General features: G+C 38.1%; 3 protein-coding genes, 2 long non-coding RNA genes and 1 other non-coding gene across 9 annotated transcripts; 3 read left to right on the top strand and 3 right to left on the bottom strand.

The window, feature by feature from the left end:
- The first annotated feature begins 7,037 nt into the window (after nucleotides 1-7,037).
- Nucleotides 7,038-12,744, top strand: LOC121989111 (protein AE7-like). 4 transcript variants are annotated; one of them, XM_042542958.1, is made up of 6 exons: nucleotides 7,038-7,251; nucleotides 10,967-11,132; nucleotides 11,807-11,907; nucleotides 12,003-12,102; nucleotides 12,237-12,282; nucleotides 12,378-12,744. In XM_042542958.1, exons 2-6 carry the CDS (start codon nucleotides 11,046-11,048, stop codon nucleotides 12,479-12,481), a joined length of 438 nt encoding a protein of 145 aa, XP_042398892.1. In that variant the 5' UTR covers nucleotides 7,038-7,251; nucleotides 10,967-11,045; the 3' UTR covers nucleotides 12,482-12,744. The 4 variants fall into 4 exon arrangements, with proteins under 4 accessions (XP_042398892.1, XP_042398891.1, XP_042398890.1 ...); XM_042542957.1 differs by having other exon boundaries at nucleotides 10,957-11,132; XM_042542956.1 differs by having other exon boundaries at nucleotides 7,039-7,251; nucleotides 11,802-11,907.
- A 587-nt stretch (nucleotides 12,745-13,331) lies between these two features.
- LOC121989110 lies at nucleotides 13,332-21,699 on the bottom strand. Its single transcript, XM_042542954.1, has 6 exons — nucleotides 21,470-21,699; nucleotides 20,877-20,977; nucleotides 15,107-15,624; nucleotides 14,851-15,027; nucleotides 13,871-14,006; nucleotides 13,332-13,644 (listed from the first exon to the last, which is right to left on the bottom strand). Exons 1-6 carry the CDS (start codon nucleotides 21,542-21,544, stop codon nucleotides 13,608-13,610), a joined length of 1,044 nt encoding a protein of 347 aa, XP_042398888.1. The 5' UTR covers nucleotides 21,545-21,699; the 3' UTR covers nucleotides 13,332-13,607.
- Nucleotides 21,700-44,418: 22,719 nt separating this feature from the next.
- Nucleotides 44,419-47,032, top strand: LOC121989109 (NADH dehydrogenase [ubiquinone] 1 beta subcomplex subunit 10-B-like). Its single transcript, XM_042542953.1, has 3 exons — nucleotides 44,419-44,746; nucleotides 44,856-44,898; nucleotides 46,810-47,032. Exons 1-2 carry the CDS (start codon nucleotides 44,464-44,466, stop codon nucleotides 44,876-44,878), a joined length of 306 nt encoding a protein of 101 aa, XP_042398887.1. The 5' UTR covers nucleotides 44,419-44,463; the 3' UTR covers nucleotides 44,879-44,898; nucleotides 46,810-47,032.
- A 1,333-nt stretch (nucleotides 47,033-48,365) lies between these two features.
- On the top strand, nucleotides 48,366-48,437 carry TRNAP-AGG. Its single transcript has one exon. It is a non-coding gene; the product is annotated as a tRNA-Pro (tRNA).
- A 419-nt stretch (nucleotides 48,438-48,856) lies between these two features.
- Nucleotides 48,857-50,397, bottom strand: LOC121990567. Its single transcript, XR_006114626.1, has 3 exons — nucleotides 49,799-50,397; nucleotides 49,503-49,727; nucleotides 48,857-49,392 (listed from the first exon to the last, which is right to left on the bottom strand). It is a non-coding gene; the product is annotated as an uncharacterized LOC121990567 (long non-coding RNA).
- A 1,350-nt stretch (nucleotides 50,398-51,747) lies between these two features.
- LOC121990566 lies at nucleotides 51,748-53,180 on the bottom strand. Its single transcript, XR_006114625.1, has 3 exons — nucleotides 52,603-53,180; nucleotides 52,366-52,510; nucleotides 51,748-52,271 (listed from the first exon to the last, which is right to left on the bottom strand). It is a non-coding gene; the product is annotated as an uncharacterized LOC121990566 (long non-coding RNA).
- Nucleotides 53,181-56,225: the final 3,045 nt, after the last annotated feature.

Here is a 56,225-nt window from a genome sequence, read left to right as displayed (position 1 = left end):
GTAGCAACCAACAGCTCCCCCTTCATCAATGCTCTCGATGCTCATTTCAGACGAGCTTGCTTCGTCTTCGTCTTCTTGGTGACTTGCCACTAGCACAAGATCGGCGAGGGATTCTATCTCCGATTCAGACGACGTTTCGTCCCACGTCGCTTTTAGATTATACTTGGTCTGGGTTAGCTTCTTGTTCTTCTCCTTATCCTTGTTCTTGTCCTTGCTCTTAAATTTAGGGCAGTTGTCTTTCACGTGTCCTTCTTTATTGCAGTGGTAGCATTTTATCTTTCCTTTTCTTCTATTACCCTGCACTTGATTAAATTTATTAGTTTAAAATAATTTTTTAAATTTTCTTACCATGTGTCGTTTCATTGTCATCGAGAGAAGATTCAGAATCTCGTTCATCCGTTTTTGCCTTTAAAGCAATGTTGTGCTTTGGCTCCTTCTTTAGATCTGCACATCTTGTTTCATGGACTTCAGATGTTGAAAATAATTTTTCTAAAATACTTAATTCTGGATCCTTAGATATATAAAAATCATCTACTAATGATGCTCATTCAGTAGTCCTAGAAATGTGTTAAGCGCGTACCTTAGCGAATCTCGATTGCTTACCTTTTCTCCGAGATTCGAGAGTCTGGTGATGAGTTCCTTTATTCTTGAGTGAAGGTGTGCGATGGTTTCTCCTTCTAATTTGATGTTGCTGATCTAGTTCCTAAGCAAATCCCTTTTCGTGAGTTTTACCTCAGAGGTTCCTTCGTGTAGGTCCAAGAATTTCTCCCAGAGCTCCTTGCTAGACTCGTAGGCTTCGATCCAGTTAACTTCTTATGGCGGTAAGACGCGCAGTAGATGGAACTCTGCTTTGTCATTTGCCACAAAGTCGGTTTGCTCCTTCATCCATTGGTATTCTTCTTTACCCTCAGGTGTTATACAACCAAATTTCATTATTAAAAGTAAATCGAAATCTATCTTAAAGAATACTTCCATCTTTTTCTTCCAGCTCACAAATTCTCCCTCGAACTTCGGTGGGTTGATGCTCAGTCTGACCATCTCTTGTGCTTCATTCGACGGCTAGTCCTCCTGAAGCTGTTGGCTCTGATACCACTTATTGGTTCCTTGGCGACCGGCTAGAGGGGGGTGAATAACCTGTACAATAAAAATAAACCATTCTCGATGTTATATCTATATTAACATAAACACTTGTACAAATAAAAAACTAATCAAAGAAAGAAGAGGCTCGGAGATGTTACTTAGTTACAACCTGGGAGGTTGTTAATCCAAGGAAGATGAAAAGCTCACTGAACGATTTCCTTCAAGCGGGGAAACCTCTTACAGCAGTTGAAACACTCAATTATATAACAAGACTGAAAAGGAATCAATTATAAGTGTTATTATGACCTTCTGGGACTAAGGCTATATTTATAGCCCTAGTCGGGGGCACCTGGAAGGGTTCCATGCGCTTGGAGGGGAACAAACTTTTATCCCCTTCATAACGGCTCACGACACCTGGTGTTTGGATAAAATTCCTGGTTCGAGTGTCCGGAAGGGTTCCGGGCAGCGCTTGGACCATGCAGATAAGGCTCCCCCTAAGCGAGGCGCGCAGGGGGCGCCCGGAACCAAAAGTCAACCCTAGTTGACTTTTTTGTCTAGATCTTCTACTCTGGTTTTGCTTGCATTGGTCAGGATCTTCCGCTCCGGTTTCACTCGCTTGGGTGATTTCGGCCATCCAGAATAGGGCTCATCCGAACCTAACTTTTGGTCTTCTCAAACAAACTTTCGCTCCAACTTCTCGTCCCTCGGAGAACGCCACGTGTCTTCTTCTCGTCCGCCCGCATACTCTTTCGTAGCACCTCGTACCTCGGACATACCAAGTCTGTCGACTCTCTCCCGTATCGTCCTTCTCGCTAGCTGCATTTTTCGCTCGATTTTTTTGTACTCCTAAGTTCCTATATACTTAGACACAAAGGTTAAATACAAATAAAACCTAACCTCATTTGGTTAATCACATCAAAACTACCTTGGGGTACTAACACTAATGGCTAGTAGTCACCCGTAATTTACCTCCTCCGTGTTGGCCTAGGAACAGGTTGATGGTGGTGATGGGGATGATCGAATCATTTTTTGCTATATGCTTTAGACTTCCTATTTCTATTTGCCAAGGTATCGAATAGGATTGTGCAAAAGTTTGGTGGAAGGATAAAGTTGCCAAAAGGGGAGTAACGTGGTCATCGTGTGATGTATTGTGCAAATCAAAGGTACACAGAGGGATAGACTTTCATGATCTTATGTCATTTAACAAATCTTTTTTGGGAAAACATGTAGGATCATTCAAGCTCCACGATCATTGGTGGCTCGAGTATTGCATGGGAGGTACTTTAAGCATTCATATATTATGAGAGCCCTTGGGTCAAACTCTTCTTATGTCTGGAGGTTGTTGTTGTAGGGTAGAGATCTAATTCAAAAAGGCTTGTGTTGGCGGGTGGGGAATGGTCAGAACATCTTCGCCAAGGCAAATCTATGGATTTCATGCATTCCTTCCTTTAAAAGCATGTGTTGACGGATAGCTCATATCTGAGTAAACGGTAGAAAAATCTTATTAAGGTTTTTCGTAACAGAATTTTGTTAAAATTTTTTATAACAAAATTTTATTGTAATTTTTCATAATAGAATTCTATTATAATTTTTTGGATATATTTTGGCATGCTGAGGTTTAGACATTATTTATAGGTATTCTTGTAGACATATTAGTAGGATCATCACAATGATGAGAACTTTTTTGTATTGAGAGAATTCTAATAAAGTTTTGGCTATTTTGTGAAGTAGACACACTTCCGAACTATGGTAACTCTTCTCCCTTTTCTCCCCCTTCTTCTTCTTCTTCTTCCTCCTCCTCCTCATGTTTGCTATTTTTTATGTGTCTTTGTCTCATTGCTCCTCGCAATCTTTTTCTCACTCCTCTTCTTCCGCGTTAGAGGTTAAGAGATGTTGCCCCCCTCTTAGCACAACAACATGTTTAATGCGCTGACAGACCTAGTGACTAGAGTATCAAGCTTCATCTCAGACAGAGGTTTGTGAAATGAACATGTTGTTTGTACGAATTTTACAGTCCAAGAGGGCAACCCAATCCTTAATATACTGTTGAACATCAAAGGATATGAGGATATCAATTTTTGCAGGGAAGTCCCAAAGATCTATTTACAGTTCAAGTTGGGTATCTAATGGAGAGGAATTCATTGAGGCCACATCCTTTCCAATCATTTCATGCGAGAGAATCATGGTGAAAATTTATATAACGGCTCTAAATTCCACTAAAGTTTAGATCTTCTTATGGTGGCAACTAAAGATATTCTTCCTACAACAGACAATCTAAGTGTTGGATGTTCCGATAGAGGAATATTGCCCCTTCTGCAAGTTTTATAGTAGAACTACAAGTCACTGCATATTGTTCTTTCTGGTGTTTTGACATGTATGGAAACACACTTAGTTTTGGGGCTTTCTGAGTAAGGTCGTATGACCTCCTTTATGGATCACAGATTCTATTTAGTGATGATGGTGTCAAAGGAGGAGTTTGAAATGTTTGCTATGATTAGTTGGGTGGTGTGGGACGAGATATGCAAGCAAACTCATGGACCAAATGGTAAAGCATTGGAGATCAGGATTGATTGGGCAATTCCGATGCTAGAATTATATAGAAGGCAAAATCGATGGAAGAAGTCTTATTCCTCGCATTGAAAGTTATGCTAAACAGGTTTTGAAACCACGAAATAATGACCAGGTCCGGTTGAATGTGGATGCTGGCTATGACGAAACCAGACACAAATTTAGTGTTGGAGCAATTGTCTTAGATTTGCACGGACAAGTTTTGGGCACGAAGACGGAAGTCATTTAGAGTCCGGGGTCAATGAAGGGCACGAAGTTGATGGCAATTCGCTATAGAATATATCTATATTTGTTATTGTGTCCATAATGTTTGCATATACTCGGATTCCCTTCAAACGGTTTAAATACTAACTCAGCTTGCAAGAGAGTGGAGATTGTGTGTGTGTGTGGGTGTGTGTGTGTGTGTGTGTGGGGGGGGGGGGGGGGGTGACAATGAAAATTTATGCTTTCTTCATGAGTCTGAAGCTTACTTCCTTGGAACATATGAGAAGAACAGCTAATAGTGTTGCACATTCATTGATTTGAAAAATTCTTGATGCTTCCTGGGATGAGTCTTACCTAGCTATCTTTTACAAGTTGTAGTCAATGATATGTTATTTCTTAATAACATCTACGGTGGTTGGAGCTCTTTAAGAGCTCCTTCGTCGTCACATCCACACCACATTAAAAATAAAAAATCTCATACATTTCTCCACTCTCAAAAAATCTCTCAACAACTCCTTTATAGATCATACACTTTTCATTCTATATATTTCATTATCTCTCCTTCATATTTACATTTTTGTATAATTAAATTTTTATAAAATTTAAATTCATAAATTATTAACATGAAATAACATTGATAATTAAAAAAATATATAAATATTATAATACATATATAACAATTAATAAATTATTTTTTCACTGATTATAATTGTAGCGTGCCTAGATATACTCAACCAAGTCGGCTCGAAGTTGATGATGCAATTAATTATCACGTAGTTCGTAATTTCTCCGGATGTATTCTTGGAATTCTTGGGTGGAGCATTGAAATATTTGTGATGGAAGATTTCCTTCATCGTCCAACTAATTGACTATTGCATTTCCCTCAATCTCAACAATCATGTTATACCAAATAATACAAGTATACACGACGTCCTTCAAATTATCCTTGTACCAAAATCGTCCTAGACCTCTTATCATTACCCATCGTGATTGGAGCACCACAAATGCCCTCTCGACATCTTTTCTCGCGGCCTCCTGCAGTTTCTTAAATATTGTTCTCTTGAGATCTTGGGGACACGGAAAACTCTTGATGAAAGTAGCTCATTCTAGATAGATCCCATCGGTCAGATAGTATTCTTTTGTATATTATGTATTGTTAATCGTAAAATTAATCTTGGGTACATTTCCTTGTAAGATGTTGTTGAATAAAGGTGATTTGGTAAACAGATTAATATCATTATGTGACCCTGCAATCCCAAAAAAAGGTACAAGTTCGAACATGCGACGACTTCAAGCACAATTATTAGGATGTCATGATCTCCCCGAGTAAATTGGTCTTTCCAAGTGATAGGGCAATTTTCCCGTTGTCAATGTATACAATTAAGACTACCCAACATGCGAGGGAAGTCATGTCTCTACTCATGCATTTCAAGCAAGTGTTGGATATCAGCAGAATTAAGTCTTCTCAAATATTGGACCTTGAACACTTCAATTATACATTGACCGAAGTTGAATAAACATTGGATGATAATTGTTTTAGCAATCCGGTTGTAGGTACTCATCATAATGATTAGTAGGGACTTCGTACGCCAATTGACGGATAACTGCTATGCATTTCTGAAGTAGCGACAAATCTTTTTTTCCATTGCATCGACTTTCCATTGAAAATATTCTGAATGATTTTTCATGGCATCGACTATACAAAGGAATAACTCTTCTTGAATTCGGAATTGACGTCGAAATATATCATTAAGATATACCAGATCATCAGAGAAGTAAACATTGAAAATACGAGCATGTCCAACTTCATGATCCCGATTCAAATACCTTCTCCTTTGTGTTCTACTGAAAGAACTTTGAGCTCTTTGACATACCGTTTGTCACTGCTTATATAGCCGGAGCATTCTTTGTTCATCTATATCCTCCGCATCTTAGATCAATCTGGATTTTGAGTCATTTGAAGTAAATCAAGATATTTTATGGTTGAAAGAAATATACAGTTGAGAATAAGTAGAAAGCGAAGACAACGATAAAATGAATGAAAAAAAATAAAATCGATCATATATTTATCATTTTTATAAATTATAAATAAATAAATTTAACCATTTAACAACGGCTTTTTAGCCGTTATGTTGTTCAACAACATACAACGGTTTGACAAATATTAAAATAATATTTTAATATGAAAAAGTTAAAAAAACAGCTCTGTAATCATGAGCCGCTTCTTCAATTAAACTGAAAAACCTCTCTCGACTATAAGAGGAAGGTTTTTCGGCCCTAGGGCATAGTACAGACGGTGGGCGGGTTTACCTCACCATGCGCCTAACGCCTGTATACTTGTATGGACCTCCCTCTATATCCGTAAGATCGACACTAGAGAGATCGTTAATGTAGCGGATCTATATTTTTTTTTTGCTAAAAATAATGCAAACATTTAAAGTTAAATATTTTAGAGCATTCACATCAGAATCCTCATCCAAAATTTAAAATTTAGAATAAAAAAATTACTTTATTAAATTTAGATATCTATTTTTCACGATACAATACATTAGTTTCCTTATAATTTATCATATATTTATTTTTTATTATTTTTTCTCTTTCTTTTGTACTTTTTTATTATTAGATGAAGGAGAGAAAGATATTTTATTATTATAATGAAGAGAGAGAAATATTATTTTAATATTTAAGAAAAATTGATGAAAAAATAATAAATAAAATTTATTAAAAAAAATAAAATTAAAGAAGTAAATAAAATTTTTTAAAAATAAAACTAAAGAGGTAAATAAAATTGAAAAAATAAAATAACTTGTTTATTTTTAAAAAAGGTGCGTAAAAAAGTCATTTAACAGGAGATAGTAAGGGTGTGCGGCGCTATTAGAGGGGTGGGAAAAGTAATTATCGGTAATTAATGTAGATATTTTTTTTATATAAAATCTAAAATTTACAGTAAAAATTTAGTTTAGGATAATTGTTATGGATGTTTTTATGAATTTAGATTTCTAGTTATCTTAACCATTATTTTTTTTTTTTCAAAATCTGTGTTTGTATTATTTTTTATATTTTATACTATGAAAATTATAAATTAATCTCTAGACATCAATGATCCACAACCCGTCAACCCGATCCGAAACCCGTTTAATTTGGATTCGTTTCGCCGTCAGGACCGTGCCAAAACAAATCCCAACCCTCCAAACATTCTTTCTTCTTTCATCCCTGCGTCGGCGAGGCGCCCACCGATCTCTCCATCGTCTTCGTCTTCGTCTTCGTCTTCGTTTCTGAAAGGCTGTGCGGCTTCGGCAACAATCGCTCCCTTTCCACCTTGATTCGGCGTTGTTGGTGCTCCCACCTCCTCCGGCACGAATCCTGCCTGCGGGAACTTATCACTGCGAATTGAACACGGTTGAAAGAGATTTGTGTTTTCTCCATTCGATTTCTGATTTTACATGCTTATTCACGGTCTGTAGGTATGAGTTCATGGTGTAATTTCGGCTGAATTATTAGTATTACCCATTTTTAGCATCGTTTGCTGCAAGTTTCGTGCCATAGCCGCTTTTGGAGTTTTCTCGATTCACGATTAGCGGAGAAGGAAATTCTTGAGGAAGTCTGTTTCTTTTGTTTCCTTTCTTTCCCCTATTTCTTTTCCTTCGTAGTGAACGATTTTAATGTAGAAAAGGGCATTCCTTTATGTAATTTAATTTTATTTAACTAAGAAGTATTTCTCGTCAATTTCACTGCTTATAATTAGGCTCGTTTGCAAGCAATAATAGTATGTCCAATTCTGTTTTTTTTTTTTTTTTTTTTTTTTTCCATTGGCAAGGGGAATGGAAAATCTGATTGTCAATAAATTTGGAATTTTTCAGATAGCACTAAAAGTGGATACAGGATAGATCTCAATCCCACCCACTCCCTTTTCTAGATTATTTACTTGTTCATATTTAATTGCTTACACATGATAAGTATTGCAAGGATAGATTAGACAAATCCCTTGAGGAATGAAATTCCATTTCCAATGTATCAAAACACAATATTTGACATTTTAATCCACAATAATTCCTAGCTTCACGTCATTGAAATTACTTTTCTCTAGGAATGGTTCCAAATTGCTGGATATTGCTGAATATACTGTATCTTATAAAATGTTTCCAGGGAATGGATATTCTAAATACTTTTAGCCAAATAAGAATGGAGATTCAAAATAGCAGCATAGCTTGGCAAGGGCCAAAACATGATACATTTATTTGGCTATAAATTACTTTCTGAAGCTTATGCTTTTTTTTTTTTTTTTTTTTAAAAAGCTCAAAAACTGAGTTAGAAAAGGTTACCCTTTTTTTTTTGAATAATCAATTCTAGTTAGCATTGTTATCTATTTGAATGTTTTGTTTGATTGCTGTGGTAAATTATTAGGAGTTTTCCATATGAGAAGAACAAGTAATACCTATATTTTTTCATTGATTGAGAGGATTTTAGGTTTGAAGATAAGTTAACAAAAGTTGCATTGGCTGACAATTAATTGCATCCAAGTGTTGTTGATGATTGGATTTGTTTAGTTTGTTTGGTGCTGCATCAGTTTGATTGAATCTATCGTAGTCATGCAAATTTTATTATTTTGCCATTTGGTGTGGAGTGATTGAATTTTGAGGGGGACTGATGTGGACGCCTTTGTTGAACATCGCTATAGTTGGAAGCAAATTAATTACTACCTAATTAACTATTAGAAATAAATTAACTATTACCTAATTAGTAAAAAATAAATAATGACCTAATTTAACTACTGCTATAGTAGAAAACAAATAATGGCCTAATTAGCTTTTCTATTTTTGATTCCTTGTTTTCCTTTATGGTTGGCCTTTCCTAATCTTGTCACGTTTGACTCCTTATATAAGGAGTGTCATTATTAATAAAGGGAGAGGAAAAATTGAGCAATTAGGACTCTGTCTAGGATGAGTCTTCCCCCTTGAGTGATTTGGACTGTGTCTAGGACGAGTCTTTTTCCTCCTCCCTTCCCCCCTTACGTGTTGCATGACCTAGTACGGATCCGGATCTCGACCTGTGACTCGATCCTATACTCAGGACCATATCAACTTGCTCAGGACTATATCAACTTGGTATCAGAGTCGATCATGGGTGACACGAATCCTATCACATCCAAACTCGAGGCCTTCATGGAAAGATTGATGTCACAACAACAAGTTTTCATGGAGCAGATTACTTCCCGCCAACAGGGACTAGAGGAGCAGATTGCCGAGATTTCCCGTACTGTTCAAGATGTTAGACGATGACCTTTGCACACAACCCTACCAGCGCAGAGTATGGCCCTTCTAGAGGCTCAAAGGTCAGACCAGAACTACCAACTAGTGACACCATGGCTCTGCGATACTCAAAGATGGAGTTCCCTACTTATTCTGGAGAAGACGATCCGCTGAGCTGGGTTAAAGGTGCGAAAAATTCTTTACCAACCACAGGACCACAGAGGCTGACAAGGTTGGCCTTGCTACCTTCCACTTGGTAGGGGAAGTCCAACTTTGGTTTGATCAGGTAGAGCAAGAAGAGCCAGAGATGACTTGGAAGCAGTTCAGAGACCACTGTCATATCCGCTTTGGCCCGTCCCTAAGCAACAACCCTTTGGGAGAGCTAGCAAATCTGAAGCAGACAGGCTAGAAGACTACCAGCGCCAATTTCAATCTCACCTCGCTCGGAGCTCGGACCTCCGACCACAACAACAAGTTGACTTATTCACTGCAGGGCTAGTCGAAGATCTCCGTATCGACATCGAACTACAGAAGCCTGAAAACCTAGGCATTGCAATGAATATGACCAGGGCACTAGAACGGAAGCAGTGCTTCAATCAAGGTGGAGGGCTGCTGCGCACGAATTGGGGCAAGACCACAACCAAGCTCAACACCAGCAGTGGAGGCCCTCCTTTGGCGAAGACCAGGACCCCGGACACCAACAAGGAGACTCCACCTGTTTCATTTTTCAAGCGTCTGACTCGCGCTGAGATGGCAGAACGGAGAGCCAAGGATCTTTGTTTTAACTGTGATGAATCCTACTCCACGGGTCACAAGTGTAAACGCCTGTTTTGGATTGAAGTGCCTGATGATGACAGGGAAGGTGAGGAAGAGGGGGAAGTGAATTCAGAAATTTCCCTTCATGCTATTAGTGGAGTTATACCCCGCTTTCGAGCTTGGGGACAAGCTCAGTATCGAGGAGGAGTGATGATGTGGGCGCCGAGGTGGACGCCTTTGTTGTACATCGCTATAGTTGGAAGCAAATTAATTACTACCTAATTAGTTATTAGAAATAAATTAGCTATTGCCTAATTAGTAGAAAATAAATAATGATATAATTTAACTACTGCTATAGTAGAAAACAAATAATGGTCTAATTAGGTTTTCTATTTTTGATTCCTTGTTTTCCTTTATGGTTGGTCTTTCCTAATCTTGTCATGTTTGACTCCTTATATAAGGAGTGTCATTATTAATAAAGGGAGAGGAAAAATTGAGCAATTGTGACTCTGTCTAGGACGAGTCTTCCCCCTTGAGTGATTTGGACTCTGTCTAAGGCGAGTCTTTTTCCTCCTCCCTTCCCCCCTTACGTGTTGCATGACAAGTACGGATCCGGATCTCGACCTGTGACTCGATCCTATACTCGGGACCATATCAGGGACATAAGGAGTAACATAACTCAAACAATATAAGTCAGGATCAAACAGCCTTTCTTCTGAGGATAAGGGATGCCCTGCTCAAGAGCATATTGAAGTAGAAGAGAAAGGTTACATCAGTTTTCATATGCACATTACAAGAGATGACAGTATTTATGACAAGAGATTCTAGGAGAGGATGGTATCCGTGGGTTTTCATTCCGTAGAGTAGACATCATTGCAATGCATTCAAAATGATCTTCCGGTAGATATATAAGTAATTGAAATTACTGGAAATTTATTAATAACCAATGATCAATTAATTAAATGAATATCTAACTTTGTGGATGATTGAGGTGGCATAAATATCCACATTGTCCCAAACTTGCAATTGGACAATTTTAAAATTTACTACTTTTCTCGATTTCACTGTTACTGAACTAATTCTTGAAATTTTCTTGAAGGTCTGTACAGAAGTCAGAAATTTCATTTGGTGTTCCTATTGAATAGTGGATTATGGCTTCTGGATTGATAAATGCCAATCCTGTAGTGTATGAAAGAAAAGAGCGTCAAGTTCGAAGCTCACCTACCATCATCAATGAGAATGCAGAAGAGCTTATTGATCAACAGGAAATTTTTGATATCCTTGAATTTTTAAAGTGTTCCTCTTTTTTATTTATTTTGCACTTGAAAGCAACCTTATTCATTTCTTTCATTCAGTTATTTGGTCATTTGCATATATTAGCAATGTGATAGAAATATATTCTAGATGCATCTTATGATAACCTGATTCCGTTAGCATGTCACAATTTGGAAATTGTTTTTATACAATGATTCCTTGAAGAAGATTAGAGGAATTCTTAGATGTTTTTATTACAAGCATAATTTCATAAGTTTTCTTTTTTGCAAGTTTACTCAGTTTCTAGAAAATTGGAATTATAATTGAACCAGAATATTTCTGCAGACTATTTGATTTTCTAGTCTCTTACACTTGAACTGATACATCACTATTTACCAAAGAAAATATGTTCGCTCTTTGTATCAATGATAATTTTAGCAATGGGTTAGTCGTGGAATGAGTCAACAGAAACAATTAATTTTTTTTTTTTTTGCTCTTAGCTGTTCTAGTGACTCAATCAGTTGGATAAGATTGGTGTAGCAAACCCCAGTAGATACGATCTTCTCTTTTTCCCCTTCCTGTATTTTTCTCTCACAGTCATGTTATTACCTATATCATTCCTTGTCATTTATGTGGTCATTCATTCCTTATCGTGTACTTTCTCACATTCATGTTCCTTAATGGACTTAAATTATATTAGAGATATACAGGATCCGGAACACCCATACACACTGGAAGAGTTGAATGTGGTTAATGAAGATTCAATTGAAGTGAATGCTAAGCAAAATACTGTTAGGTAAATCCTAGTATAGTTAAATCTGAGTTTTATTTTGCTAGTCTTAGATTCAATTATCCAACAGGCTAATTCATGGAAAATTGTGGACCCTTCAGGGTTACTTTTACTCCAACTGTTGAGCATTGCAGTTTAGCCACTACCATCGGACTTTGTCTTCGTGTCAAACTGATGCGCAGTCTCCCTTCTCATTACAAGGTTCCTTGTTCTCGTACTAAATATATCTTTGTATAATTTGTTTGCTCCTTCACTGTTTTTTTGGGTAACAATATAGACACTGTGCCGGTTTTGATTAGACATCTGAAATAGCTGCTCCACTTGAAATGATGTAGGTGGACATAAGGGTGGCGCCTGGGACGCACTCTACTGAAGCTTCTGGTACTGAAACTAGTTTACCTTCCATTTAAATAATCTTCAGGAAAGTGTGCTTTTAATTGCTGAAACTTGTACATATTCTGTTTCTTTTTCTTCAGTAAACAAGCAGTTAAATGACAAAGAACGTGTTGCAGCAGCTTTGGAAAATCCTAATTTGATGTATATGATAAATCGATGCTTAGAATCAGCCTACTGCGACTAATGTCGTCGCTTCTCCCAGGATCATTCTGTTCGTTGTCACTTCTCACACACCACACAATTATCTACAGCTCCATTGAATTCTGCTTCAGATTTCACATACCAAAATAAATATGAGCATCCATGAATATGTATCCTATTGCTTTGCTGCTTTTTTGTGTGTAAATTTAAAGAATTTAACTTGTATTGCAAATAAACAAGACACTGTTCAATCATTTGAATAGCATACAATGCAATGTCGGAAGATAGTCTTGTGGGATCTTTGCATATTGCTGTGTTTACTTGTATTGAGCTTTCAGTTGGCCTTGGGACCGTGCGCCTCGGGGAGCAGCGAGATGGTGATGATCTCAGACCAGACGATCATCATCAGCGAGAGGGTGGAAGTAGGTGCTGACCCTGAGTAGGCTAGGCATTGCAAGGCGTGACCACAGAAGCATCTGCTGGAGTGCATGAGGTTGATCTTCACTTGTCGATGCTGTTCCCCGATTTCCACACGGTTGAGCATCCGGCTGCCAGTCATCAGACCCTCCATCACAGAGCCAAAGATCCACCCCTCGCGCCACCCTCATTCCGTCTTTTCCTCGTACCAGCACAAGATGGCGATGACAGCCTCGTTCACTGTTTGGGCATCAAGCATTATCCAATCTTCGTAAGACCCCGCTGGTTTGCAACCATTCTTCACCGTCGGCGAGCAGTCGACCATTGAGCTCCAGAAAGAATTGATTCCCTGAAGGGTTTCGAGTCCCCAAACATTCTCTCAAGGGAAGGTTTAATATTTGAAGGTTGCTAATGAACTACTCTAGTTACAAAGTTTAACGTCACTTCTTGCTCTTGCCACTAAATCTGCCATAAAGTGACCAATTTAGCTTCCTTATTAAACAGTCTAATTAATTACAACACAAACATGAATTCAGCTAATTCTTCTCACTAAAGAACAAGCTAACCATAAACATAGAATGCAAAACAGATAGGACAAGTAGGCAGTAAACGAGAACGTTTCAGTAGATCACTCCAGCAGGATTGAAGCAAAGGCAAACACAGCTTCTTCATAATGCACATTCAGATAGTAGTTAACTGCACTTCGCTTGTTGCTCTCCCAAAAATGTTGTCAGAAAGTATATAAATCTTCTTCATAATTTGTTTCTCCAAGATTGCTCACTGAGATACCTACACAGCAACAACATATGATCATTTTGGGACAGTCGTTACAGATACTAATAACAATAGTGAATAAGACAAACTCAAAACTAATAGGCAAACAACCAAGAAGAAAAACTAAATCGACACTAATCTTGTTTGTAGCATTGTCAAAAGGAAAGATTGGGTGAATAGGTAGGCAAGAGGATATTCGAACATGGAAATAATTCTAGTAACTGGAAAATCAGAGTCTTGCCTGCCAGTGTGGAATCCTGCAGAATACCATGCACTGAAGACAGTCACGAGATCACTGTTCTGCTCGATGTCACTTGATGTTGATGCTTTAAATTCATGTTCACCTGATGTTTTTTCCTTATCCTTCCCGACATTTTCTAGAATCACAAAAACCGAGTCAAAAAACATGACAACCGAGAAAAAGAACCTGAAACGTCAACTAAGACAAGTAAATTTCAATGTACTGACTGCAAAATGATAAATTTTGATTCCTAGAAGCATAATAGAGTTGATCGCAAATATTTTTGTTTGCATGAAGATGAACTTAGGAACTGTTGTTCTGCAAACTAGCAAGAGTAACATACCCCTATGCTACTAGTACTGTTGTTCTGAAGGTCAACAATTATGAATGGAATCATAAAGGACTACAAGTATCCGGTTGCAAAGAATTCAGCATCATGGGAATTGGTTTTCAGTGATATAATTTCAATACATAAAATGGGACAATTTTGTATTGAAAATGAGAATTGCCCATTTTCATATGAATTCTTCAAACTTCAACTAGAGAGACATAAAACAATATTATAAGAAGCATGAGAAGTCAATGTCTCAAGTAATCCAACATGCCAAGAATGTTAATGAGAATTAGATTTCAACTATCTTCCTACCAAATAATTAAGAGAAACCATTGTGTATATGCTTCACCATTTAATGTCAACATTTTAGTTTTAATGACACCTGCAAAATTGTTCCTACAACAAAGGTATGTGACTATCTTAAAAAGCATATTAAGTGCAAAAGAATAGGATGAACAAGAAAGTAGAGTTAAACTTTGTATTAAATAATTTTATCTACATAACAAGTGTAAGTGCTATGAAGCAAAATTGAATAACTACAATTATATATCCTTAATAAAGGAACAGAGTTTAGCAACTCAAGATAGTGTTTGAAACAAGAGAATTTATTTTAGCATAATGCAACCACCAAATTTCTCCTGCTTACCTCCACATAAAACAGAATCAAGTGAAATTTTGGATTTCACAGAACTTAATATTTGTTCGGCAGTCATCATGCCTATTTTGACAGGGGAGTCATCTGTAGGACTGATTTTCTTAAGCACATCTACGGTGCATGATGGACCAATAGAACACAAACCACTTTGAGTATGGCCTTGTCCATCTGAGTCATAGGAAACAGAAACAGAAATCTATTGAAAGAGACAAGAATCTACAAAAAAAACAAACACACAACTTATCACCTGAAAGTTGAGCTGGCGCCAGAGAAGGGCAGCCTTGAGAACAAGAATAAGAGTGTCCTGATGAAGCACAACAGCTGGCACAAGCTGCTGGAATCACCGGAACAGTGACACAATGGCGGGAACACCAGGAACAAGGATGCTGTGGGAAGTTTTCAGAAGCATGATTTGGTGGAACTTTCTCTGCTTGATATTCACCAGATTGAGCTAAATTTTGTGGATACCAATAATATGCATGCTGGAGTTGCTGGAGAACTTGTTGTCTCTTCTCCTCAAGCTCATAATACTGATTAAGGAGATCATTATACTCAATACTTCTCTGATCATTTCCATAACTAGCCTCTCCGCTAGCAACAGTGGTCTCAGAGAAATGTGGTTTCAATTCTGGGGCACATATATTTGCACATAAAGTTTCCTGAGATTGAAGAACTTCATTGGTAGATACATCCTGGTAGTAAGGCATACATGTTTCTGCCACATTGGTGATCAAATTCTCTTGGTCAACATTATGCTCTCCTTTCCTTCAAATGGAGATCAAAATGAGAGCACAGTTAGGAGCTTCAAAGGTCCCTCTATCAGAAGAACTAAAACATATACGTGGGTGTATATGTGCACGCAAAAGGCGATGAGGCTAATGTGTTTTCCGACAAGAAAGTTCTCATTGTACTAAGGTGCAGTCTGAGCAAATAGTAGAAACATAAGCTTAGCAACAGGAATAATTCTTTACTACATTACATTACGCAGCACAGGAAACTGTTAAAAGAATGGATCTACAATATTTTGGTACCAGCTTCCGGGCTCTCACAGAAAGGTGAACATAAAATGTGAAAAATATGGTGAAGAAATACTAAACAATAAGGGCAGTTCTAAAAGGGCCTTCAGTGGGGATAGTCCCAGTTCTTTAGCAGGGCACCTCAAGCCCGACCAGGTGTATTGAAGTCTGGCCAAGTCAATAGCCAACACAAGGCTCAAGATTATAGTTGCAGTCTCATTGTAGCAATTTCAACTCCTTAAATAGGTTCCTGGGCAAACGACCTAAAAGATGCTGGCAAGTAGCAGATCACCCTGAGGCCTTCATTGATCTTGCAGATCAAATGAATGATGTATAAGACATTCACAGACATCCTCCAGAGTAATGCAGGCCTACATTGATATTACCAATGTATCTTGGGTACTCACTAGAAGCTAAGCCTATAATACCCAGACTATCATCCATCTCTTTCGTACCTATGCTGGATATTGGCACCCGGCTATGTAGCACGGACACCCCTAAAAAAAAATTTTTGGGTGTGTCGGACACGGACACGACACGCAAATACGCATGTCGGACACGGCAAAAACCGTGTCGTTGACTTTTTCCAAGTTTGACCAACTAGACACGGCTAGGACACGGATGAGACACGTTTCCGGACACGTTTGGGCACAATTGTAACAAAATTAAAAATTTCGAGGGTAAAAATGAAAAATAATAAAATTACGAGGACTACTTATTAAAATGACAAAAAAACCCTAAATTACTCTCCCCACTCCTGATTCCTTTTCTCCATCGCGACAAATTGTTTCACGCCGCGAGATGCGACCATCTCCCCTGCGCTTTCGCCGCGTCGCCTGTTGCTGCTTGAAGAAGTCCGCGACAGCTCCACTGCTCGCAGAACCCAACAGCAGTTCGCCGCTGCTCGCAGAAGCCCAGCGGCTAGCGTCGCCTCTCTGCTCAACAGAAGCCAGCATCGCCGCCGCTGCTTGCAAAAGCCAGGCGTCGCGCCGTCACCTGCTCAACAGCAGCCCTCGCAGAAGCCAGCAGCAACCCGGCGCTGCTCACCGTCTCCCGCCGCTGCTCGCAACATCCCACTGTCTCCCGTCGCTGCCCTCTTTCTGCCCAGTGCCCTCTTTCTGGTAAAGTGGTAAGTTTAGTTTTTTGTTTTTTGTTTTTTCTTTTGAGATCACAAATTTGTTTTTGCTTTTGGTACGATTTCTGGTAAGTTTAACAATAGGCTCCCAATAATTTTTGGTACGATTTCTGATGAGCACCCAAAAATTTTTTTTTAGGGGTGTCCGTGCTACATAGCTCCCCAGTCCCCTGTGTTGCTTCTTATTTCTTAATTGTTATTTTCAGTTTACTTGCCTGGAAAGTTTTCAAAATGAGAGTGCACATGAGGATGTTGATGATTATTCTCCTTTGTGGAAATTTGTAACCAAGGTGGAAAAGGCAGTTGGAGGAGGAAATGTTACTTGGTCATGCAATATATGTAATAAAGTGTGCAAAGGATCATATTCAAGGGTGAAAGCACACATGTTAAAACAAAAAGGTGCTGGAATTGCAGATTGTACGGCTGTAACAATGGATCAAATGAAGCGTATGCAACAACTTATTGATGATGCAGAATTGAGAAAGAAGAATTCTAAACAAAAAGAAGTTCCGCTGCCTTCGTCATCTGCATCATCAAATATGGCTTCAAAATCCTCATTTTGTACTAGTGGTATTTTGCAAATGATGATCCAACAAAGAAGAGGAAAGGACCACTTGGCCCGCTTGAAAAATCTTTTAACTTGAATGCCAGAGATGAGCTCCACTCTGAAATTGCAAGGTTGTTTTACACTAGGGGATTATCTTTCAATATTGCTAGGAATCCTCATTATGTTCGTGCTTTCAGTTTGACTACTCAACGAACAATTCCAGGTTATCTTCCACCTGGATACAATTTATTGAGAACTTCACTTCTTCAAAAAGAAAAAGCTCATATTGGAAAGCTTTTAGAGCCAACAAAAGCTGCTTGGAAACAAAAGGGAGTTAGTATTTGTAGTGATGGGTGGTCGGATGTGCAAAGAAGACCGCTAATTAATATCATGGTTGTCTGTGAAAGTGGTCCTATGTTTTTGAAGGCGATAAATTGTGAAGGTGAGTACAAGGATAAGGCTTTCATCTCTAAGTTGCTCATTAATACCATAAATGAAGTGGGACATCAGAATGTTGTCCAAGTGGTCACCGATAATGCTCCTGTTTGCAAAGTTGCTGGGCTACTCGTTGAGGCAAAGTACCCACACATATTTTGGACTCCTTGCGTTGTGCACACATTGAATCTTGCTTTGAAGAATATTTGTGCACCGACTGACTCTCTACAAAACAAAGAAGCCTTTGATGAATGCAAGTGGATAGCAGAAGTAGCAAATGATGCTTCAATGATCAAGAATTTTATCATGAATCACAATATGAGATTATCCATGTTCAACGATAACTCAAACTTGAAGATGCTATCACTTGCGGATACTCGATTTGCTTCTACGATCATTATGCTTAAAAGGTTCAGACAAATCAAGAAATGTCTTGAAAACATGGTGATTAGTGAAAGATGGGATTTGTACAAGGAGGATGATGTAGTGAAGGCTAGAGTAGTGAAGTACAAGATATTGGATGATCAATTTTGGGAAAAAAATTGATTATATACTTGCTTTCACAAGTCCAATTTATGAGATGCTAAGGAAAGCAGACACTGATCAGCCTTGTCTTCATTTAGTTTATGAGTGGTGGGATGAAATGATAGAAAAAATGAGAGTTGCTATCTCAAAGGGGCCTCATAATGGAGATTCAAAGTTTTATGATGTTGTTCATAATATTCTAGTGGAGCGATGGAATAAAAGCAATACACCTCTTCATTAATTGGCGCATTCTTTGAATCCAAGGTAAATCTCTAAAAAATTTTAACTTTCTAAGTTTTAGCAAATTAGAAATATTAGTTTATGAATGATGTTAAACTATCAATCTTTTTATGTAGGTATTATAGCCATGAGTGGCTCCAAGAATCTCCCAATCGTCTTCCTCCTCATAGGGACATCGAAGTTTCAAGGAAAAGGAAAAAGTGCATTGAAAGATATTACTCCAATTCATCCGAACGAAGAAGTGTTAATGAGGAGTTTGCCTCTTTTTCAACTGCCATTGATGATTTTTCTGATAATGATTCAATGCGTGATCGAGGTTTGATGTCTCCAACTAAGTGGTGGGTTATCCATGGTGCTTCTACACCAACTCTTCAAAGTTTAGCTTTAAAGCTACTTGGGCACCCATCTTCTTCTTCTTGTTGTGAGAGAAATTGAAGCACCTACAATTTCATACACTCATTGAAGAGGAACAAGATAACACCACAAAGAGCGAAAGATTTGGTATATGTTCACTATAACCTTCGTCTTTTATCTAGGAGGAGTCCACATTATAATGAAGGAGAAAGTAAGATGTGAGATGTTGGAGCAGATGGGTTTGATTCCATGGACATGGAGGGTGCTGCTATCCTTGAAATTGCCAATTTGTCTCTTGATGAACTTGAATTGGAGTCGGTCTTATTTACTGATGAAGGCGGTGTTGGCGATGAGACTGATATGGATGTTTGATTTTTTTTACAGTTTTACTTGTTTATTTAAGATGTATTTGGTGTGTTGCATTTTGTTATGTTTACTTTTTGTTTATAATGGATATTATGGTTGATCTAATATGAACATGGTTTTCTATTATAGGATTTTTAATTTTTAATACGATATATATATATATATAATATTTTTTATTTTTTAATAATCGTCGTATCCTAGCCGTATCGTGTCCTATATTTTTAAAATTTTTCGTATCCCCGTATCCGTGTCGTATCCAATACGATACTCGTATCCGTATCCGTGCAACACTGGCACCCGGACACAGACAGCTAATATCTCTATTGATAGTATGTAAAATTTTCCAAAAATAGCTGTCAAACACTTAGATTTGTACCTATGTTGGATAGACTTACTTAAATCCATGTAACATTAGAAAAGCTTAAGTTGACCCATACCAATTATAACCTCACTCTCACTGCCTCCTCTAAAATAGGTAGAACCCCAAGTTATTTAAAAAGCATGCTTACTAGAGATGAAGCCAACAAACTATCATCTAAAGAAACAAATAGAACCCAATACATACCAGGAAGTCGAGGACTTCTATCACAGTCAACTACAACAGGATATGATATAGGCAACAAGATCATTCAAAGTAAGCATTCATTCTTTGAGTAAATGCAACCCAAGGCGGCTCTTCTTTTGACAAGAGGCAAATCCAAGGAAAGTGTTAGCTACAGCCTTAAACTTGCACGATTGGCTCCATTAATCCCAGGCCAAAACATGAGTTGGATCCGGTAGTGGAGATTACCATTTAGTACCTGCAAAAAAGGACCACAGATCCAAAGGGGAACCCATGAACCTAGTTTATCTCCTTCTCATTCAGAGGGAGAGATGAGGGTCCAATTTGGAGCTCAGGAGGTGATAGGGTAAACCCTAAATTGGAGATGTCCCCAAGGGAGGTAATAGTCACAAACTTAGTAATTAAGTTATTTATTTCTACCATCTATCAAAGCTTGATTTGGTATCAAAATAGGATTCTATTGAGCCCATTACTGACATCCCTAATTCATTTATGCAAGTATAATCGCCAGGCCCAGGGCAGATTCTCCTTGGAAGCTTGATTTAGTCCCTAGATTTGTCCCGCAGATGAGTAACAGTGCAGAAAATATATTCAAAATTACTTAATAAATGTGAAAACATTTGGCATGGAAGATCTCTATTAGCTTCCATGTTCTCAAAAAAAGAAAGAAATTTCAATAACAGAATCCAAGATACATCAATCAATTAACAGGATTTGGCTCTGTTATAAAATAGCAGTGCATCAATAGCAGTAGATACATTGGTTTTTTCATAGTGAAGAAAAGATTTTAACAACTTTCTTAATGATCAAAAGAAAATTAAAATAGATAACTTTTACCTAGTTGAATTCTCAGAGTGTAAAGCCTCATCGTGATTGCTTTCACTTGCATTGCTTTCATCAGCAAAAGAATGGTCAGGATAGCTTTCCTTATGCATTTTCTGACGGAGGGAGTTCAAAAGCAATAAGACATTTGCAATACTAAAAATGAAGAAAAAAAAACAGATTTGATTGATGCGTAGTTCAATACAATGATTTGGGCTCATAAGTCTGATAAAAAAAAAGAAAATAAAGAGAAAATATGAAACAATTAGAAATTCAAAAACACGACCAGATTATGCCACAATGACCTAATCTTGCCATATGCCGGAAGAACAGGATGTTCTGGAGAATAAGAGGAAATCAATTAAACTCGACAAATTTAATAAGCATCAAGCAAAGCGGAATGTGGAAATTGCAAAACAACTAGATGGTGAGATTTATGAAGAGAAGTCACAGCAAATAAGAATGAATTAGACCGGGCATATTGTTTCCCTATTGATCGAAGAACTCTCAATTTCTAGCGAGAACATCTATCGTCCTCCTCACCGTTTCTCCAAAACAAAATTTTGAGGGCCCCAATTCAACGTATAAAAAAAACGACGATAGTGGACCTTGTAAGTGGTCATGGAGCGATCGAAAGCATCGATGAGAGCAGAGTCGTCCCAAAGCTCGTGTCCCTTTCCCATCCTCTATCTTCGCACTTCAACACGTCGTCTACCTTCTGCGCGATGGAAAAGGATTTGCTTGACGGGTGAAAGAGCGGCTGGAAGCGAGGAGGCGAAGCGAGGGTTTTAGGGCTCGATGATGTGGGCGGTTTGGGAGGTCCTTTCGAGTTCACGGTTCGATAGCTTGGGCTGGATTTTTTTTAATTAATTAATTTATTTATTTTTATTATTATTATTATTATTATTTTATATGAATTAATCGATAAATTATTTTTAATAAAAGATTTATCAAAAAATATTGGACCAATGGACTGCACTTTTTAATTTTGTCGGGTGGTATGAAAATCTTTTGTGGGCATAAATTAGATATACAATGTTAACTCTAAATTTTGACAAAACTTATAATAAAAACTAGTAATTGTGTTGTGTGAGTTATGCCTCTGGATAATGTAAGGAAAGATCCGAGAGGAAGAATTGACTTATAGAAAATAAGTTTCCGATCTTTAGTTGTATGTGTAATATAATATATGAATGTATATAATACAACACTAGGGTTACTCTACTTCTTAAAAGCATAATTTAATTATTTATATTAGAATTAGGTAAGGAACCATGAAATAATACAATACTAGAGTGACATTCTAAAATCCTAACAGTAAATTACTATAACGAACCCCCTTATAAAAACTTAATTTAATATCATATTTGATCTTAGTCAAAAAATCAAAAAAATATATACTTTTTAATATCGCCGACCCAAGATATTTATAGAAGTTTCTTTGCTCACAATGTTATCAATTCTAAGATGTGAGATTAAGGAAAACTCTAGATTTTTAATTGATTAATGAGAACAAATCTCAATAATACGCCACAGCTAAGTCTTGAACTCTAGACCCCTGATTGATTAATGAAAAAAAATCTCAATAATACGCGGCAGCTAAGTCTCAAACTCTAGATCATTTTCGGTGTGAAAAGAAAAAAGGATATTAACATAATTTTATTTTAGGCTTTACCAAAATTAGTTAGTAAAGGGGTCATATTTTTAATAAAATAGTAAGATAAATTTATAAAATATATATATAACTCAATTAAAATATCAAAATAATCATGTCAATTTATAAAATATCGCCGCTATCCACTGCCCCTGTTCCATAATTTCTCTAGCATTAATAACCCTCTGTTTAGATGGAATGAGTGAATGTTCATTAATGGAAGCGAAAGGGAGGGAAAGGGAAGTAAAATATTTAGGGTACGTTTGGTACACATGTTTTCCATTTTCATTTTCTGGAAAACGCGCGTTTTCTAGAAAACAGAAAATGACTTTTTGTCATTCTCTGTTTTTCTAGAAAACGCTAGCTATTTTTTTAGAAAACAAGCACGAAAAACGCAAACCAAACACCATTTTTCAGAAAACGCGCATTTTTCAGAAAATGAAAATAGAAAACGCGCGTACCAAACGCACCCTTATATTTTCCTTTTTTTAGGAGGAAAAGAAGGTTCATTAATATAACATGGGTTACCATGTTTGAGAGGAAAGTGGGGTTAATAAAGGTTAAAAATATAAAGTTATAAAATTATATAACTTTTGTTAAAAATCTACATGTTCAAGAAAGTAACTCAGTGCATCTTGCATACAATTATTAGTTAAGACTTACACGCATTCAAATAATTATAACTAATTTGTTAAAGTCGGTGTCGATATCGACGTCGGCTTCAACGGAGTGCGAGCATCAAATAACTATATGTACGCCTTGCATTCCTTCTCCGAACAATATCGTGAACGGCGATATTTGCTTGTTTAATTTCTTTTGGGGATTTTTTGCTCCCTTTCCTTGTTTACAAATCCTTGGTCGATCAAATGAAATTGTTGTTTAAATTCTGTTGGGTGTGGCAAGTCTTTGTTGTTGAAGAATGCCAGCTGAACCGGAGAAGTTCGACGTTTGACTCACCAAGAAATCTGACGCTTCAGATGGTGGGTCGACGATCTCATCGATGTTGACGTACCAATATTGCGACAGCAGCTGCCCGGAGAGACGACAACTCCTCCGTCTGGTCCATTCAATTAAACGTCAGCCCCAACTCCAACTATGAAAATGTTGATCAAGGAGAAGAAGATGAAGATGATGCTGAAGGAGCAGACAATTGTTAGAAGAATAGGAAGAGGTAAGGTAGAATGTGAGAGTAATAATAAATCTTATTATTTATTTATATTTGTCCTAAAGACAGTATAATATATAATGTTTAAGAAGTACTTGATCAATTGACCAATTAATAAATAACATAATTATTCTGAAAATTATTCTAATAATTATAACATAATTATTAGAATAATCTTAATACTAATTTGATTTGATTTGGTGATTTGATCTAGTCAATTCTGGTGATTCTCTTTATCTTTTTTACCCCCGACAAACTTAACAAGAGATCTTTGACGTTGAGTTTGCTTGTTAACTTGTTGAAACGCTGTCTGGATAATGACTTAGTAAAGATATCAGCGATTTGATCTTTAGCAGAAATATAAGAGACGGATAACTATTGATTTGCCACACATTCACGAACAAAACGAAAATAAATTTCCATATGTTTTGTACAAACATGAAAGATTGGATTTACTGTGAGATATGTTGCTCCAATATTGTCACATCAAATTTTTAGTGCAACATTTGATGCAAGATGAAGTTCAGAGAGAAGTGATTGAAGCCAAATAATTTCAGATGTTGTATTTGTTATATCTATATATTCTGCCTTAGTGCTTGAACGAGATATCGTAGGTTGTTTTTTCAAATTCCATAAGATAAGATTTCGTCCAAAAAATATTGCATATCCACTAGTAAAGCGTCTATCTTCAGGAGAACTTGTCCAATCCGCATCACTATAGACATGTAAATCTCGAGACGATTGGCGATATAAAAGAAGACCATGTAAAATAGTACCTTTAAAATATCAAAGTATTCTTTTTACATTATCTCAATTTTGTTCAGTTGGAGTATGCATAAATTGGCAAGCACAATTTACTGTAAAAGTAATATCAAGGCGTGTGATAGTGACATATTGTAAGGCTCTAACAATGCTTCGATAAATCTGTGGATCAGACAGAGCAGGAGAGGATGAAGTTGGAGAGTTGTTTATAGCAATTGGTGTAAAGGCTGGACGTGCTACATCAATTTTGGCTCTTTGAAGAAATCCAGTAATATATTTGCTCTGAGAGAGAATATAATCATCCTCATGTGGAATAAGCTTAATACCAAGAAAAAAAACGAGCAATGCCCAAATCTCGAGTAGGAAATTCTTGATTGAGAAATTTAATAAAGTTGTGATACCCTTATGATTATTGCCGGTTATCAGGATGTCATCCACATAAATAAGAAAAAATATCATATATTTATTATTATATTTATGAAATAAAGACGAGTCAATTTTTTATCTAAAAAATTCTTGAGCTTGTAACCAATTAGATAATCAATGAAACCATGCACAAGGAGCTTATCGAAGACCATATAAGGATTTCTTAAGTTGGCAAACATGAAACGGGAATTGTGGATAAATGAATCCAGGTGGTTACTCCATAACTATAATTTTCTCAAGATGGCCATGAAGAAATGCATTCGAAATGTCCAATTGGCGTACAAGCCAATTAGAACTAACAGTTATTAATAATAATAGTCTAACAGATATAATTTTGATGACTGGGCTAAAAGTGTCATTGAAGTCAATACCTGGTTGTTGACTAAATCCTTTGGCTCGAGTCAAGCTTTGTGTCATTCAAGAGAACCATTAGTTCGATGCTTAAGACGGAATATATATTTAGAGCCCACGACATTCATTGAGAGAGTGCGTGGAACTAAACTCCATGTTCCATTACGAAGAAGTGTATCAAATTCTGTAGCCATTGCACTATGCTAATTTGGATCCTTGCTTGTTTGTGTAAAATAAGTTGGTTCAATAGATTTTGAAAAGATCAATAGAGCTCGTGGAAGAGGATATCAAGTTGCATTTGGTGGGCAACATTCATAAATGTCACTAACGGGAAGCATGCGACAAGGAGCATTATCATCTGAATCACTTGTTGATGGCGATGAGGAAGTAGGCTGACATGGTGATATAGATAATGGACTTGCATTATCCAAGGATCCAGAACTAGAGAGCATATTATCTTTGACCGGTGAGGCTTCCAAGATTAGAGCAGCAACTTGAGGTGATTTTGATGGTATAGGAGAGTTATTAGAGAGCTCCGGAGCAGGACCTAAGATATCATCACTTCTGACAATATTAGGTGGCATTAAGAAGGTGCCACTTGTATCTGAAGAAGAGATTGAAGAAGTTACTGGAAAAGGGAATAGAGACTCATTAAAAGTAACATGTCGTGAAATATAAATTCGTCCTATTGGTGCATGCAAGGCACGATAATCATGGTGCAAATTGCTATAACCAAGGAAAACACATTGTAGTGAATGAGAGTCAAGTTTGTGTTTAGAATAGAGGTGTAACTATGGATAACATGCACAACCAAAAATTTGAAAGAAACTGTAATCAGGGATTTGATTATAAAGTTTTTCAAAAGGACACTTATGATTGAGCAATGGAGTAAGAAGTCGATTTATGAGATATACTGCAGTGTTAACAGCTTCATCCCAAAATTTACACGAAATCGATGCATGATGAAGAAGAGCTAAGGCAGTTTCAACTATATGTCTATGTTTTCTCTCAACATAACCATTTTGTTTCGGAGTGTGAGGACAAGAAACTCGATGAACAATTTCACAAGAGATAAAACGACGATGGAGAGCTTGATATTCGCCTTCTCAATCAGAATGAAAAGAGAGTATTTTGTTATTAAAATATCGTTCAACTTGAATTTAAAACTTATAGAATATATCAAATAAATCATATTTCCTTCTCATAGGATAGAGCCAAGTATATTTACTAAAATGATCAATGAAGGTAACATAATATTAGAAATCTTGATTAGATAAAATAGGTACAAGGCCCCAAACATCAGAATGAATTATTTTAAGCGAAAAATTAGAAACATGATCGGATGAAGAGAAGGGTAACTTATGACTTTTAGATTTCATGCCGGTCTTACATGAATGAGATGGAGAGGGCCCTACATGAATGAGATGGAGAGGAGGTAATGGAAGTAGGTAAACCATATCTATTGATAATTGATTGAACAATGTGAAGGGAAGGATGACCAAGTCGAGCATGTCAAGCTGGTTTATTTGTGCGTTCACTAACAAAAACTTTGATTGAAGAACTTTAAAGTAGTCGTCTTTATTTATGAATACAAAAAAAGGGTTAATGAAAATAAAGAGTACAAAGTCTTATATAGAAAATTATCAGAAAACCTAAACCCTAAATTAAAAAAGTAAAAGACTAAATTACCCTCAAGGCTATAAACAAATAATTCTAATTATGTAATCTAACATCCCCCCTTAAACTCACGATGTTACAGCCAGAAGCATTGAGAGTTTGTCAGATAAAAATCAAAAGCACGGAGCGGAATGAGCCTGGGTAAACATATCAGCTATCTGCAGTGAGGAAGGAATAAAAGGCAATGTGATAGTGTCAATTTGTAGATGATGACGAGTGAAATGATAATCTATCTCAATATGCTTCATTCTCTCATAAAAACTGTATTGCGCGCAATCTGAATGACACTTTGATTATCACAATGAAGAGTAGTAGGTTTCTGAAAAAAAATTCTCATATCTACAAGCAACCAATGTAGTCAAACAACCTCACAAGTAGTGGTAGTCATGGCTGTTGGCTGATACTCGAAATATCGTACCGGTTCCCCTGTATAAAAATTTTGTACAAGTCCTGAACCATTTCTAACAACCTATTATGTTCTTTAGAAATTAAATTAGGAATCGCAAGCGGAACTTAATATTATTGATTCCAAATTTAACTTATCTGTTCTTAAAGGTTTAGACTTGGATCGCAAACGATACTTAACATTATTGATCCAAATCCACCCATATTACAAATTCAATTAAATATTAATTTCAGAGATTGGCTTCCAGGTTAAACATGACAAGGCACTAGGCCTTCTTGGGTATGGGAGCATCCACCACTTCCTAGACAAAGTCTTTCAACGAAATTTAATATTTAATTTCCTTATAGTAACTCTAGGTTTAACCAAAAGGAACAATCGAATCACAAGATCGAAAAAAAAAATAAAAGAACACAAACTTGAATCACAAATTTGAAACCTAGAACCATATACCTCTTGTGTTTGGTATTTCAAAATCTATACAAAGAAAACTAGTATGATGCAGAATAGAATTACTAGTTATACCTTTCTTTGTAAGCAACAACCTCTTGATCTTCTATCATATTCCTCTTCTTATCTCGGACGTCGTGTGGGCGACGATCTACCGAGACGAGAACCACCTAAGCTTCCTTCTTTTCCAAGCAAGTTTTGGCCACCACAAGAACTCCAAGAGAAGATGAGGTTCGACCACCACCATCAAGCTCCAAGGGATGCTAGAAACAAAGCCTCCTATCTCTCCTTCTTCCTCTAACAAAATCTGGCCACCAACCAAAACCCTTGAGATGAAGATGCCGCCGGCCAAGGAAGAAGAATAGGAGATAGAGAGGAAGAGAGGGGCCGACCACCAACCAAAGAAGATATCTTGTTATGAGGTGAGACACCTCTACCCTCTCTTTTATATTCCTTGGTCTTGGCAAATAAGGAAAGTTTTATTAAAACTTCCTTATTCTCTTTGCCAATGAAAGAAAAGTTTAATAAAATTTCCCTTTCAAACTATATATGGTCGGCCACCTTAATCCCTCCAAACAAGTTTTAAATACAAAATTAAAACTTTCTAATTTGTTTCCGAAAATTTTTAAATAAAAATTTCTCTTTTGAAAATTTCCTTCATGGTTGGTCATAAAAGGAAACTTTTATAAATTAAAATCTCTCTATTAAAACATGTGGATGATTTACAAAAAGGAAAGTTTTCTCTAAAATTAAAATCTTTCTTTCAATCTACAAATAAGGAAAGATATCAAATCTTTTCTTAATCTTTTGTAGAAACTATAAAAAAAATATTTAATTTTAAAACTCTCTTTTAAATCATGAGGATGGTTACAAAAAAGGAAAGTTTTATCAAAAATTAAAATCTTCCTTTTAACTACGAATAAGAAAAGATATCAAACCTTTCACTTAATCTTTTGTAGAAAACTATAAAAGGAAATATTTAAATTTTAAACTCTCTTTTAAAACCATGACTTCCACATAAGAAAGATTTTAAAAAATAAAAAACCTTTTAATTTATTGTGGCCGGCCACACCAAGCTTGGGTTCAAGCTAGGGCCGGCCAACTAATGAAATCAACTCACCTTGGTTTGGCCGACCCTAGCTTGGGCTCCAAGCTAGGCTTGGTCGACCACCTTAAGGTGGGTATGGGTGAGTATAATACTTTATAAATAAGAGGCTACGATAGGGACCGAGAGGAGGAATTGATTTTGGTCTCCCGATGAAATTAAGCTTCCCGTGTTCACCCCCGAACACCCAACTTAATTTCATCAATAATAATTCATACCACTAAAGAATTATTATTGAACTACCGTACCAATCCCAAATTATATTTTGGGCTTCCTCTTATCATGACTGTGTTAGTCTCCTTGTGTTTAAGATATAAAATGTCCACTAATTAAATGAGTTACTGACAACTCACTTAATTAATATCTAGCTCCAAGAGTAGTACCACTCAACCTTGTCGTCATGTCGGACTAAGTCCACCTGTAGGGTTTACATGACAATCCTTATGAGCTCCTCTTGGGGGCATCATCAACCTATATTACTATGACACAGTTTCCTTCTATAATCAACAACACACACTATAAATAATATCATTTCCCAACTTATCGGGCATATTGATTTATCGAAATAAATCGCACCCATTGATAAGTCAAAGAAATAAATGTTAGATATATGTGCTTGTTATTATATCAGGATTAAGAGTACACACTTTCACAATAACAAAGGTCTTGTTCTTTTATTTAGTTAGTATAAAAAGAACTTACCTTAAATGGTCCTACTCAATACACTCAAAGTGTACTAGTGTAATTTTATAGTTAAGATAAACTAATACCAAATTACACTACGACTATTCCACTAGTTTATTCCTTTTCATCTTAGCCGTGAGCTACTGTTTATAATTTATAAGAAATTGATAATATGATTTTCTGTGTGTGACACCACACACCATGTTATCTACAATATAAATTAATTGAACAACTACACTTAGCATATAAATATAGACATTTGACCAATGTGATTCTTTATTTATAAAATAAATGTTTATACAAAAGCTAGTCTTTTAGTATACACTCCAACAATGACACGATACTCAGCTTATGTGGAAAATATCGAAATAACATCTTGCTTCTTACTTTTCCAAGAGATAAGAGAATCTCCAAGAAAAATACAGAAGTAGTGGTCGACTTATGATCCATAAGATCACCCGCTCAATCAGCATCAGAGTATGCACAAAGCTCTAATGAGGAAGTAGAAGGAAATAAGAGACTCTGAAACTGAGTTCCCCGAAGATACCGAAGAGTGCGAAGAACAGCAACCCAATGAACTGTGATGGGTGCAGTGACAAACTGACTAACCACATGTACAACATACGTAATATCAGGACGAGTCACAGTGAGATAAACTAAGCTTCCCACAACTATACGGTAGAGGTTATGATTTGGCAAAGGAGAACCATCTGATGGAGAGTACCTAGCATTAGTCTCAAGGGGAGAATCAACTACCCTATTGTCAGTGAGACGTGCACGCTCAAATAGATCAACTATGTACTTTGACTGAGACAAGAGATAACCTTTAGGTGAAGAGGCGATCTCAATCCTCAAAAAATAGTGCAGTAAACCCAAGTCTTTCATAGCGAAACAACGAGCTAATTCAAACTTCAAAGACTCAGTTCCATCAAAATCATCACTAGTAATTATCATATCATTCATATATAAAGATAAAAGTATACGACATGCACGTGTGCACTTGATAAATAAAGCTGAATCATGATTACTGGGATGAAAACTAAGCGAGGTAACCACCGTTGAGAACTTGTCAAACTAAGCACGCGGTGCTTGTTTGAGTCCATTGAGAGCTTTGCGAAGCCTGCAAACCACACCAGATCGGTGAGCAACTCCAAGAGAAGGCACCATATGTTGGATCATGACGCACGTGAGAGGGGGGGGGGGGGGGTGAATCACGTGGTTTTGAAAAACACTTCTTTTCGATTTTTAAAACACGAGTGTACGCAGCGGAAAGTAAATACGAAAAGCAACACCAAAAATAACACAGGAGGTTTTTACTTGGTTCGGAGCCTTCGACGACTCCTACTCCAAGGCCCAGGTCCCGCGGACCTATCGATGGACAATCCACTAAAAACCTCTTCCGGTACCCCCAGAAGAAAGAAACGAGTACAATAAGAATGAAGCCAAGTGCAACACACCGCACTTGTCTTTTATAATAATTAAGTACAATAAAGGAAATTTTACCAACACTTTTAAGGATAAAAAGATGAAGTACTTCGTGTTGATGTCTATCTGCCAGGCGTGATCGGAACTCCTCGGAGCAATCGTCGAGCACAGCAGCTTCGTAGCAGGAGTCCAGAGCAGTCGGAAAGTCGTTTGGATACGTTGAAGCACGTATGAGGGTTCTATGTTTGAAGCTTGCTCAACCCCTCCTTTTATAGCCCTTTGGAGGAGTCTCCAGAGCTTATCAGATCCTGAAAATTCGGATCAGATGAGGAGAGTTCGAATCTGGCTGATCCCAGGCGCGTCCAACTACTTGTTTGAAACAGTAATCTTCCGAGGGCCATAACTTTTGACTCCGAACTCAGAATCAAGCTCTGTCAGTTGCTACGCGTGCAAAAATCGAAGCTCTACATTTGTATCTACAACATAGAGTTATAAAAATATATGCATAAACAGTTTATATAGATTTATGATTTAGGTCCTGTCTTCCCGAGACCAAAACCTAGTCAAGGTCTCAATTTAGGGATCCAAAATGGACCTAAGCTGGACCGACGCCTACTGTCCCTTAACTGGGACGCGTCCTCACAGTCACTCTCCTCTAGTGACTTACCTTTACTTACCTCTTGTCAGACATCCGGTCAGCCCGTCGACCTGTCTGGACTTCATGCCAGCTATCTAGTCGGCCCGTTGACCTAGCTGGACTTCGTGCCAGCTATCTAGTCAGCCCGTCGACCTAGCTGGGCTTCATGCTAGCTATCCGGTCGGCCCGTCGACCTAGCTGGGCTTCGTGTCAGATATTCGGTCAGTCCGTCGACCTATCTAAACTTCGCACCAGCTATCCGGTCTGCCCATCGACCTAGCTAGATTTCTCCTGCACACTCAATCAAAGTGTTAGATTACAACAAACCTAACTTAACTTACTTTGTCATTCATCAAAACCTGAGTTAGACTGTTAGTGCTAACCACACCAACACCATATACACTTCTTCTTGAAGATCGTCATTCAAGAAAGCATTTTTGACATCCATCTGAGATATCTTCTATTGACGAACAGAGGCAACAACAATTAACATACGAACAATGGTCATTTTAGCAATAGGGGCAAAAGTTTCCTCATAATCCATGTCATACTCCTGAGAGTAACCTTTAGCAACAAGACGAGCTTTGTACCGTTCGATAGAACCATCAAATTAAGTTTTGATCTTATAGACTCAACGAGAACCAATGACATGTTTCCCTAGTAGTAGAGATACCAAATCCCAAGTATGAGTATGATGTAGAGCAGTTAATTACTCGTCCATAGCAATCTACCAAAGAGGATTACCAACAACTTCTCTATAGGACAAAGGTTCAGAAAAATGATGAATAGAGGCAACAAAAGAGGCAAAGGAAGTAGAATAACTGTTGGTGCAATATCCCTTAGGTCAAGGTTGACTGGTTTGACCAAGCTTGAGTCTTGGTCATAGTTTCGATGTTTGACAATACATGTAGACACATGGACAATGCAGGTGCAATTGTTCATATGGGGAGATTCTGATCAGGGACTGATCAGTGTGAATGAAGAAGAGTCAAGTAGGTATACCTAACTGGAAGGAAACCCTGGTGAGTGAAGCCAGGTGAAAGTCCTAGTGAGTGAAGCTAGGCAGTATGGAAATCCTGGTGAGTGAAGCCAGGTGAAAGTCCTAGTGAGTGAAGCTAGGCAGATTGAAAACCCTAGTGAGTGAAGCTAGGTAAAAGTCCGAGTAGGTCAAGAGAGTGACCGGATACTTGGCATGAAAGAAAAGTCCAAGTGGGTCAAAGGGATTGACCGGACACTTGGTGAGGGAGTCCTAGCAGGTCAAGGGAGTGACTAGATGTTAGGCATGACGTACCAACAGGTTAAGGTTGACCGGATGTTGGTTTGGGAGTTTTGGGACTTGGTTTTGGGCAAAAACCAAGTGTTGGATTGATCAGTGGATCGATCCAGACCTTTACCAGCGAACAGAAAGCTTTTGGATCGATCCAGAGGTCTCAATCGATCAATGGATCGATTGGGACGCTGCTGCTTCGCACGATAAGCGCTGGATCGATCCGTGGATCGATCCAGGTGTTTTTTCCAGAGCACAGAGGTGCTCTGGATCGATCCGTGGATCGATCCAAAGCCTCCCCGATCGATTGGGAAAAATCGAATCGATCGGGATCCGACCGTTGAGTCGTATTTGAGCCGCAGGCGAGCGTTGTCTTCGGCACTTCTTCACCAATTCATTTCAGATCTTCACCATCTCCTCCACAGCTCTTCTCAAGCTCGAGATCGCCAGTTCTTGAAGGTTCTTGGAGGCTCTTCCAAGTCAAGAGGCGGATCAAAGCAAGAAGAAGAAACTAGGGTTAGGGTTTGTGCACTCATTGTAAGCTTGTAAGCTTGTATTTCTTTACTACCCTTTCTTCTTCTTGTATTGAGTCTTGTAGGGCTTCTCCGCCCTTGATAGTTACCATAAAGGAGAGTTTCATTAGTGGAGGGTGTGTGTGTTGGTGTGGATCCTTGGACTAGTCACCTCTTGTGATGTGGATACCAAGTAAACCAACCGTGTTAGCGTTGTGTGATTTGTTTCTGTATTTTTCGCTGCACATCTTCGAAGAAACAAGCAACGCCGAACAACGGGCACGCGATGAGCTATTCACCCCCCCCCCTCTAGCTACTTTTGGTCCTAACAAGTGGTATCAGAGAGAGGCCGCTCTTCACCAGAATCATCGCCGGAAGGGGCAAACAAAACAAGCAAAGCTAGAGGGCGAAGAAGTTGGAGCAAATTCATCAAAGTCAAAGAAATCAAAAGGCTCAACTTCAAGATGCAATTCCAAGATGGACTTGGATTTGACACAAGGGTGTCTCCACCATACACATCCACAAGCTTCGATTCTTGGAGATCAAGAATCGAAAATTTCTTGATGATGGAGATAGAGCAATGGTTTGCTCTCTCATGGAAGGATTTGAAGCTCCAACAAACTCCAAGGGCAAGCCTCTCAAGAAAAGCAAATGGAGTCAAGAGCAAGTTCAAAGGAGCAAGGCAAACGATAAAGTGACCAAGCTTTTGGTCAACTTATTGCCAAGCAATATTTTGGCTCAAGTTAGAGAATTCAAGGATGCCAAGGAGCTTTGGAGCAAGTTGGCATTAATCCATGAGATCTCCTCCACTGTACCGAATCAAGAGGAATCCAAAGAGGGCGACTCAATGGATCAAGATCAAGAGGAGGACTCCAAAGTTGAGAGATGCTCAACTTCCAAAGAAGAAGTCCAAGAGGAAGCTTCATCCTCAAAGGAGTGCAATCAAAAGAGCAAGGAAGTAGTATATTCCTTGTTTCATGTACAAGAGGATGAAGAAGAAGGAGAAGCCTCCACCTCTAGGATTGAGGGGGAGCAATCTTCATTGACACCGGATCAAGAAGAAGGAGAATCCTCCACATCCGGGTCAAGAGAAGAAGAGGATGAAGAAGCGTCCACCTCCACAAGTCAAGCAAAATCAAATGGAGGAGTATCAAATTTGGATCAAGAGGAAGCTTCTACCTCCGGATCCAAAAGAAAAGATGTCACCCCTACAAGCAAAGGTATAAATATTTCAATTAATAATAAAAATCATATTATATGCTTTGAATGTAGGGAACATGGGCACTACAAAAGCAAGTGTCCTAAATTGGCCAAGAAGAAGGGCCAAGTGGCACCAAAGGGTAAGGAGAAGCCAAAGGAGACCATCCCCGGAACAAAGAAGAGCAAGGAGCACATTGTGTGCTTCTCTTGCAATCAAAAGGGGCATTACCGGAGTCAATGCCCTAAGGGGAAGAAGATGGTCAAGACTCAAGGAGGAAGCTCAAGTCAAGGGGGAGCCTCTAAGGTAAAAAGGAAGGTAAATTTTATTGAGCCTACCCCTTTACATTATGGTAAAAAGCATGATAGTTCTAATTTTTACCATTTTAATGCAATTTATCGCAAGAATAGAAAGCATGAGGGCTTTAAGGAAAAACATGTGGCCTTACATGCCAAAACTACCCAACCTAAGGTTAGGAAGGTAGATAGACACTTGGGCGGGAACACTAAGGATAATAGATACATGCCCAAGAACAAAAATGCTCATGGACCAAAACCTAAGGATTTAATGATAGAAAATCAAGTCTTGAGGTCAAGACTTGATAAAATGAAAAAGACCCTAAAAAGGATGGAAAATATCCTACAAGGGCAAAATGAGCAATACCTAGGGCTAGGAAAATCAAAGCCATCAAATGGCCATAGAGGGTTGGGATACAAACCAAAGGCTAAGAAGGATGTGCCTTCGTACCATAGAGTTCCATATAGTTATGGAACAAATCCTAGGTCCAGTGGTCAAGCCAAGAATACTAGGGAAGTCATCCCTAAGAGTATTTTTGCGATAAATGTGACTAAGACTTCTAAGAAGTCTAAGAAAGTCACTAACAAGGTCACAAGGAAGGCTATCCCTAGAGTTGACCTAGAAAATGTGACCAAGGCTTCTAAGAAGCCCAACAAGTTCACTAGGAAGGTATCTAGGGAAGTTATCCCTAGTGAATACCTAGAGCATCCAAGGAGCACCAATAGGTTTTGGGTTCCTAGGAGTATTTTTTCTATCCCATAGATGGGTTAGAGAGTGTCAACTCTGAGAAGAAAGGTAGTTAACCCAACTTTGAAGAAATTGACACTCAAGGAGCACTTTCAAGGTTTTTGTTAACCTTTGAAAATGAAATGGATTTAGTGTTACTCTTGGAAAGAGTAAAATGTGCTATAAAGGAAGAAATTTGAGATGATTTTAAATGGCACAAGAAATTAAGTGTTAAGAAATACCAAATTGGGACTTTGGTATTGTCTTAGGAATTTAAGGCAATACAAGCCTTAATTTAAAGTGATTACTCTTATGGGAAAATGAAGTATGCCAACATTTGAGGAATGTTTTAAATTTTTAATTGGCATAATTAATTCAAGAGATTAAAGAAATGTCAAGTTGGGTTTTGGCATTTTCTTAAGGAAATTGGGCAATCTAGGGTTTATGCTTTAGGATTAGCTACGGGTTAAGGATACTTAGATAGATAATCTAGGTATATTTTAATTATGCTAAATCTTGCCATGTTTGGTTGCCCATTATATGCCATGACATCATGTTTTATTTGTGCATTCATGACTTATTATGAAAAATTCAAAAATACCATGTCATGACATACATACATCATGTAGTTATAGGAAATTTTCTTCTGAAAATTATTTCTTTTTGATGTATGCCATAACATTATCATGCATTATGTTAATTCCTTGTAATTAAGGACAAATGACATTTAACAACACTTATTAACAAGTGACATCCTAGGTGGATGTCTAATATCTCTAAAATGCCTAGAGAGATATGCATGATCCCTAGAATAGGGCAAAACCAAAATCTCACATCTCACAAAGACCTATAAGATGACTTGTATGTGTTTTAGTGTACATTAGATACAAGTGAGATGTTAGGATGATGAACAAAACTCAATATGTTGATTTAGTGCATTCTTTTGAGTTTTAAGTTCATCAAAACACATAGTTATGTGTTTTCCCATCATTGGGAAAGCTAATGTACAAGTCATGTGCATTAAACCCAAGGAACATGGTGGGATATTGGTTTGAAAATGTTTTCAAAATGATTTTGGAAAACCTTGGTGAAGGCTATCTTTTGATAGTAATCACTATTGAATAGTTAGACACAAACTTGAAGAAAACACTAAAGTTTTTGCAAGTTTTCAAGTTTGTGTCAATCTTTGAAAATATGAAGTATTTTCATAGAAAACTATTTTTCCTTGATAGTAAATGCCCTAAATAATGCCTACACGAAATTTCGTGATTTTTGGATTTTTGTAGAAATTTCTAGGGATTTCTGAAGTTGGCTGATGTTGAAATTCAGCAACTATCAGAGCTCCGATCGATCCATGGATTGATTGGAGTGCCTAAATCGATCCGTGAATCGATTCATAAGGCAAGTCTCCCGCGAGCAGAAGCTCGCTGGATCGATCAGCCGATCGATCCAGGAAGTCTGAATCGATCAGTGGATCGATTCAGAAAGGTTTAATCGATTGGAACCCAACTCCAATCGATCCAAGTTGCTGATTTTGGCTGGGAAAGCCTGATTTCGGCATCTTTAAACCTATTTTAGTCTAGGTAACCTTTCCAAACCCCTAAAAAATACATTTGTATAAATTCAAAGGGTGTTTTCATGTGAAAACAAGGATGGATTGGTTAAGGAAGACTAAGTTGAAGTTTAGGTTGAGGTTTGTTTAAAATTTTGAATATTGAACCTCAAAACTTCTACAATAGGGTTTTCTAAAGTTTTAGGGATTCCAAGTCATTGTTGGTGCAATGATAGAAGTTACCACCATGTCTTTAGGGGGAGGGACTCTTTAAAGGCATGAAAACTATTTTTCATAAACCTTGGAAGGTGGTTAACCTTCCGTTAAGTGAATAATGCTCAAGGATGGGCATTTGCCTACATTGAGGAAGAATGTAGAGTTAAGGATAAATGAAGGGTATGAGACCTTCATTATCGTTGTTGGTCACAACGAGTGATGTTGTGAACAACGATGAGCAACTCTTCAGGGGAGAGTTTTCAACAATGGGGCATTTGTTGAAGTGTGTCCAAAATTGAGGCACGAGTTTATGTGTGCTCAGAGATGGGTTGATGTGTGCCAATAGGGGGAGAATGTGTGGCTTAAGTTAGGCCTTCATTACCTATGGGGGAGGTCATAGGGGGAGAATGAAGGGAACCAACATTCATACTTTGGCATGAATGGAGTTAAGGCTATGGGATTAGCTTAACTCAGAATGGTCCAAACTTAAAGGTATTGTCAAACATCAAAAAGGGGGAGATTGTTGGTGCAATATCCCTTAGGTCAAGGTTGACTGGTTTGACCAAGCTTGAGTCTTGGTCATAGTTTCGATGTTTGACAATACATGTAGACACATTGACAATGCAGGTGCAGTTGTTCATATGGGGAGATTCTGATCAGGGACTGATCAGTGTGAATGAAGAAGAGTCAAGTAGGTATACCTGACTGGAAGGAAACCCTGGTGAGTGAAGCCAGGTCAAAGTCCTAGTGAGTGAAGCTAGGCAGATGGAAATCCTGGTGAGTGAAGCCAGGTGAAAGTCCTAGTGAGTGAAGCTAGGCAGTATTGAAAGTCCTAGTGAGTGAAGCTAGGTAAAAGTCCAAGTAGGTCAAGAGAGTGACCGGATACTTGGCATGAAAGAAAAGTCCAAGTGGGTCAAAGGGATTGACCGGACACTTGGTGAGGGAGTCCTAGCAGGTCAAGGGAGTGACTAGATGCTAGGCATGACGTACCAACAGGTTAAGGTTGACCGAATGTTGGTTTGGGAGTTTTGGGACTTGGTTTTGGGCAAAAACCAAGTGCTGGATCGATCAGTGGATCGATCCAGACCTTTACCAGCGAACAGAAAGCTTCTGGATCGATCAGTGGATCGATCCAGAGGTCTCAATCGATCAGTGGATCGATTGGGACGCTGCTGCTTCGCGCGATAAGCGCTGGATCGATCCGTGGATCGATCCAGGCATTTTTCCAGAGCACAGAGGCGCTCTGGATCGATCCGTGGATCGATCCAAAGCCTCCCCGATCGATTGGGAAAAATCGAATCGATCGGGATCCGACCGTTGAGTCGTATTTGAGCCGCAGGCGAGCGTTGTCTTCGGCACTTCTTCACCGATTCATTTCAGATCTTCACCAGCTCCTCCACAGCTCTTCTCAAGCTCGAGATCGCCAGTTCTTGAAGGTTCTTGGAGGCTCTTCCAAGTCAAGAGGCGGATCAAAGCAAGAAGAAGAAACTAGGGTTAGGGTTTGTGCACTCATTGTAAGCTTGTAAGCTTGTATTTCTTTACTACCCTTTCTTCTTCTTGTATTGAGTCTTGTAGGGCTTCTCCGCCCTTGGTAGTTACCATAAAGGAGAGTTTCATTAGTGGAGGGTGTGTGTGTTGGTGTGGATCCTTGGACTAGTCACCTCTTGTGAGGTGGATACCAAGTAAACCAACCGTGTTAGCGTTGTGTGATTTGTTTCTGTATTTTCCGCTGCACATCTTCGAAGAAACAAGCAACGCCGAACAACGGGCACGCGACGAGCTATTCACCCCCCTCTAGCTACTTTTGGTCCTAACAATAACAAGAATAAGTAAAATCAGGTAGTTTAGTAGATGTGTAGATCGACGAATAGGATTGTCCGCAATCTCTAGAGGTGCAGGAACAATCGTAGGAGGTGGAGGTGGAGGTGGAGGAGATGTCTCGAGAATACCAGATTCAGTAAAGCCATCATATGGAAGAGTAGCCGTGGGGGAGGCTTCGTCGGTGTCGGTATTGAAGGGATCAATGCGAATAAGATCTGCATGAGTTATATCATGTGATAGAAGAAGTATGGAAAAGAAAGGATATGCTCAAGAAGCATAATATGACGAGAGACATACAATTTTTTACTAACTGGATCAAAACAACGATATCCCTTTTGACCAACACCATAACCAAGGAAGACACACAAAGCAGACTTAGAGGATAACTTATCACGCTCAACATGTGGTCGGAGAACAAAACAGGTACAATAAAAAACACGTAAAGAGGAATAATCAGGAGCATGACCATATAGTTTTTGAAAATGAGACAAATCTGAATTGTGAGAAGTTGGAATCCTATTAATTACATGAGTAGTAGTAAGAACTGCTTCTCCCCAAAAAATACTAGGAACATCTGCAGACAATAAGAATGAACGGGCTGTCTCAACAAGATGTCTATGTTTTCTCTTTGCAACCCCATTCTGTTCAGGTGTTTCTCGACACGAGGTTTGATGTATAGTACCTTCGGATGCAAGTAAATGAGAAAAATTATTGGAAGTGTATTCACCCCTCAAATCACAACGAAAATACTTGATAACTGCTAAATGTTGAGTTTTGACAAGAGCTTTAAAGTTATTAAAAATAATAAGATAATCAGATCTATATTTCATAAGATAAACCCAAGTATAGCGAATGCAATCATCAATAAAAGAAATATAATATCTTGATCCCCCTTTTGTAGTAAAAGGAGAAGACCCCCATACATCAGAATGAACAAGATTTAAAGGATTAGAAGAAAATGATAGACTTTTATTAAAAGGTAATGTAGAAAATTTTGCCAGTTTACAACCACTACAATCTGAAATATCATGACTTTTTAAAGGTCCTAATACTCCAGACGAAGTTAAAAATCGTAAACAAGAGGTTGAAGCATGACCTAGATGAGTATGCCAAAAGTAAAAATCAGAAGAAGAACGACTCAATTGGAAAGATGACAAATCGACACTAGAAGCTACAACATCTGGTACTTGAAGCTTATCCAAGACATACAGCCCCCTTGCCTACGGCCTATCCCAATCACCTTCTGAGATCGCGGGTGCTGCACATAACAATTGAACGAATAAAAAATATTAAATATCTGGACTTGGACAATTGACTAACAGAAACAAGATTAAGTGTAAGACTAGGAATATAATAGACATCAGGAAGAAACAAGCAAGTTGTAGCAACAGAACCAACACCTAATAATGACATTGGAGTACCATCAGTCGTCATAACTGATAAAGATGAATTAGAAGATAAGGAGATAAAAGATGATAAGTTAGGTGACATATGATGGGAGACTCCAGAATCTAAGATCCATAAAGGGAAGATATACCTGATGTACCAGAGGATGACAAACCTATATGAGAAGAAGCAGACATAGCAGAGGGCTGTGAAGCAAGGAATTGTTGAAATCGCTCAAGCATATAAGGATCTAAAGAGGGGGCAACCACTGCATTACTAGACTGAGATATTCCATTTGGCAACTGTTGTGGTTGATTACCAGATTTCTATGAAGCATTCTGATGTAGCAATGGTGGCTGTTGAGGTTGTTGCTGCTGATATTGCGGTTGTGGTGGTCATTTTTGCTGCTGCGGTAGTTTACCTTTGTTTAACAATAATGGACATTGAGACTTCCAATGCCCTTTTTCTTTGCAATAAGCACACTCATCAATAGAAACCTTCGAAGTCGCCCTACTTTGATTATGCGGAATAGACCGTTGTGGTGCTGCAAAAATAGATGGCGTAGATGGTGCAACATTCCTCTTATCAACCTGAGACTTAAGACGAGTCTCCTCAGCTAGCAATTCATGTACTACTAAATCAATGGAAGGGAGAGGACTACGATGCAAAATTGTTCCACGTAATCCTTTAAAGTCATCACGAAGTGCTATCAAGAATTGGACCAGACGTTGCTCTTCTCTACGAGTGACATAAGCTGGGAATGCTCGCAATTCTGAGGATTCTGTGAGTGCTAACCGGTCCCATAGTTTCGATATAGCAGAATAAAAATCTTGGATTCCCATATCTTGCTGCCGAAGTGCACGTATATCTGCTTCTAATTGATATTATTTGGCAAAATTAGACTGCATGTATAATCTTGTCAGATGATCCCAAACCTCTTTGGTTGTCTCGTACTTAGCCAATTGAGCACCAATGGAGTGTGAAATAGAATTATTGATTCATGTAATAATCTTCGCATTTTCTATCTTCCAAACATCCAATGAATTTGCATAATCATCAGAATTAATGTTCATAGGTTGAACTCTAACAACTGAAACATATCTCCACATACATTTTCCTCGTAAATTTTTTTTCATAACATATCTTCAATACGAATAATTCTTTTTATCTAATCGGACACTAATCGATTGAAGCGAATCTTCTGTACGACCACTCATGATAATAGAACAAATTGTGTTCACGAATTACCGAACACCAAACAAAACCAAGTATTGCGAAAACAAAAGAAACCCAATCAAAACTGTACGGTTAAGCCAAAAACTATGGATCGAATTAATAGTTCTTCAATCTGATTATCAAAAACATAAAGATGAAGACTTTGATACCATGTAGAAATTGATGCCAAAGAAAAATAGCCGTCTTTATTGATGAATCCAAAAAAATGATTGATAGAAAATAAAGAGTATAAAGTTTTATATAGAGAATTATCATAAAATCTAAACCCTAAATTTAAAAGGTAAAAGATTAAATTACTCTAAGGCTATAAATAAATAATTCTAATTATATAATTTAACAATGGGAAGCATAGAAAGGAGAAAAGAAGGCGAGAGAGAAATTTCTCTCGTTTCAACAAAAAAAATTTTTAAAAAAAAACAGAGAAGGGAGAGAAGAAGTCCTCTTGTGTTTTTTTTGTTTTTTGTTTTATTTATAAGAAACGAGGAAATGGAAGTGGGAGAGAAGACGTGAGAGAGAGAAATAAAAAAGAAAAAGAGGGCAAGATGCTAGCTCTGATATTATGTTAGAAGAAGAATAGAAAGAGGGTAAGTTAAAATGTGAGAGTAATAATAAATTTTATTATTTATTCATATTTGTCATAAGGAGGACAGTATAATATATAATGTTTAAGAAGTATTTGGTCAATTGACCAATTAATAAATAATAGAATTATTCTAAAAATTATTCTAAGAATTATTCTAATAATTATAATAGAATTATTAGAATAATTATAACAGAATTATTAGAATAATTTTAATACTAATTTGATTTGATGATTGATCTGCTCAATTCTGATGATTATCTTTATCTCTTTTAACAATGACGTCTAGTAATATATATCACAACAAAGAAGAAGTGGAGGAGGAGGAAGATGTGGGTGGCGGAGGAGAAGTCGAGACTGTCGGAGTTCTCTGGGAAGCACACATGGCGACGATGAGATTAAAGGGGAAGAAGAGGCGGGGGGTGAGGCTGCTTCGGTTTCGCCAAGCGTAGTGGTGTTGAAAGGCTTACCGATGACGAAAGGGAAGCACCTCTGCTTCTCTAGGAGTAGGAAGACTAGTAGACCACGAAGAAGAAGATTGAATGGTGCAATAATTGATGAAGAATCGGTGTTGGCATCATTTCGAGCATCATTCTTTCATTTTCCGACTTCCGACTCGCGAGGTCCAGTGGGCTCGCCGGCAACGACGAACTTATAGGCAAGCAACAATGGGTTCCCGAGTAGGTCGTGAGCTCGCTAGCCAGTGAGCTTGCGGTTGAGATTTTACTTAATTGGGATGAAGAAGAGTATATTTATTTTCTACAAATAAAAAACGATACACAAACGAATTGATAATCCATCGATTCTGTCTTGACTTCTGTGTAATTCACGGGCACATTCTTCACTGGACTTTAAACAATCTACTAAATCAACTAACTAAACTGTCATTCAAATGATCTAAGAGTGGATTCATCCTGAACCTCTATTCTCTATCTCCAATCTCCAATCTCCAATCTCCAATCGCCAATCCAATGTAAGATTTGTGAGAGATTTATAAAATTAAAAAAAATCTTAATGAAAAAGATTGAACCATTATAAGGTAAGATTTGAATTTTATAATTCATAAGTAATATTAAAAATTTAAGGGGGAGTTTAGTTTGTATGTTTTATATTATTCTTTATTTTTTTTCTAAAAAAAATGTAAAACGCGTTTAGTTTATATTTTTCACGTTCATTTTTTTTTTTTAAAAAAGAATATTTTATAAGAAAACGAAAAACGCGAAAAAATCATTTTTTGAAAAACGAGAAAATATGATTTTTTAGAAAATGAAATGAAAATACAAACAAACCAAATTCATCCTAATTTTTTTTTCTCTTAAAGATGAAGTCGTAATTAATGATCAAATAGTATTGCATTGTGATTTGTATTTTGTAATATAGGTAGATATATGATTTGTAATATAGGACCCATAAAAAAATTATGTCAAGATTTTTTTAGTAGATTTTTTTTTTTTTAATATAATATTAATATGATATATTGGGGCTAAAAAAAATCTCATTGAGGTTTAACTTCTTACTCACATTTCAAAGGATTTACTTTTTATTGGGTAGGGTGTGCAGTTATGAGAGATACGTAAACTTGGTTTAACCAAATTGTGTGATTTATAAAATTCAAAATTTGATAACAGCTGGTACCGTTCGTTTATTTATTAAAACGAGGCTAAATTCTTAACCATTTAATACAAATTTAAAACCTCACCTATTTGAACCAATTAATCCGAGGTGATAAATCCGGCACCACAAAATTAATCATGGAAAAGTGCCAGTTGCACCATAATCCGGGGCATTATTTATTTTTTATTAAAAAAATATGAGTGTTGGGCTTCATGGATTATTTATAAAATGTTTCAATTTATTAATTTATATTTCAAAATAAACCGAGCTATCAAAGCCTGCCATGCACAACAATCAACAAGACTGGCTCTAAAATGGGCTGACAATCTGAATCAGGCCGATTATGCAAATTGTAATTTTGGGCCTGATTCCAAACCCAATAAATAGACAGGAAAAACAAGGCATTTGCTCACCAAAGTGAAGAGGGGGATAACGACGGTGATTCGGAGGCGGAGGAGATGGTGCGGAAGGCGAAGGTAGAGTTCGATGAGACCCCTCCTGAAATCGATCTGAACAATCCCTACGCGGATCCGGTGGCGTTCCTCGATTACAGGGAGCACCTGGTGCGGGAGAAGTGGATCCAGATCGAGACTGCTAAGATCATCCGGGACCGCCTCCTCTGGTGCTACCGCGTTGAAGGGATCAACCACAAGCAGAAGTGCCGTCACCTCGTCGAAAAGTACCTTGATTCCACTCGCGGAATCGGCTGGGGCAAGGATGCTCGCCCCCCTGAATTCCACGGTGCAGAGTCTTTCTTCTGCGTTTCTTTCCCTAATATGTCAAATCTCTATCCTTCCCGTCTTGTTATTTTTCCTGTATATTAAATCATTTTTTCTTTCTAATTTTTAAGGTCCAAAGAAAACTTCCGAGTAGGGCCGCTGTTCCTCTTCAAGGTTTGTCTATTTCCTTCGTATGATATAAAAACTGTTTTATGGAACTGAAGAAATGTCTACTTGCTTGGTTTCTACAATGCCCTTGCACTTGGAGTTTAGATGTGCCGTACGATACAGTATGTAATGAAAGGCTAGTGCCATCTTTTTAAAATAAAAATAAAAACTTCTCCTAGTGAACAAATAGGAGGAATATAGCAAAGGTCAATTATGTTTTACACGAATCACTGCTAATTTTTCACTTGATTGGTCATTAAACATAGATTAAACTTATGTTCCTACCTTAAATTGTATGTGTTTACGGAAAATTTGTGTCTGCACTGCTTAAATTCTTACACATATTCTATTTTTTGGAAATCCTCTGAGAAGATTTTTATGTATAGTTCTTAGATCACTTCATCTTCTGTTTTTTGTAATTAGATACAGGGATAACCATTTCATCTGTTCCAATGAGCAAGAACGAGTGCTTTTATTATTGAATTTTTTTGAGCTTATTGAATAAACATATGGATACTTTACCTGTACTAGAGAGGATTTTAAGCAGTTATAGATGCAGACTTTTGTGTGGGTATGCTAATCTGTACTAAAGAGAATGATCTTTGCCCGTTTCCATCTCAGGAGAATTCTCATCTGGTGTTAGTTTTTTGTATAGTGTTAAAGGCATTGGGTAGGAATGTGTTTTGTCTCGTATTGGTACTTTAGGTCTTGATTTTATCATTTGAGTCTAAATATACCTGTGATTATCTCATTATAATGCAGTACAATACTCCCTTCCTAGATTCTACACGCTCAGAGAAACATCATGATGGAATTACTAACATCTCAACGTCTGCCCCCCCCCCCCCCCCCCCCCCCCCCCCCCATTCTGTTTCCCTTACCCTTATCTGCATTCCTTAGCTAAAGTAAATACAGCCTTAAAGCGTTGCTTAAAATCCTTTTGTATTCACAATCCATTTATTGCCTAATGATCTCCTACTTGGTTGAAAAATAAAATTGATTAGATATTTTTTCAAGAATGATACACAATGAATAATAATAAAAAAATCTCTTGAGCTGCCATTAGCACATTAATCATGATTATCATTAGGAGTGTGCCTTATGTTCATACCCTAACAAACTTATTGGTGATATGTTATACTAGTGATTTCAATATCTTGAACCTCAACTGAGGAGAGAATTTGTCATCTGCTTTAGCTTTTATAAGTGATTTATATAGAATGAAAAATGTCAAATTCCTTCTAAATAGGTATTTGTTGGATTATTTTGTAATTGTCCAATTGGGTTTTGTCGAAGCTGGTTGCTATGTATCAGCTACTTAATATTGTTGGAAGAAGTTATATTTATTGATGCTGGGCTAGATCTCCTTTAACATATTATAGACTGCATGGATGATGAGAACAATGGTTTGGGTTTTCTTATGTGTCTTTCTGAGGAACTTGCCCCAGCAGTCTCAGTACTCTAGGTTTGCATCTGTGCCCAAGAATAGTACACCAAGTAGATTTGTGTTAGTTTATGCACTAATCCGCTCATGGCATTCATGTTTCACTTTTTGTTGCCGTATTCCATGCAATTGTGGCCAACAGCGTTGTGTCCAGTTGTGTTAAGGGTTGTTTGTTGATTAGTGTCTTAAGAAACATTGGATGACCTTATAAGAGGCTCTATTTGGTCAACTATTGCTCCAGATTCCAGAGGCCTCTGCGACTGGAACAAAAATCTGTGAGAGGAACAAATGGTTCGCTTACCATTAATCCAAAAGCTTTGGCTCGCTTTCCATTAATCCAAAAAAATGGTGATTTTTTTCCCGAATGTGATGCTTTGTTGGATATCCATTGGTTTTGCCACTACTCTTATTTGAGTGAATATAGTGTTTTTTCTTCGAAAATCAAAATAATTAATTAATTTTTTCTTTTCCAGGTTTACTCAGTCGGAGTAACAACAGACGACACTGGTTCAATCTCTACTGCATTTCTTCTTTGACTTGAGATTTCGCCCATAATCTGCTTAATACTCTGGAGATGAATTATAATAATGGATGACTTGTAGTTGAATACTTTGGTTTATGTCCTTGTAAAAGCAAAACTCGCTTGTTCAAGTTGCCTTGCATCCAAATATTTCTGTGCTCTACATTTCCTGGAAATCTCCATGTAGTTTTATCTTCCCTGCAGGCATAGTCATTAGGTTTAAACTCAGGTTGACGGAATCTATAAACAAATCAGAAAGATGTTTATCATATTTAGAAGTTCCTTCAAAAATATTCACTCATGGCACAAAAATCCCTACTCGGTCAAGTGCATCTGACTGAAGTAGAAATAGCTAGTGAGTTTGCCCCATTGAACAATATGCAACCTCAGGTTGAAAAGTCTGTGACCATCGTAGGTCCTAGGCCCTCAGACAAGCTCTCGTGCTGCAAGGCAACTCGCAACTTACTGGGGTGTATGGAAACAGATAAATGCTTGATAGATCATTACCCAAGGTGAGTACAGTTTTGACCAAAGAAAAGAAGTAAATATACATCATGGTGGGTGATTCCCATGACCATGTGCTACTTGTAGATATTGTGGTTCATCTAGTGAGATGCTTGTCAAACAAAACGTTCACATCTCTCGCCTTCTGTAGCTGGTTTTTAAAATGCCTAACAGAGCACTTAAACATTCATACATTGAGATTTTGTTTCTTAAACTTAGAATTTTTATTACTTGTAAGTTGCTTATCATCTAAGTTTGTTGGCACCTTCCTGCTTATTACTTACAAAGTATCTGATATAAACGCATTAAGGTGTGTTTTCATTATACTGATTCGTATATTATTTGAGAGTTGATACGAGTAAAATTACCTCTTAATATTAAGAGTTGGATGCGTGCTAGCTGTGTGACACAACCCAATGGACTCGGGTTAGATAGTCCAAGATGGGCTAATGGATTAGTGGTTAGATGGGCTAAACATGTAAAAAAGGTTGATCAGGTTCAGGTTAAGTAAGTAAATAGGTTAGTCACCCAAATGAGTTGAAGGAGATTGACTAAACTGATCAAAAGGATCAAGAAGAGATGACAAATTGTTTGTCAAGAAAGTTTGTCAAACTGAATGGGACCAGTTAAATTGGTCAGATTTAGTCGACAAATTGGTTAGACAATTTAGATTCTAAGCAAGGTAGACCATTGCAAGTGTCTATCAGGCCATAATAGTTAGACCAAGAGTACAAATCAAAATCGATCAATTTCACTAGATCAAGCAGTTCATGTCAATTTAAAGGAGTCTGAAAAACATCTTTTATATATAAATATTTTATTATTATAAAAAATAATTCATGTTTATTTATTCTTCTCAATTTCACTCTCTTTCAATTGCTATTTTATTCTTTCTCCTCTTGGTTATTTTGTGTTCGTGAACAAAATGCATAGAGCCAATGCAAAACAAAAAAATATATATAATTTAGAATATTTATTTTTAAAAAATTGGCTATAAATCAATGTGGGCATTTGGTCTAGTGGTATGATTCTCGCTTAGGGTGCGAGAGGTCCCGAGTTCAATTCTCGGAATGCCCCTTTTTTATTTTTTGTCTTTTATTTATAATTTTTATCTAGAAAATTGGTAAAACTATTGATCTCTTATGCTGTTTATACATGGAAGAATAATATTAATCATAATCTCAAAATTCTCTTTAGTTTTCAATGTGGCTGGAAAACAAATTTTCAGAATTTAAGGGGAAAAAAAAACAGAAGATGGGATTATTGTGCAGCCCTCACACTTCCACTTGATCCCATGAGGAAGGTATTTTTTGTTTATGCACCAATCTTCAAACATATCTGCATGAGAATCTATAAGCATTTTTCATGTTTCTTTTACTATATAACAATCAAGTCTGTTTAGGATTTTATTTTTATAGGTTTCTTTTTAAAAAAAAATCTAATTATTATCAAATGGTTATCAGGAGTCATCCCACCGAAGGATAGAGAACCATCAATGAGCAACACTCCTCATTGTAGTCTAGAAAAACCACACAATTCAACAACACATTTGATATCCCATATTCATATATGGGACATGAATTGAAACTATACTTGCCCTCTCATTTTACTTTTGTCCCTAGATACTTCTCCTTGCTTCTGATTTGCCGCTTGACTATCCACATTCATCCTCAGGATTGGATTAAATCCTCAGTTGCCGTTTGACTTGCAACTGACAAATTAGTTGAGAGTTCATTCACAATGCGTGATTAATTTCTTTCTCATGGCTGGTCTGAGGCAATAACTTTTTCTCTTCACGAGGTAGCTGATCAGAGAGCTGCACTGCAGACGTGTGTATTGATGACTTGCTCGAGCTCAAGCAGCTCATGTACTAGATCAACACGAGAAGTTTGAGAATTTTTTTTTTGACTGCTCTAACTTTCCAACTTCTCTTTTGACATGCCGTACAAGATCAACTCATCTACTGATACCAAAAGCAAGATGATGATCCGAACTGGCGTGAAATCTTCCACAACTTTACCAGTTTCTCAAGCTGAGAATAGAAGTAAAATTAATTAGTCATGATATGATACGATGCATAATGGTGTGATCTGATAAAATTGGACAGTTAAAAATCAGGGACGTGACAGTCAGAAAATTAACATTTGTCATCAGCATCCTCTGCTGACGATCTGTTTCCTCATCGTTCTGCTTCTCGTAGTCGTACTTAGAATTATGACGACAATATTACTATTGCTTTTGTACATTCTCCATCAAAATGCTTCCACTGATGGTGAGGATGACTCCGTTCTCGCCACCGGCGGTGCCTCTTCTTCGTCCTCCTCGACGGCGTCCCATAGGAACTGCGCGTAAGAACCTAGCACGTAGCTTAAAACACGTACCTCTGGATTAGAGATCATGTCACAATCAAGAATTTAGGAAATGAAGCTTATAATTACCAGTCGTCCGGCGATGCTTTGACGGCGAGCTCGAAGTAGGAATTTATTTTCTGCCCCATTTTGAATAATCGCAATCGAATCTCGAATTTTTGAGGAATTCGATCCCTCTCACCTCGTGAAGGAATCTCCCGTAGTTTCTCAAGAGGAGCGGATTAGCAGAGTCGGTCTCCAACATCTGCTGGTAGTAATCCGAGATCCTTCTGTTGTCGTCATGATCGCCGTCTCCGCCCCTCCTGCCTCGGCCGACATTCTTTCCCTTTCCCGTCCCGCCGCCTGAGTACTCCATCTGCCCCGCTAGCCCAGCCAGCACCGACATTCCAAGATCGCACCATTTCACCGCCAGATCATCCTCCTCTTCCTCCGCCACCTTCTCCGGGATCGGAGGAGAGCGGTTCGATCCGGCGAGATTGGCTCCGGCCCGTCGAAAAGACACTTCTTCCTCCCGCCCTCTGTTTCAAGATGAATCGCGGCAGCGCACTGGCACTGGGGAGAATGCATTGAGCTGGTGGTCCACCTCAGGAACGAGTTCCCGGAGCCGGAATCGTGGACTCCGTCCGTCCTCGGAGATCGGTGGACGAGTCGGCGACTCAGTGACTGAGCCTGAGGCGGTGCAGAGTCCAGCGATCCTTGTGACATGAAACGGTGATTTATAGCCAGCGGTTCACGTGACAACGTCACAGGTTACGGAGAGTTTTTAAATTAAGCTTAAAGCATTTGCCTCCCTTAAGTTTGCAATCGACTCTTTAAACACTTATCGTGACACTTACATAAATAATTATACTCATATATGTCCACAAAGTGCCATTAGGTACTAAGACTATATTAACTTCTTAACTTCTGAACAAATCTTTCTTTATACAATTAACGTATTTGAGATCATTCTTCTTCACATGATTTATCCTTTTACAAAAGAAATAAGTTATTACCTTATGTTATTTTTGTTGCTTTGTATTATGTGAAATCCCAATAATAATAGTTTTTTTCCCTTTATTGCTTTTTTTTTTTTGTTGGTGCATGTCATGACAATTAGAAACTAAATCAACACTTTCAATCTCTTCTTCTTTTGTATACATTGAGGAATAAACTTAAAAGGTCCTCTCGGATGGGTTAGTGACTAGTACATGAGATGTTACCACAATGAGATCTAGGGTTCGATTAGTCACACTAGATCAAGCAGTTCATGTAAACTTAAAGGAGTCTAAAAAAAACATCTTTTATGTATAAATATTTTATTATTATAAAAAATAGTCCATATTTATTTATTATAATATTCCTACCAATCAACCATAAAAAAAAAATACTTATTTTTTTTATTCTTCTCAATTTCACTCTCTTTCAATTGCTATTTTATTTTGTGTTCGTGGACAAAATGCATAGAGCCAGAAAATATATATAATTTAGAATATTTATTTTAAAAAAATTGATCATGAATCAAACTGGCCATTTGGTCTAGTGGTATGATTCTCGCTTAGGGTGCGAGAGGTCCCGAGTTCAATTCTCGTAATACCCCTTTTTTATTTTTTGTCTTTTATTTATAATTTTTATCTAGAAAATTGGTAAAACTATCGATCTTTTATGCTGTTTATACATGGAAGAATAATATTAATCATAATCTCAAAATTCTCTTTAGTTTTCAATGTGGCTGGAAAACAAAAATTTTCAGAATTTAAGGAAAAAAAACAGAAGATGGGATTATTGTCCAGCCCTCACACTTCCACTTGATCCCATGAAGAAGGTATTTTTTGTTCATGCACCAATCTTGAAACATATCTGCATGAGAATCTATAAGCATTTTTCATGTTTCTTTTACTATAACAATCAAGTCTGTTTAGGATTTTATTTTTATATGTTTCTTTTTTTTTAAAAAAAAAAATCTAATTATTATCAAATGGGTATTAGGAGTCATCCCGCCGAACCGAAGGATAGAGATCCATCAATGAGCAACACTCCTCATTGTAGTCTAGAAAAACCACACAATTCAACAACACATTTGATATCCCATATTCATATATGGGACATGAATTGAAACTATACTTGCCCTCTCATTTTACTTTTGTCCCTAGATACTTCTCCTTGCTTCTGATTTGCCGCTCGACTATCCACATCCATCCTCAGGATTGAATTAAATCCTCAGTTGCTGCTTGACTTGCAACTGACAAATTAGTTGAGAGTTCATTCACAATGCGTGATTAATTTCTTTCTCATGACAGGTCTGAGGCAATAACTTTTTCTCTTCATGAGGTAACTGATCAGAGAGCTGCACTGCAGACTCGTGTGTATTGATGACTTGCTCGAGCTCAAGCTGCTCATGTACTAGAACAACACGAGAAGTTTGAGAATTTTTTTAGACTGCTCTAACTTTCCAACTTCTCTTTTGACATGCCTTACAAGATCAACTCATCTACTGATACCAAAAGCAAGATGATGATCCGAACTGGCACGAAATCTTCCACTACTTTACAAGTTTCTCAAGCTGAGAACAGAAGCAAAATTAATTAGGCAATTAGCCACAATAGTTTGTAAACTTGAAATATTTAGATAGCATGGTAACAATTCTCTCCGCTTACAGTTCTACACTCAGAGATGGAGAAGAATCCAGGAAAATATTAAAGAAGATGAAGAAGAATCCAATAGGAAAAATCAAGAACATCAACATTTGTCATCTGCGTCCACTGCTGTTGGTCTCTTTCCTTATCTTGCTGCTTCTTGTCTCTGATAAGTTATGCTTAGAAATTAGAATCATGAAGACAAGATGAAGAAGAATTCAATAAGAAAAAAGACAATAGCTAGCTGCAGCTCTCTACCGTCATCCTCCGAATGCTAAAGCAAAGATCAAGAAAATTAACATTTGTCATTAGCAGAGTCGGTCTCCAACATCTGCTGGTAGTAATCCGATCGAGATCCTTCGGTTGTCGTCATGATCGCCGTCTCCGCCCCTCCTGCCTCGGCCGACATTCTTCCCCTTTCCCGTCCCGCCGCCTGAGTACTCCATCTGCCCCGCTAGCCTAGCCAGCACCGACATTCCAAGATCGCACCATTTCACCGCCAGATCATCCTCCTCTTCCTCCGCCACCTTCTCCGAGATCGGAGGAGAGCGGTTCGATCCGGCTAGATTGGCTCCGGCTCGTCGAAGAAGACACTTCTTCCCCCCGCCCTCTGTTTCAAGATGAATCGCGGCAGCGCACTGGCACTGGGGAGAATGCAAGGAGCTGGTGTTCCGCCTCAGGAACGAGTTCCCGGAGCCGGAATCGTGGACTGGACTCCGTCCGTCCTCGGAAATGTGAGGAAGGATCCTACACGGATAAGGACCGTGGAGATCATCCCTGAGACGACTATTTTCGCTCGATCGGTGGACGAGTCGGCGACTCAGTGACTGAGCCTGAGGCGGCGCAGAGTCCAGTGATCCTTGTGACATGAAACGGTGATTTATAGCCGGCGGTTCACGTGACAACGTCACATGTTACTGATTACGGAGAGTTTTTAAATTAAGCTTAAAGCATTTGTCTCCCTCAGTTTGACTCTTTAAACAGCTATCGTGACACTTACATAAATAATTATACTCATATACGTCCACAAAGTGCCATTTGGTACTAAGACTATATTAACTTCTGAACAAATCTTTCTTTATACAATTAACGTATTTGAGATCATCCTTCTTCACATGATTTACCCTTTTACAAAAGAAATAAGTTATTACCTTATGTTATTTTTGTTGCTTAATTTGTATTATGTGAAATCCCAACAACCATAGTTTGTTTTCCCTTTATTGTTCTTTTTTTTTTGTTGGTGCATTGTCATGACAATTAGAAACTAAATCAACACTTTCAATCCTATTTTATTTCAATCTCTTCTTCTTTTGTATACATTGAGGAATAAACTTAAAAGCCTATTTTTCCTTTATAGCTCATCTCTAGTGAATTAAATTGTATTGCCAAAGAGATCAAGAGTAAATATATAAGAATGTCCTCCGATAATTCTAACTTTATATTGTTTGGACATTGATGTGGTGATGATGGGGTTCCATCCTGCTATCACGGTGGAGGTCAATGGAGGTCAGAATCAAGACGGTCAACGGATGGATGGTATTGACCTGTCGGACGAGGCATATTCCGACCATGGGTTAAGCATCGTCTTGCCGTTTCCGACACATTAATTAAACCAACGCTCAAGGGACGCGTAGAAGCCGAGCTAAGCCGAGCGGCTCTCCCGCTCGGTCAGACGGCGGACGATACAGATAGAGGACTTTTAGTCGAGCATCTCTCCTGCTCGGCGCAATAGTGGGCTTTCAGCCGACATGGAATAATTAAACCGACGCTCAGGGGATGCGCAGAAGCCTAGTCGAGCGGCTCCTCCGCTCAGCCTAGTAGCAGACTCGACATGTAATAACTGTAATAGAACTAATTATGCTAAAACAGTAATATTTAATTGCACTAATAAACGACGAGCATGCAATAAACTTTAATAACAGCAAAGGGTTAAGAAATTGTGTATCTCCGGTCGAAGCGTCGGACATGCCGACTGTCTTTAGAGAATTGATTGCCACCCACGGTGCAAAGGCTCTCCGGCAAAATCCTCCCAAGATCCGACAACCGCTTGCGTCGCTCGTAGGTGCACTCCAAAACGAGCACCGCACTCGGACTCAACCTCAAATCGCAAACCAAGCCTCAGAACTCGGAACAAGGGGAGAGAAGAAGAAGCAGAAGGCAGAAGAAATGCTTTGCTTCGGTGTGTTTTCAGAAGGAACGGAGGAAGTGTATTTATACACTTCGAAACAGTGCAGAGGAAGGGACGCACTTCCTCTTCTCACGCGCAGATGAGTTGTATCGCATCCTCATACGACGCGGAGCGCGCGCGGATGCGTTGTATCGACGCGGAGCGCTGCTTCGCTTCCTCACGCGGACCAGAAACGAGACCAAACTAGAAACCAAACTGGTTTGGTTCAGACTGAACCAAACCAGCAAAAATAGACCGGACCGCCCGTGAGCGCAAGGCCCACGGGCTGGGGATTTGCACCCCCCCCTGCGCGCGTTAATCGCGCACGTGACGCCCGGTTTATGGATTTCCGGCTCGAACCCCCCAAATCCACTCGATTTGGGCTTGGCCCGAGCATGCGTGTAGGTCTTCTTATTATTGCTAAGCAAGGATGGAAGGGCTTCATATATAAGCCCTTCCAAGCTTCTCCACTTAGCAATGTGGGACTAAAAAATACTACAAAAATTGCTTTGAATTTAAAACAAAACTCAACAATCCCCCACAAATTCAAAGCAATTTTTTTTTTTAGTCAAAAACAAAGATATGTTCTGAGGCTTGGTTGCAATGAGCTTTCAGTGAAAATACCTTCCGGTTTGAATTTTCACCTAAGTACACCAATCTTATTCACATAGGTTTGAAGAGAACAGAGTCTTGATCTTAAACCTTTTATATGTGAAGATCAATTGGTAACAACTCATCACTGGCGACGGTTGAATCCTTCTGGGTTGGTGCATTACGGCCATGCCACCGAATCTTGTTTCATAAGTGCTAAGGAGAGTTGCCTAGACCCCCCACACTGCGGCCTCACAGTTACACTTACATAGGTGAGTTCTCCAAGGATGTACTGCAAGCATCCTGTCATTAAGACCTTGAACTCATTAAGAGCTCTTAAGCTCATCCTTACTAGCAGTCAAGCATCTATCCAGGGAAGAGACTATGAGATTATATCTCAATTAATTTGATGCTTACGTTTCACCCTTATAGCTTGTTTGTACCACATTGAACCTACTTTTTGGGATCTCCAATCAGATAGGTTGGGTTGCCGCTATAGATGAAACCAGGACAGGCCTCAGTCCCATTCCCTTACTGGATCTCTTGATTTTCTCAGAATCAAGTCCTTTAGTGAGTGGCAATATTGTCTTTTGAACTTACAAAGTCCAATGACACCACTCCAAGAGACACTAGCTCACGAATAGACTTTAATCTTATTCGTACATGTCTCTTCTGTTTCTGGTTATACTTGGAGCTTCTAATCTGAGCTATTGTTGTTTGATTGTCACAGAAATAGAAGGTATTGGCTTCATCATCAAGGGAATTTCAGAAAGAAGACCCTTAAGCCAATCAACTTCAGTTACTGTGGTATCCAAAGCACACAATTCTGCCTCAGATGTAGAACGGGTTATAATCGTCTGTTTAACAGACCTCCAAGCAACTGCACCGCCTCCAAGTGTAAAGACATAACCAGTAACGCCTTTACACTCAGCAGTGTCAGCTATCCAACTAGCATCACTATATCCCTCCAGGACTGCAGGGAATCTCCCATACCACAAGCCCAAGGATATAGTGCCTTTCAAATATCTGAGTACTCTATCTAATGCATCCCAATGCGTTCTGTCCGGACAGCTGGTAAACCTGCTCAATTTCGATATAGCAAAAGAAATATCAGGTCTAGAAC

Source organism: Zingiber officinale, chromosome 6B (assembly GCF_018446385.1).
Source record: "Zingiber officinale cultivar Zhangliang chromosome 6B, Zo_v1.1, whole genome shotgun sequence".
NCBI classification, from domain to species: Eukaryota; Viridiplantae; Streptophyta; class Magnoliopsida; order Zingiberales; family Zingiberaceae; genus Zingiber; species Zingiber officinale.
The sequence above is the reverse complement of the archived record's forward strand: the minus strand, read 5'-3'. Positions and strand labels throughout refer to the sequence as shown.

Bases quoted from the DNA above. Each gene is read 5' to 3' on its own strand.
- LOC121989109 (XM_042542953.1), top strand. From the start codon at position 44,464: ATGGTGCGGAAGGCGAAGGTAGAGTTCGATGAGACCCCTCCTGAAATC. The intron at 44,747-44,855 runs GTGCAGAGTCTT...CTAATTTTTAAG, and splicing joins TCGCCCCCCTGAATTCCACG to GTCCAAAGAAAACTTCCGAG.
- LOC121989110 (XM_042542954.1), bottom strand. From the start codon at position 21,544: ATGGGAAAGGGACACGAGCTTTGGGACGACTCTGCTCTCATCGATGCT. The intron at 14,007-14,850 runs GTAAGCAGGAGA...TTGTGATTCTAG, and splicing joins TGATTCTGTTTTATGTGGAG to AAAATGTCGGGAAGGATAAG. The intron at 13,645-13,870 runs GCAAGACTCTGA...GTTGCTGTGTAG, and splicing joins GCAGGATTCCACACTGGCAG to GTATCTCAGTGAGCAATCTT.
- LOC121989111 (XM_042542956.1), top strand. From the start codon at position 11,009: ATGGCTTCTGGATTGATAAATGCCAATCCTGTAGTGTATGAAAGAAAA. The intron at 11,908-12,002 runs GTAAATCCTAGT...TGGACCCTTCAG, and splicing joins GCTAAGCAAAATACTGTTAG to GGTTACTTTTACTCCAACTG. The intron at 12,283-12,377 runs GTACTGAAACTA...CTTTTTCTTCAG, and splicing joins GCACTCTACTGAAGCTTCTG to TAAACAAGCAGTTAAATGAC.